We start from the raw sequence: 72,089 nt of genomic DNA, 5'->3' as shown, positions 1-72,089 counted from the left end.
TGCACCCGCGTGGGAGACCCGGAAGAGGTTCCAGGTTCCTGGCATCAGATCGGCACAGCACCGGCCCGTTGCGGCTCACTTGGGGAGTGAATCATCGGACGAAAGATCTTCCTCTCTGTCTCTCCTCCTCTGTGTATATCTGGCTGTAATAAAATGAATAAATCTTTAAAAAAAAAATTGAAAGTAGAGGGGTACGGCGGGGCCCGGGTCACATGTCCTGGGTCCTTGGGCCCACCTGCACAGCAGGTGCCGGGTCCATAAGCCCCAGGGGTCTGTGGTACAGTGGAACTCTTGTCGCATGGCCCAGGTGTCTGTGCTTCTCTATGAGCCCTGGGGCCAGGGGGCGTCCCCTGGCCCTCCTGCACAGTGGGTGCTAGGTCCATGAACACCAAGCATGGGTGGGGGGGAGTCTGATGGGACTCTGGTCATCTGGACTGGGTGTTTGGACCCACCTATGCGGTGGGTGCTGGGTCAATGAGCCTCAGGGCAAGGGTCCTGTGGGGCCATGGTCAGGTGGCCCAGAGTGCCAGTGGTAATGGGGGAAGCTTACTGGCTGCCCAGGGACACATTTGTGGAGATTTGATGTGTGGGTTTGCAGGGATCTGGCAATGGCATAAGCGAGGCATGAGAGGGCCTAGGGTCTCACATCCAGGGTTGGTGGTCCAAATGTGAAGTTCATGTGTCAGAGTTGAGCCTCCTCAGTGGAAAAACCAGAGCAGTAGATGACTGGCCCAGAATATATGGCAGCCCACTGGGATTTGCAGAGGACATCTGGTAGCATAGCAGAGGAAGAACAACAGCACAAATTGGACAACTACCCCAGACGAATGATGACGGCAAATATCTGAGCAAATGGAGACTAAGTTTGACTACATAAATCAACGGACACTGGAAGGGGTTCTTCACTGTTGGATCAGTAAGATCAACAGTGTTTCAAAACCAGCAAAAACACTTGGGCAGAACACTCAGAGCATGTGCAATATCAAGGATCCTGGATTGATACTGGGTGGCAGTTCCCTACCACTGGGTACTGAGATGATTGGGAGGCTGGGTTCTCCTCTTACAGTCTTCCTTCCCCCAGATATAGAAAAAAGAATTAGAAAATTTGGAAACAGTGATTATACCCCTTTTCCCTAACCCTCAATTCTTCCCACCCTAATCAACCATGTAAACATCATCAAAAATAAAAACAAAAACATTTAAAAAATAAAATTAGAGGAGAAGCAAGATGGTGGAATATGGTAAGGACACGTTTAAACAGATGGAGAAACATTAGCTAGGGTGAAGTAAAGAGGGCACATTCCAGGCAATAGGAGAGGACAGATGGCAGAAGGGCACCTGGAGACTGACAGACACAGGGAAGCAGTGGAAACAACAATGTGGTGTTGCAACGACCAGATACCCCAGTAGCAGTCAGTGAGCAATAATCTGAACTCCACCAGTGGCCAGAACATCACCAGCCTACAGCTCCACAAGCAACCAGGTGGGAAAGGGAGTTCACCAGGAATTCCAGAGGCGAACCCAATGAACTGCCAGTCCTGCTGGTTTGTTTGCTTTAACCAGGAGCAGCGAGAGAGAGAGCGAGAGAGAGAGCGAGAGAGCAGCAGACCTCAAACAGGTGGTGCAGGAACAGGGTAAATTTCACAACTCAGACCCCCACTAGAGCTGAATCAGCACCATTTTATGTAGGAAGGCAAATACCATGGGACAGGATTGTGCATGCACTAAGTTGGGAGCTAACAAATTTCTGGCTCAGTGCATTGCACTGATTTAGCAAACTACAGGTTCCACCCAAAAGAGGTCCGGGTAGCCTCCAGACCTACAACCAGCAGATCCAAACCTCCACAAGTGGCACATCAGGTGCCACTTTGCACAGAGTGGCAAAGAGGATAACTGCAGGGACAAGAGTGAGTTGTGCATGTGCTGAGCTGGGAGCAAACTCACTCAGCTCAGGGCACTGCACTGATCCTACATCAAAAATAATACTGATTTTAGCATCTTATGACTCAAAATAGGTCCATGTGTCCCTCAGACCTAATGGCCAACAGGCTCTGGTAAGATCAGCACCACCAACAACCTAGCTATATAGGAGATCTGGTATTTACCTAGTCCTGGGAACTGCTCAATCTGGAGGTGGGAGAAAGTTTATGGACAATAGTGCAGCCTCAGCATAGGATCACAAGAGGTAGAGTGGTGAGCCAGGAGCTGGGGGCACAGCTAGTGACAGGAGGGGCACAGAACTTCTACCATGGTTGACCAAAAGCGATCTTCATCATGACACATTATCATCAAGCTCTCTTCAACTGAACATAAGGAAAAAAATCCTTAAATGTGCGTATGAAAAAAATCGATTGACATATAAAGGAATGCCAATGAAATGCACAGGAGACTCTCCCAGGAAATTCTACAGGCAAGAAGAGAATGGAGCAACATATTCCAGATTCTAAAAGCAAAAAATTGTTGGTCCAAGATAAGGTACCCAGAAAAGCTTTTCTTTGTCTTTGAAAATGAGGTAAGAATCTTTCACAATGAAGAAAATTTAGAAAAATATGCCTCTTCCAAACCTGCCCTACAAATGATACTTACAGATGTTCTCTTGACAGAGAAAAAGAATAGCATCCATCAAAACAAAAGGCCAATGTGAAGAACATCCCAGTAAAATAACAACAAAAGACTAAATCAATGAACAACCCATTGCTAAAATGACAAGACTAAATTGCCACTCATTCATATTAACCCTGAATGTAAATGGCTTAAACTCATCAATCAAATGTGATAGATAAGTAGACTGGATTAAAAAAGCAAAGCCCATTGGTTTGTTGCCTATAGGATACATATCTTACCAACAAAGATCAGTAGAAACTGTATCTAATGGATTTTGATGGGTTTTTAAAGTTTCTTTTCTTCAAAACAGTTTTTCTAAATCTCATTAAATTCTTCTCTGACTCATAGGTCACACAGTAGCATCATTTTCTTCAAGAAGTTTGTTGATTTTCTTTTTCATTTCTTCAGCAACACATTAGTCATTCATTAGCATGTTATTTAACTTCATGGCATTTTTAATCTCTTTTAACTATGTAATGGACACTATCATATCCAGATGTCAGGTTATAATGCAGTATGCATCTCTACTTTCAGATCAAAGATGGACTCCCAATGAAACTATTAACTATATCTTGATAATATGTTACTGGACTCTATGCCATTGTCCTTGCCCACAATGATGGACATATGACAGTTTATGAAGAACTGTACTATAGTAATAACACAGGGGATTTAGAGGGTCTGGGAGGGGATGTTGGGAGTGAGTAAGGGAAATCCCAGGGACTACATTACTGTATCTTAAAATAATAAAAGTAATTTTTAAAAATGAAAAAACGTTTTAAAAAATTGTTAAAAAAGAAAAAAAAATGAAACTAGTTTCTTACCAGGAAGAAAAAACAGAGACATTATCAAAATAATATTCAGAGGACTACAAAAGAACTATTAAGGACAAGTACTGTGATAAGATAGATTATGTCATTGCTTGTTACTCCAGACATTCAATATCAGAGTGCCTGTCTGAATCCGGTTACTCCGATTCTGATTCATCTTCCTTCTAAAGCACCTGGGAAGGAAACACAAGATCGACCGGGAACTTGGAGCCCTGCAACTCTTGGGGGACACCTGGATGGAATTTCTTGGCTCTTGGCTTCAGCAGGGTTCAGACCTGGGTAAGCCAGTCATTTCGCAGAGTGGAGGGAAATGAACCAACAGATCTCTCTCTGAGACTGTGTGCGTCGCTCTCTCTGTGTTCCTCAGCCTTTCAAATAAGAAAATAAATCTTTAATAAAAGAGCTCTTGGGATTCAACAATATTATATCTAGCCAAAATTTTATCAAAGACTTAAGGAATAAAAATAAGTAAATTTGCTAAAGCAGATAGTCATCTACAATGCGGAACGAGGGTTGTTACAGAAAATTGGAAAGGAAAATAGAGGGGAGGCATTTGAAAGAAATAATAACTTAAAAGTTCTCATCATTAAAAGACATTATTCTCCAGATCCAGAAGGCGAACAAATGCCAACCTTCATGACTTACAAGATTCCAAGAAAATTGGTACAGTATCATGTAATATGAAAACATCAAACATTGAGAAAAGATATTTAAAAGATTCCAGAGAGAAAACTAAGCCAAAACAAGTTGCAGTGAAAGAATTTGGAATTAGAATGGTGTTGGTCTTGCAAACAACAGAATTAGAAAAATAAAGTAAGAATGCTTTCAAGAATAGTACAGGGGAAATATTTTCCATCTAGTATCTTATTACTTGCTAATCTCAAATGTAAGGGTGTAATAAGGATTTTCCAGACATAGATGGGATTCAAACTCTATTTTCCTTATCTTCAATCTGGGGAAGTTTTGAAAAGGAAATCTGTAGCCAGAGAAGAGACTTAATCAGGAAACATAAAGGGATACAATCCAGAAATCAGGAAGTCCACATCAGGAATGAAAATTCCAGAAAGATCACTGCAGGGCTGACTGCAAAGCAGCTGTTTCAGTTGTTTATTACTGCATACCAAGCCACACCAAAACTTAGTTCCTGAAAACTGTACTTTTCATAATTTCCTGTGTTTACTGTGCTTATCTGGGCAGTTCTCATTCAGTTGCTATGGTTAGAACTACAGCAATCTCAAGAGTATACTGGACTTTATATAGTCTGTGTATGTTTTTATACGTACATAGACTGTATATGATTCCATTCTCATGACTTACGAACTTTTATTCATGTATCTAGCAAATTGAGACAACTACTCGAAGAGCTAGGCCTACACTGCATTCTCTCCCTCACTCCCTCTCTCGCTTTCTCTCTTTCCACATGCCACTCCACCATGGCACCTTGGGGTTCCCTACAGCATGATGGTCTTAGAGTACACAAATTTGTTTGTACATTATTTCTGACTTAATAAAAAAAATTACCACTCTGACAGGCTCCAGACTGATTTGCAAATATTCCTTTTGATTTAATTTTGGACATCATTTGATATATCCCCACAATATTCTTTTGGTTAAAAAGCAAGTTATAAGACCTTTCCAGAGACAGATAGAGGGGAAAATATAAGGTTATAGAAATCAGGATATCATACTTGGTATGATTGGAGGAACATCTTCCCAAACTCAATACTATAACAACAAAATTAGGCTAGAACAGAAGGCAAAGAAATAAGGTTTGAGGTAGAAATGGGGTTTGGAGGAGGTGCATCATTTAACTCATTATCTCATTCATTCAGTTATTTTTAAGATGAATTCAGTAAGTCTTTATAGATAAGTTAGACAGAAAATAAGGATTTCTTAATGGATACTTGGGGGAGATTCAGGAAAGGGAAAATGAGGTAAGTATTATAACCAGGAAAGATGAAAATCCATAACAGAAAGGAGATGTAATTATAGTACATTTGTTAAATGTGAAAGTTACATGATCACAATCAGGTCAAATCAGGCTACTGGCTTAACCTAGACTTGTGAAATGACTGACTGCATTGGGAAGATGGGTAGAGAATGGGGTGGGAGTACAGGAAAGCCAAACTCCAATCGCTCTTAAAGAGCGGTATAGGTAATATCTCCAACCATCAGTTTAATGAGATCTGTATAGGCATACCACTAGTTTAATACAGTGGTTAAAAAAAAATAGAGGTTAAAAAAAATAGAAGAAAAGTTCAGAATAAAAAAAAAAGCTAAAAAAAATTAATAGAAAAGAAATGCACTTTTTCTTAGTTATATGTTTTACTTCTAAAAATACAGATATCTGAGCCCCAAGATCTTAGTTCCTAGTATTACACTCAATGATAAGAAACTAGGGAAATGAAGAATTCTAGAACCTGAGAGGATGCATATAAGATGAGCCTGGTTTTTTTGTCAACCAGAAAGTAAAAGCAAGGAACTGAGAACCAAAAGAAAATCTCTACAACGACAATATTACCTTAAAGGGTCCATGAAAGCTCTCGAAGGAGTTTCAAATAACCAACACTGGAACAACCTGAGCCAGAAAATTAGGGCTGGAGTCTAACTTCGAGTATGAAGTCCCTAAGAGTCCCTAAGAGTCCATGATGGAGTTTACACATAAGTGGGAGGAGAAGGATTAGTCTTCTGTCCAGAATTATAAACAATTTATGCAGATACTCCCCGCTTAGGGAAATTATCCCAGAAGGTTCTAAGCCTGAAGCTCATGTTAGCTGTCATTTCCTCACAAGGCAACACACAAAGCAAAGGACAACTGAAGGAAAAGAGAATGTCTAGGGCCCAGCACCATGGCCTAGTGGCTAAAATCCTCTCCTTGAGCACACCAGGATCCCATATGGGTGCCGGTTCTAATCCTAGCAGCTCCACTTCCCATCCAGCTCCCTGCTTGTGGCCTGAGAGAGCAATCGAGGATGGCCCAAAGCCCTGGGACCCTGTACCATGTGGGAGACCCGGAGGAGCTCCTGGCTCCTGGCTTCGGATTGGTGCAGCACCGGCCATTGCAGTCTCTTGGGGAGTGAATCATCGGACAGAAGATGTTTCTCTCTGTCTCTCTTCCTCTCTGTATATATCTGACTTTGTAATAAAAACAAATAAATCTTTAAGAAGAGAGAGAATGTCTAGCCCTGTGACATGTTTTGAGTTCCTAAAACAAGGCTAAATTAACTCATAAATCCCTCTGTGGATTAAGCCAGTGAGGGTTGGATTTTTAATTATCAGGAATCTTTGCAACTAGAAAGACCAGCCCATGATGGTAATTTAATTGGATGAGCTTCATGTTCCTCTAACCTTGAAAGTTTATCCTATTCTCTGCTCCAAATACCCCTCAATTTCTAGCCAATAGAAGTCCTATTTTATAAAATTAAGTCACCAGAGTCAGAGAGAATCAAAACTGTTATATAGTAGCAGAAAAATTAATGAAAGCTTTGTGATAAACAGCTTTTTATAGTAACCAGTATATTTTTTCTGATAAATCAGCTATAATAGTGTCAACAGACTACAACCCATGAATCAAATTCAATCCAATATTCATTTTTTATAAATAAGTTGTATTGCAACATAACTGTGCATTTTAAACATGTTGTCTACACCTCCTTTCCCACTATAATAATAGAGTTGGGAAACTGGGACAAATACCAGATGGTCTGCAAAGCCAAAAATATTTGCTATCTGATTTTAACAGAAAAAAAAAATCATGCCAACCCTACTGAGTTCATGTCAGTCACTACACTAAGCCTTTAGATTTCCTATTATAGCAGCTACTCTTAACCCTAAACAACTCACAGACTAGTGCCTCCTAGTGGGAAATAAGCTACCAGGCAATATAGTATGTTATAGTAAGATATTGCAGGAAGAAGACAAAATACTATAGGAGCATTAGAAGATAATTCCTAGATCAGTCTTGAAAATGAAAGAAGAGTCCAAAAAGCTGTTAAGACCAGACCTCAAAGACTATATATAAATGGTTTGGAGAGAATTTCATGCATAATGAAAAACATGTAAAAGTTAAGTATATCATCCTCCCAGTATGGTACTTCAGGCACACTAAAGATTTTCAACTTATAGACATTTATTATAGCATTTAAAAGCAGGGGCAGTGCTTAACCTAGCAATTAAGACACAGGTCGGGATACTCCCAGCCCTTACCAAAGTATCTGGGTTTCATATCTGCCTGTAGCTCCTGATTCTAATTCATGCCAATGCAAATCATGGAAGGTAATAGAGATGACTCAAATAATTGGGTCCCTGTTACTCATGTAGGAGTCTCGGATTGAGTTTCTGGCTCATTCAGCTGTCACAGGCCTATGAGGGAAGAACAGAAAATCGTTAACACTCTCCTACTCTCACTCACTCATAAATAGGTAAGTAATTTTTAAAATAAATAAAAGTAAATGAAGAACCCAACAGAATAAAACAAAACAGGACAGCATGAACACTAATGAGAAATGAGACTTGCAGTAACCCAAGCAATGAGAATGATGTGTGTGTGTGTGTGTGTGTGTGTGTGAATTTCACCACAGCTGGACAGACGTCACATCAGAAAGGAGCCAAAGTGTCAGGTATTGGAGCTGGAACAGTAAAGCAGTAGGGTGGTCAACTAAGGAAAAATCTGGTAAGATACATGTGAAAGTATGGACACTGTGCTGAAGGTAAAGAGGAAATGACCTTTGTGGGTGATTATTGAGCCTGAGAGCCTAAAATTTATAAAAGAAAGGACCCAACAGCTTGGTAAGCTTTAATTAAATGTTGCACAGCAGAAAGAGGAAAACAGTGGATATCAAATCCAACTGTTTCAGAATTCTCTGTAAAATCTTGCCTCGCCTCAGAACCTTAATTTCTTCAAAAGAAATAGGACTGGATTATAATCTTTTTATCATAAAGATGATCTGTGAATTAACTAAAGCTATGTATGAGTCCGTTTTTTTAAAATCAGAAATGTCAGGAGAAGTGTTTTGATTCATAGACAAAGATGAGAGGAAGTTAGCCTCAAGTATAGTCATAAAGGGAGGCTCCCTCAAGAAAAGGAGAAATGGACCCTGGGTGGACATGTATTTTAGCGGTTGAAAGTCACTGTTAACATTTGTTTTACTCTCTGAGGACAAAAGAAAGAATGCAAAAAGTGATGAAATCTTGGAAATTCTGCAAGGTCAGACCTGGGTAAGGAAATTGAAAGTGGAAGAATTAGACATAAGAATAGAAAAAGGGACTGGCATCGTGGCCCAGTGGGTTAAGCTGTCACTGCCAACACCTAACTCCCATGCGGGCACTGGTTCCAGCTGCATCTGCTCCACTTCCGATCCATCTCCCAGCTAACACACTCGGGAAAGCCAATGAAGATGGTCCAAACTGCTTGGGCCTCTACCAGCTATGTGTGGGATCTGGATGGAATTCCCAACTTATAGCTTTGGCCTGGCCCACCTCTGGGCAGACTGGGCATTTGGGGAGTAAACCAGCAGATGAAAGGGTTCTCTCTCTCCTTGTGTCTCCTTCTCTCGATCTGTAACTCTGCCTTTCATGTAAATAAACAAATTTTTAAAAGAACAATTAAAAATACGGCACTCACTTCCTTTTATAAAACATCCCAAATGTTACACATATAGTGACGTTACTACTTGTAGATCTCATGATAATGTGGAACCTTGAATGAATATAACTTGCATGAACACAACTTTGACAAGTTTTCTCAATGTGATTTTGTATAAATCAGTGACAGTGACTTTTCTAGCCATTTCAGTTATCTTCCAGCCACATGATAGTATACTATGCGGCATTCTATTCTGTCTGATATGGCCAGAAGAACTCATTTGGCTCACCTACATAGGTTGAGGTGTCGTGGCCCTCTTCCACGTAAAAGTTCACTGTGTTTTCCTTCCTGGCTCCAACAGAGGGAAAGCGCCATCTATGATCCTGAAAGGGGATGACATCAGAAACGATCCCATCCCCCACCTCTGTTACCCTCAACGACATCAAGCAAAAACAAGACTAAAACTGCTTTTTGGAACCATTATGGCACAAACTTCAAAGAACATCTTCATAAAACTTCAGCATAATCTGACATAGCCAAACTAATTCTTTTTCAGGCAAAGCAAAGACTAATAAGGAAGTGGTTAGAACATTCTGGGGCCTGACAGTCTGGCATTGGAGCCTGTGACATTTGCATATCTCACAGTCTGCCATCCCACACCCCTCCCTGCATATTGGCTCTTTTTTTTTTTTTTTAAGATTTATTTTTTTATTACAAAGTCAGATATACAGAGAGGAGGAGAGACAGAGAGGAAGATCTTCCATCCGATGATTCACTCCCCAAGTGAGCCGCAACGGCCGGTGCTGTGCCGATCCGAAGCCGGGAACCTGGAACCTCTTCCGGGTCTCCCACGCGGGTGCAGTGTCCCAAAGCATTGGGCCGTCCTCGACTGCTTTCCCAGGCCACAAGCAGGGAGGTGGATGGGAAGTGGAGCTGCTGGGATTAGAACCAGCGCCCATATGGGATCCTGGGGCGTTCAAGGTGAGGACTTTAGCCCCTAGGCCATGGCGCCGGGCCCTGTTTCCTATGTTCTTAAGAATATGTTAATATATATATACTTAGCTTATGTCATCTAATTGTACCATTATATGCTATTATAGGCTTGTCCCCCTTTCCACCCATCCATTTGCGTAGGTGGCCTACAATGCCACACTAACGCAAAAGATGTTTCAAATAACAACCTCAAGTACAGACTTGGAAAAATTTACTAGAGATAAGTATCCAGAAAGGAAATCAACTAATCTTAGAATAATCACATACTTCATTTCAATAAGTACCACCAAATATCTCAAGAACAAACTGACTTGCTTTTCTCTTATTGTCTATGAATAGGAGTTCTGATTACTCACATGATTGCTAGAAATATTATCCTGCCCTCTAATTTTTGTCATGCTGATGGACACAATGTGCTAATCTATTGTTGTTTTGTTTTCTTCTGATTGCTCTAGAGTCAGTTAATGAATACTTCAAAAGATTTTGTTCCATTTTTTTAGATTATATTTGCCTTGAATGATTTAACTCCATAAGAAATAAGATTATACATTTCAAGTCATTCTACCCATGCACTTGATACATTAGATTTTCAGATAATATTTAGCCGAGTTTCACATTTTTTTAAAAGATTTTATGCAGTCGTGATTATGTTAACTACCTCATCCTTTAATTTTTTTGTTTACATTGTGATTCATTTTTTATTTTGGTATTTTTAAAATAATTGCCGCTGACACAGACAAATGCTATTGCCTTATTAACTATCTTCTACTTTGTGTTTAATTGACATAAACTACTTTTCAAAACAAGTTATTACACTAAAGGACATAAGAGCAGAGATGAAAATTTGCTTTTGCAAAAGAATAGATTCTTCCTTCCTCAATCACAGGAAGAATTGAACTAAGAAAAGTTAGATACAGAAATAAGTAGTGAATTAAGTGAGAAAAGTTGCACAGTTCATTCCATGTTCTTTCTGATATAAGACAGCTAATATACAAAGAACAATATATATGTATATAGATACATAAACAAATACATGTGTATACACATACAAATATACACACACACGTATGAATCATATAGGGGAGACCAGCACACTGGGAAGCAAAGATACTATACAATAAGTTCCTCTGCTCCCAAATAAAAGTAAGACTCCCAATAAAACTTAAAAATACAGCTTTATCATGCTAGGCTTTCTATCTTTGCCTTTACTTACCACGTCAGGGTACATTTAGATATCAGAAAGTTAAACTTATAACATGTACCAGGGGACTATACTACCGTGATAACATGGAGACAAGTTAGGGAGAGGAGAAAATGGGGAGGGAAGAAGGGGCAAGAAGGGGAGACACCCCTATATCTATAAAACTGCATCATGGAAAACAATGAAGAAAAATTTTAATTATACTTTTTATTATCATTATTATTATCATGTTATGATACAGTTCCAAAAGCCCTGGAATTTCCCCTACTCACTCCCAACATCACCGCCCAGCCTCCTGAGTTTCCTTATATTATTACTATAGCTCTGCATAAACAGTCATATGTTCATCATTGCACACATAAACAAAGGCAGCATCGTATTATCAAGATATAGTTAACAGTTTCCCTGGGAGTCCATCTTTGATTTGGAAGTAGAGATGAAAGCTGCATTGTATCGTCACATCTGGATATGACAGTCTCCATTACACGGTTATCATACATTCCCTTAAATGAAAAGCCACAAAAAAAAAAACCCCAAAAACAGGAAGGAAAAAAGAAATAAAAAATGTCATGAGGTTAAATAAAGTGCTACTGAATGACTAATGTGTCCCTGAAGAAACGAAAAAGAAAATCAAGAGAACCTTCTTGAAGAAAATGATGCAACTGGGGCCCGGTTGCCATGGCCTAGTGGCTAAAGTCCTCACCTTGAACGCCCCAGGATCCCATATGGGCGCCGGTTCTAATCCCGGCAGCTCCACTTCCCATCCACCTCCCTGCTTGTGGCCTGGGAAAGCAGGAGAGGACGGCCCAATGCTTTGGGACCCTGCACCCGCGTGGGAGACCTGGAAGAGATTCCTGGTTCCCGGCTTCGGATCGGCACAGCACCGCCCGTTGCGGCTCACGTGGGGAGTGAATCATCGGATGGAAGATCTTCCTCTCTGTCTCTCCTCCTCTCTGTATGTCTGACTTTGTAATAAAAAAGTAAATGTATCTTTTTTTAAAAAAAGAAAAAAAATGATGCTACTACATGATCTATGAGTCAGAGAAGAATTTAATGAGAAAGTGTTTTGAATTAATGAAACTAAAAAAAAGTCAAAATCCATAAGATACAGTTTCTACTGATCTTTGTTGGTAAGATATGTATCCTATAGGCAACAAACCAATGGACTTTGCTTTTTTAATCCAGTCTACTAATGTATGACATTTTATTAATGAGTTTAAGCCATTTACATTCAGGGTTAATATGTCATTTTAGCAATGAGTTGTTCATTGATTTAGTCTTTTGTTGTTATTTTACTGGGATGTTCTTCACATTGGCCTTTCATTTTGATGGATGCTATTCCTTTTCTCTGTCAAGAGAACATCTTAAATATCATTTGTAGGGCAGGTTTGGAAGAGGCATATTTTTCTAAATTTTCTTCATTGTGAAAGAATTTTACCTCATTTTCAAGAAAAAGAAAAGCTTTTCTGGGTACCTTATCTTGGACCAACAATTTTTTGCTTTTAGAATCTGGAATATGTTGCTCCATTCTCTTCTTGCCTGTAGAATTTCCTGGGAGAGTCTCCTGTGCATTTCATTGGCATTCCTTTATATGTCAATCAGTTTTTTTCATGTGCACATTTAAGGATCTTTTCTTTCTTTCTTTTTTTTTTTTTTTAAGATTTTATTATTATTGGAAAGCCAGATATACAGAGAGGAGGAGAGACAGAGAGGAAGATCTTCCATCCGATGATTCACTCCCCAAGTGAGCCGCAACGGCCGGTGCTGTGCCGATCCGATGCCGGGAACCTGGAACCTCTTCCAGGTCTCCCACACGGGTGCAGGGTCCCAAAGCTTTGGGCTGTCCTCAACTGCTTTCCCAGGCCACAAGCAGGGAGCTGGATGGGAAGTGGAGCTGCCGGGATTAGAACCAGCGCCCATATGGGATCCCGGGGCTTTCAAGGCGAGGATTTTAGCCGCTAGGCCATGCCGCCGGGACCCAAAAATGTTTTCTTTAAAGTAAATAATGTTAGGATTGTTTTTTGCATTTTCTTAACCATGATGTAAAAATGAAACAATTGGATATTGTGCAAAAGCTTGTGATGATTTGTGTATAAATAAAGAAGGCAGCTTTTCTGAGTTGTTCATTATGAGCATCAAGCCATAGTGATCCATGTCTTATCTTTTCGTCTTACAGTCTCGCCGATCCACACATCCTTTGCAAGCTCTCAGTCAGCCGGAGCAGGTCTCCGGCATATATTCAATGAAATAATAAGGAAAATTTCCCCTAATGTGGAGAAAGGATTGGGAAACAACATCCAGGAAGGATCACAGAACTTCCACCATGGTTGACCAAAAGCAATCTTCATCATGACACATGATCATCAAGCTCTGTTCAACTGAACTTAAAGAAAAGATCCTTAGGGCCTGGTGGCGTGGCCTAGCCCTAGCGGCCTGGGAAAGCAGTTGAGAACAGCCCAAAGCTTTGGGACCCTGCACCCGTGTGGGAGACCTGGAAGAGGTTCCAGGTTCCCGGCATCGGATCGGCACAGCACCGGCCGTTGCGGCTCACTTGGGGAGTGAATCATCGGATGGAAGATCTTCCTCTCTGTCTCTCCTCCTCTCTGTATATCCAGCTTTCCAATAACAATAAATCTTTAAAAAAAAAAAAAAAGAAAAGAAAACATTTTTGGCAAGCCATTACTCATTGAAATCTGCAGTGACCTGGCTGAAGCCAGGAATTCCACGGTTGGCAGCACATGCAGTTACATAGTGAGAAGTAGTTTACTTATACTCAAAATTAATTTTATACTCAAAATCAATTTTTACTAAACGCAAACTAATATTGATTAAAATATTAAGAATACAGAATTAAAAGATTATAAATGAAAGGATCTTATGCAAGCATATAACACAGGTTCTTTGATAAATCTTATAATCAAGTCATGCATTAATTACCGTCACCTTCACCTAGTGCTGATTCAATTGTTAAAGGGCAGTGAAAGGGATCAAGGCAGCTCAGCCAATCTACAGAGGGCCTTTACAAAAAACTTCCTTTTATCTATATAAACTGTTTTCTTTCCCTAAATATAAGTGCCAATATAAGACAAAAGTTTTTATAAACTGTTTTCTTTCCCTAAACATAAGTGCCAATATAAGATAGAGATTTTAAGCCATTTAGAGGGGGTTCACATTTGTTTCCCTTTAGAAGATGCCACATATACTTTTGCTTTCTGTGGTGAGAAACTAGAATGCGTCATATCATGTGTTGTAACAGTTCAAGGCGCATGGTAAACAAACTCTTTGTACCTCCATTATTGCCATCAGTTGCAAGATATTATCAAGCCATTTCTTAAGGAAAACATTACTTATACTAGGGCAAATTCCAGGACAAAAGTGGGCACATAACAGGATGTTTGGAGACATTGTGGGCTCAATTGTACTATTGTATACTTTTAGCTGTGTGTCATAGCCTTACGTCGCTAAAGATGTTTTTATCATAACATGATTGATCAATTTGAGGTGTCATACCAGTTACAGGAATCACTTCACATTAGCAGAAAAACAACAACAACACCCTCAGGAGAATTCTATAAAACATCAGAGAGGTGATTGAGTGTCCATACAATGGGCTGAGGCAGCAATGAGGTGACCAGAGACGTTCCGCTGGGCCTTGTCTCGCTGCTAGAAACTCCTTGTAGCCTTGCTAACCAAGGAGCAGTGCTCATCACACACCCATGTCATCCTACCCAACTGCATGGCTCCCCACAAATATACCCTTAATCCCAGCTTTTTTTTCTGCACCTTCTGCGACTCCCATTACTCTTATATTTGGCCTTTTAATAGTGTCTTGCAATTCTTGAGTACTGTTTTAGCTTGAGCCAGCTCTACTTCCAGATTTTTTATTGTTTCCCCCTGGTGACAGCAAATATCTTCCAATTTTGAGATTCTTTCTTCTGCCTCATTCATTCTATTTTGGAGACTCTCCACTGTACTTTTAATTTGCTCCACTGTATTCTTAATTTCTGATATATCAGCTTTCATTTGATTCATTTCCTGAGTGACATATTCTTTATATTCCTTGAACTCCTGTGTTACGTGCCTCTCGTTGTTAAGAAGCTTTATAACAAGCATTTTGAATTCTGTATCCCCATTTTCTTTATGTATTCCTCAGTTAACTCTGAGGTTAGCAAACCTCAAAGGCCTTTGCTCCTTTGCAGGGGAGTCTTCAGTAATATTCATTGCATCTTTGTCTCTTCTTTTGCTCTTTGTTATTGTACTTCTGGTTAAGATTCTTCTCCTTGGGGCAACTTTTTTTTTTTTTTTCCTCATTGGGGCAACTTTCTAAGCTGTGTCACCCACAGATCTACAATTCAATTTTACATTTTGTGGTTGGTACATGATTCTTTGCTTACGTTCATTTGTGCCACTCCCTCCAGAGAGTTTCAGATTTGGGTTCTTATGTTAGACTTCCATCATGATCTCTGTAGCTCCAGCTCCAACTCCTGGCTCACCATTCTTCATCTCCTGTCATACCATTTTGAGGTTGCACCATTGTCTGTGCAAACTTTCTCCCACCTTTGAATTCAGCAGTTTCCAAGATTAAGGAGACACCAGGTATCCTATATACTTAGATTGTTGTTGCGGCTGATCTTGCCAGAACCTGTTGGCTGTTAGGTCTGAGGGCTACATGGACCTATTTTGAAACACAAGATGCCAAGTTCGCTATTATCTTCCCTGTGAGACCAGTACAATGCACTGAAGAAATGAAACTTAAAAAAAAAAGTTTATGGAAGGGGTCTGATATAATTCACACAAATTTTAAAAGTTGTTGCACCAAAATAAATTTATCCTTTAATTCCATTTCCCTGTGAGCTTTTTTGAAATATCTTGTTTTTCTTCAGGATTTTAACTTCACCCTTGATGAAGGAAAATAATTTCCTTTTAGAAAACCCATACCAATCATCAGAAACCAAGGAGTTAATAGGAAAACAACAACTAGCATTTGAAAAATTAAATCTTAGCAGAAAAAAAAATAAAAAGGAAAGAATGATTAGACTGAAATCTAAACAGCCTAATTTTTACCCACTTCCCTCTCTATACAGTGATGGTGCTCTGCTGGATGATGTTGGACCTTCTTGCTGCCTGAAAACTCTGAAAATGTTCTTATTAAAAAAATGAAGACAAGAGGGTGAAAAACTAGGTTTAAGTGTGAATTAGGCTCTGTGTTGACTTTCCTGCTCTACCATTTCCTCTGACAAAGAGACTCTGAAAGCAGTCATTCTCTAAGAAAACTCAGAAGTGATCATTTAACCTATAACAATATGCAGACAGAATTTGGGAAGAGAATTTCAGTGAAGTATATTTTTGCCACTAACATTTTGTCTGAAGAATGAACTAACCTCTGTCACGGTCATCAATCTTAACTGCCATTCTACCACTGACGTTTTTCAAGTGGGTCCATGTATTTCTGGTTTGAGAAGAGAAGAGAGAAGTGAAATTTCCAGAGTTGCATTACTAAAAAAAGCTTATCTTTTTAGAAACTTCACTGCCAAATTTTCAGAGTTCCCCTTCGGCAGGATAGGAATGTGTTTCCTTTCCATTTTCAAATCAAAATGTGTTTGAGTCCAAGTACAAACAGTTTCACATGAGTTTCTGGCAGAACAGGCACGTATCATCACTGTGGTAAGTCCCCGTTCTCCAACTGCAGAGCATACACATCCAAGTCCCTCCCCAGCATTTTCAGGTTACCTGGATAACAAACTAAGACTACATATTTACGGCCTGGCAGATCCTCAAATCAAGTGGGCATCGCAAAATACAGAAATAAGGTGTGCAAATATGTGGAAATACAAATACATTCATAAAAGTAGATGTGAGTCTAGTGTTAATATTGCAATTTAAAAAACAAGCTTTATGTCTCTAAAACATGAAGATGTACACTGATTCATCCAAGAAACATTCACAATCATTTAAAAGGATGAATATTAAGTAATATAAGCAGATATTTATTGATGAGTAAGAATCTTTAGGAGAGAAGTGAGGAAAACAGTCTCTAAAACTTAAGTGTGACAGTAAAGATAGAAAAGGTTGTACATAATCTTAATCCATGTTTCCAGCAGGAAATACATACAAAGACAAAAGCCTGATGTGACATTCACAAATGTTAACAATTATCTCTTCCAGTTAAGGAAGCAGGCAATCTGGGAAACCCTATTCTTCTATTTACATACACTGTCAAGTTTGCAAGATAATGATGTTCCTGCTTAAAGCTGAAAATTTACAGGAAATAAAATAGGAAAATAAGTGGTAGGTGAGTACTGGAGAGATTGTCCTGGCCTTTGCATGTCCGAAGTGTAATAAGTAGAGAAGTCTGAGCAAATCAGCAAACTGCCCTTGTGCCTTGGTTTGCTGATCTATACACAGGAATGGTTGCCCTCCTCTGCACAAAGCCTTCATGACACCCTCCCACAAATGGCTTACCAATAAGTATAAACTTTCCACAAGAACTAGCAAATCCTTCATTCCATATTTACCCAACAGAAAAGACCACATGCCCAAACAAAGACTTGTACATGAATGTTTACAGAAGCTGCATCCTAACTAGCCAAATGCTGGTGATAGCTTCAAGTATCCATACAACATACCACTTAGCCATAAAAAGGAGCCACCTCCCTATACTTGCAACAAATGAGGATAGACCTTGAAAACACTGCCTCCTTCAGCATTCCATTTATATGAAATTCAAGCAGAACATTGGCTGCCTGAGATGGAAGAGGGATGGAAATGCCAGCAATGAAGACACAGGAGCTTACTGGGGTTTAGAAACATTTTGTGTTGAGTGCAGTGGTCACACAAATGTAAGCATTGTCAATTCTGGTATGTGGTTAAAGTGGGTGAATTTTATAATATATATGTATTATAGCTATTGTTTGAAGTATGCAGCAGAACTTTAAAACATATCGCAACATATAAGTAACTGTTCTTGAACGTATTTCTTTTAAAACACTGAAGAAACAACCTTAGAACATATTCAGCCAATGAAGATTTCCTTTGATGAAAGAGATGTAGGTTTCAGCAAAGAGAAAAAAAAGAGAGTATCATCTGTTTCTCTGATTTCTTTCACCTGAGTTGAATTCTATACAAAACTTCAGAAGAAACAGAAATCCTCCAAATTATTAATACTGTTCTTTATTGAATATTCAGTTGGAAATTAGAGAACATTTCCTCAGCTTCAGCCCAGCCATTGGAAACCTTTCAAATCATCCCTCAGATGTTAAGTATCTGGAAACCCCAGCAGCACTTGGAGGAACTGAGTCTGAGAGCTGTTCGTTAGTAGCCCAAGGATGTAAGCTAAGTAAGTGGGAGAGCCAAGCCCCACGGTCTGCTGAAGCTGGGATGCCTGGCTCACCACCAGCCCTGTCACAAGGAGAAAAGAGTCTTTAGAACAAAGGCACACTAAGACTCAGGAGAGGATAGTGAAGGACCCAGCAGGAGGAAGTCACTTGGAAATAAGAAGTGGAAAATGCAGGGAGACCACTGAAGAAGGAACCCCAAGGAAGCGCAGCAAGAGGCCAAAAATCAGGTCCTCCTTTCACAGCTGTGGTCTGGTTGACCTCTGGTGCCCCTTATGGACACGAGGGCTGGGTGACCACATGATATTACTGGACTGTGTCTAGGGTGACTGTGCAGCATGCCTCAGTCATGGGGTAGGGAATTCTCCCTGAATCTCCAGGTTGAAAAAGAATTGCTAGTAACCCTAATTCTTTTATTTATTTATTTGAAAGGCAGAGAAACAGAAAAAAGAAAGAGATATCTTCAATCTACTGGTTTGGTGCCTAAATGGCCCTAAGACTGGGCACGGTTAAAGCCAGCAGTCACGAAGTCCATGCAGGCTTCCCACATGGGAGGTAGGGGACCAAGTGTTTGGCTGTCTTCTGAGATTTTCCTACATATATTTACAGGAAGCTGGGTTGAAAGCAGAGCAGTCAGGACTGTGTCATGCCAGTTCAACTCCCTCTGCCACAATGCCAATCCCAACCCTTCCTCTTAACTCCATCCTATTTACATTATGACTCTAATGTATTTTGTCCTCTTTTCACAATTTTTAGCCTCCTAATGTATGAGAGGCTTGAAGCAAATCATTTGGGGCTTACTGCATTATGAATTCTCTCTTCCAAGCTAGTGGGTGGGCTGGAGGAGCTGAGGAACATGAAGGCCACAGGATTTTGTCCCAACTTTGTACTCTTGTATTTCTGCAGAATGGTTGTTAAAGATAATTTCCAGTGGCTTCATATTAGTACTATCACAGTGATAGTGATAGCTCTTCTTTTTTTCTTTTTCCTTCAAAGAGAAAAGGGATAATAGCTTTTGATCCCATGAGTAGGTTGTGATACTGAGTCTGTCATTTTTTTTAAAGATTTATTTATTTTAACACTTGATCTTAGCCAAAAGGCCAAGAAGCGATGATTTATTTATTTTTATTGCTAAGTCAGATATACAGGGAGGAGGAGAGACACAGAAAAAGATCTTTCGTCCAATGATTCACTCCATAAGTGACCGCAACAGATTGGAGCTGAGCCAAACCGAAGCCAAGAGCCAGGAGCTTCTTCTAGGTCTCACACATGAATGCAGGGTTCCAAGGCTTTGGGCCAGCCTTGACTGCTTCCCCAGGCCACAAGCAGGGAACTGGATGGGAAGTGGAGCTGCCGGGATTAGAATCGGCACCCATATGAGATCCCAGTGCACGCAAGGCGAGGACTTTAGCTGCTAGGCTACCATGCCAGGCCCTGAGTCTGTCCTTTGTAATCATGCATACACATATTTATGCTTTCTAACTAGTTTTTCTCATTTACTGTACCATGAACATGTATCATATTCTAACTTTTCTAAATTAAACCTTCCTCTACTGAGTATTTTTAACATCTTCATGATTGGTGGCATGTTCTATGAATATATGATAATTTATTTAAACAAGCCCCTTCACCAGATAGATTTCCCAGTCACAGAATCTTTGGCTACTAGAAACAGCATGTTAATAACGGCACTCACAAAGTATGTTTCCCAAAAACACTAAAATGGAATCTAACCACACATTTAGCTCTAACGTTCAGAAAACAGGAAATGAAACCTTCTGAAGAGTTCAAACTGCAGGACATTTTATAGAACTACGCATCCAGTGTTTTTAGTAGGTTGGCAAGTACAAAAGGGGAGTTAGTGGATGCCACTGTCAAGGGTGAAAAAGAAACATTAAAAACATCGTAAGAATACGCAGTCTATTATAGGTCTTGTTTGGTTGTTGATTTGGATTAGTCCATTGTAAAAGGGTTTTCGGGTGGGAGGGAAGAAACACTGGCATCCAAACGTGGATCAGTACCAAAGAGCCTCCATCGATTTTTTAGGTGCAATGATAGTGATTATGTTGAAACACATCCTTACATTTTATGAATACATACATAAATACTTAAATAGCAAATGGCCAGCATTTTAAGAAATTTCCTGGTCCCTAAATGCATCAAGAATTTGCTTTAAAACACTGCACTGAAAAAGAATAAATCAAAACATTACCCAGCTTAAGTTTGAGTAACTAGATAATGGACAAATGTCAGCTCCCTTCAAGGCCTTCTATTTTATGCTTTAAAAAGATATTTTAGCCTTTTTTTAACAGAAAATTTCAAACACAAACAAAAGTCAAAGCAATATTAACTGAATTCTCCCTTGGGGGTAGGCATTGTGGCACAACAGGTTAAGTTGTGGCTTGACATTAGACAATAGTAAAACTACGAAGATATACAGGGAGAATCAAGAGCGATCCTAACAACTTCTTTTTTTTTTTTAAAGATTTATTTATTTATTGGAAAGCCAGATATACAGAGAGGAGGAGAGACAGAGAGGAAGATCTTCCATCCAATGATTCACTCCCCAAGTGAGCCGCAACGGCCGGTGCTGCGCCGATCCGAAGCCGGGAACCAGGAACCTCTTCCGGGTCTCCCACACGGGTGCAGGGTCCCAAAGCTTTAGGCTGTCCTCTCCTGCTTTCCCAGGCAACAAGCAGGGAGCTGGATGGGAAGTGGAGCTGCCGGGATTAGAACTGGCACCCATATGGGATCCTGGGGCATTCAAGGCGAGGACTTTAGCCGCTAGGCCATGCCGCCGGGCCCCCTATCCTAACAACTTCTTAACAGGAGGTCATATGCACAGAGCAGAGGGAGACCCCAGAGTGGAGCAGGTGGACAGGAGGAGGCTTGTATACCAACCCTGGAGACTCCTGGATCCTCACCAAGGACTATCAGCACAGGCACCAAGGACTACATCCCAACTGCCAAGGAGACCACGGGGAATTAGTGCCTTCAGAGGCCGAGACCTCTGAGGTCATCCACCCCCTTTTGGATCTCCCACATGGGATGGAGGAAGTCCAAATCCTTCCTCGCAGGATCCAAGGTCATCAGAACAATAGCCAGGAACCCTGAGCTGAGCGGTCCGCAGAAACAGAACAGTAAACTTCCTTTGGGACTAGGGAAAAGAGCTTTCTCTGGTCCTTACTTAGTTCCAACTTTGGATCCCCACCCTCTGTTGCAATGACCATTAGGGTTGCTCCAGAGCCCCGCACCCCAACACACACACACACACACACACACATTAGAATAGATAGAGAACAACAAGGAAAGCTTAAAACCAGACAGGAAATGGTCAGCATGGACTCACACACACCTTACTAGGTAGGACACAAAGATTAATTACTCCTCATTAAAGTATTGAAGATTTCTCTGCACACCCCTCCTAAAACTGTTCTGCACCTCAACTGTTGACATATGCCTTGTTAGAGTTATAACCCAGTTTAGACTATCCTAAAATCTGCCAAGTTCAGCAAAATTATGCTTCAACACTATAAACTGCTAAATACTAAAATGAAAATAGACATGAGACAGCTGAATAGTACCCCATAGCCATTTTCAGGTGTACAGCAGCCGGTTCTGTGTATAAACTAAAATTGACATGTCAATGAAGTAGTCACAGGATGTGGTTAATAACTTGCATTTTTTTAACATATTGGTTACTCAATACCATGTAAATTAATTTCATAATGTTGTAAATTGTCATTGATGTTATGTTGTGGCTTTAAATTGATTGGGATGATAGTCTGCCAGCTCTGCCTTCAGACCAGAGATGGTCTCCCCAAGAAACTGTTGAATTTACCTGGACAGTAAGATGCTGGACTCTATGCTTGGTATACTCTTGCAATGAAAGAATCTTGACTGAATTTGAACTGTAATACAGCAACAAGGTGGAGGAATCCACCATGGGGGAGGGTACGGGGAGGGGTTGGGGGAATCCCAGAGACTATGAAACTGTGTCACATAATGCGATGTAATTAATAACATATATATATATATATATTATAAAGAATGCCTGCATTCCATTTTGGAGTATCCGAAGTCCCACTAACTCTGCAGTCCATGATAGTCCAATTACTTGGGTTTCTACAACCAACAAGGAATTAATTCTGATGGAATTCCTGGCTCATGACTTCAGTGTCACCTTGCATGACCTTTGTGTACATTTAGGGAGAGAAAAGTACATTCCAGACATCTCTGTCTATGCCTCTTGAATAAGTAGATAAAAAATTGCTTTTAAAATAAGCACTCCCCTTTACCCATTACCCAGGCTCAGCTTTCATTAATACATGCTGAATGTTACTTTCTCTGTATCACCTCCCACACACATAGTATGTAAAACAAATTCTGCACTTCCTATCCTTAAAGTATGTATCTCTAAAGGATGAGGGATCTTTTTGTAACATAGCCACAATATAATTACCATACCTACAATCAGTGGTAGGCATGTGGCTTAGAAGTTCAAACATTTGCAATCCTTATTAGAGTGCCTGTGTTCAATTCCTGTCTTTGGTCCCAATTCAAGTTTCCTACTGGTATACAACCTGGGAAAGAGGAGGTGATAATCCCAGTAACTGGGTCCCTGCCACCAGTGCAGAGGACTTGGACTGAATTCTCAGCTCCAAGCCCTGGATGTTGCAGACATTTGCAATAGGACACTTTCTTTCCAATTTCTCTCTCTCTCTCTCATGCCACTCTAATAAAAATAAGCTTTTTAGAGGTTATTCAAAAATAGATCCTTACTATCATCAAATGAGTAGTTAAGTACTTAAATTTCTATTTATGCCTTATAAACATTTTGGCATGAGTTTTGATTTTTCTAAATAAAGAAAAAGTAAATTGTACATACTGTAATGTGAGTTTTAAGGCTCTTCTCATCTATGGATTTATTACCATCTCATTTTTACTTTTCCTTACAATTGTTGAAAAACCATGTTGGTTGTCTCATAATGCTTCCTCCCAAGCCTGGATTTTGCTTATTATGTTTCAAAAATGTTATTTAACATACTCCTCTTCCTCATACCTTTTCTACAAATTAATCATAATCTAAAGCTTTTTTGTTTGTTTAGGGGGCAGAGTTCGGTCCTTGACTTCCATCAGGAGACAAATATTGTTGATGTGTCTCTATTTTGTGATACTAAGAATCATTGCTAATCATTGACTCAAATTATTAAAATTCCTGGAATATTTCACTACATAAAATATAAAAATAGAGGCTGGTGTGGTGACTTAGCATGCTAATCTTCTGTCTGCAACACCAAGTTCCAGCTGCTCCACTTCTAATCCAGCTCCCTGTCTATGGCCTAAGAAAGCAGTGAAAATAGCACAAGTCTTTGGGTCCCTGCACCCACATGGGAGACTCAGAAGAAGCTCCCAGCTTTGGACTGGCCCATCTCTGGCTATTATGAACATATGGGAAGTATATATCAAATAAATCCATGGATAATTATAATTATGTATATGTGAGCATGCACAAGCTAATATGAATACATACAACAAACTCTTCAGACAGTGGGTTAAGGTATAGATAGATAAAATTTGTGCACTGGAACAAAGATACAGATTTTATTTATGCATCAGTGCATTGCCCAGAAAGGACAAAAGCAGCTTCAAATCACAGCTTTCTGGGCCATGTGGCTGCCATGTCCTTCTGACAGAAAGGTGGAAAGCGGAGAGGGAGACTGGGTCACAGCATTAACAAATAAGACTCTCACCAACCAGGAGGAGCTAGGTAAGAAGAGAGAGGGAGGGGAAGCACTAGCAGAAGTAGAGGAAGAGGGGACAGAGGAGTAGAGAGGTGGAGGAAGATAAGGAAGTAGAGGAGGAAGGGAAGAAAAGGAGCCTTTAGCAGCTCAGGAGAGCATCTGGCTTTAGACCCTATGATGGCTGACCCTGCCAGGCTAAACACAATATGAATTAGGAAAGATAATGAACATCCACAAACATTAAGAAAACTCACATGTTAAAGTTTTCTGACGTGGATTTTAAAAATGCTTCAACAAATATTCTTGAAGCAAAAACAGAAACCACAAGAAAAGAAGTAACAGCTATAAGAACAAACCAAATGGAGGTTCCATAATTCTGATTGCTGAAACACATGCTTGGTGAATAGAATCAATACTAGAGTGAAGATAATAAAGAATAGAAAAGGTAATTTGAGGTCACATTAATAGAACCGGCCCAATCAGAAAATGAAGTTAAATATAACACAGGGGGGAAACAAGAGAACCTCATCATCTGAGGTAATGTTCATATTACTGGAGTTTCCGAAGACAGCAATAGTATGGCTGGAATAAAGATGAAAAAAAAATTCTTCAAAGCAGCAAGAAACAAATCAAGCATCGTTGATAAGAGCAGATCAGTGTGAATGCCAGAGTAAGTGCAGTGAAGTCCAACAAACCTGCACTTACTCTGGCTCACCCATGGACCAGTGGATATAATCAGTCACAAAAGCAAAAAAAAAAAGTAAGCCACATTAAAATTTAAAATGTTTTCCTATGAAAGACTCTATTAAAAGTGAAAGATAAGCTACAGACTACAAGAAAATTATTACATCCCATATACTCAGAAACTAATATCTAGTATTTATAAAGAATTCTCAAAACTCAACAATGAAACAAAAAAGGCAGAAATTGAAAGAGACAGTTCACAAAACTGTAATAAAGTAATACTACACACCAATCAGGTTGGATAAAATTAAAATTAGTGACAACAAATGCTGACAAGGATCCAGAAACACAGAGTGTCTCTTGGTGTGATTATAAATGGTCAACCCTTCTGGAAACGATTTCAGTGAATTCCCAAACTCTGGCTCAAAAGTAGATTCAAAATTGTTAGGGAACAAAGCAAGTCACAGAGGAATACGCACAACTCGATCCCATTGAAAAAGAAACATAAGTTTGTATTTGCTTAGAAAAAGCTGTGGAAGAAACCATGGGTACCTGTGACAGTGTTACCATCATAGACTCTAAAGAGACACTGAGGAAAGTTCTTTTTGCAGTTGTGTTTAAGGGCAGTTTCTACAGCAGCACCACCCAATAGAACATTGTGCAATGACGGAAATGCTCTCAACTGTGCTGTTCACAACGGTAGCCACTAGCCATCTGTGGCTATTGAGGACTTCAGATGTGACTTAACGCAACTGAACACCAAACTTTTACTTTTATACTTAATTTAAATTTAAAAATAGCCATATGTGGCTAGTGGTTAACACAGTAGGACAGCATAGCTCTACAATCAAAACACGTGGATCTACTTCCTATTTCTACCTCTTCTAACTTAACTGTGAGTGCCTCTCTGATCTTCTCAATTATTCTCATCAATAGGGGTAACAGGAAGCTTCTACTGGTAAGATCATTTGTAATCTGTTCAGAACTACATGTCAATATTGACAACATAATGGTAGCCTTTTTATTTACCCCTATGAATGCTGTTTGAATTTTCACAATAAATATGCATTTGTTTTGTGATTTCTCTAAAATGATTGTTTTGAAAACTAAACCTTCACTTGCTTTGTAGTGTCTTTCTTCCATCCATAGAAAAAGACTCCAGAATGAACCCCCAGACCCTCAAGTGAAGGGTGACATTCACTAGTGAAGGGTGACATTGTTAAATTGCCATAGCGGAACCCCCAAAATGCCAACTGGCAGGCTCCTGGGAAGTGAGACTGCTCTGCTTCTGTGTGTAGTTTTGAGGTCTACTTTACAGTCTCCTGCAGTGAGTCCTGAGAGGTCAATGAACTCTTATCCTCCCAAAAGCCCTTTGCATTTCCTGGCGATATTTCCCTGTCCCTCTCTCCACCCCTGACATGTGGAGCCTTTTGGAACAACTCCACTTGCTTTCTTCATAGACTTCAGACTGTAGTGAGGCACAGAGTGAAAACACATACCCAAAGTGCATTTTGTGATAAAGGCTATGCATAAAAGAAAGGAACACAGTTAAAAAAAAAAAAAAAAACTTAAAGGTTGACCAGAGAAAGTATTTTTGAGAAATTGACTGTGATGGTAAATTTTATATTCACCTTGACTGGATCACAGGATGCTCAGATGTTTGATCAAACATCATTTAAGAGTATCTGTAGGGCCCGGCGGCATGGCCTAGCGGCTAAAGTCCTCGCCTTGAACGCCCCGGGATCCCATATGGGCGCCGGTTCTAATCCCGGCAGCTCCACTTCCCATCCAGCTCCCTGCTTGTGGCCTGGGAAAGCAGTTGAGGACGGCCCAATGCATTGGGACCCTGCACCCGCGTGGGAGACCCGGAAGAGATTCCTGGTTCCCGGCTTCGCATCGGCGCACACCGGCCCGTTGCGGCTCACTTGGGGAGTGAAACATAGGACGGAAGATCTTCCTCTCTGACTCTCCTCCTCTCTGTGTATATCTGGCTGTAATAAAATGAATAAATCTTTAAAAAAAAAAGAGTATCTGTAGTTTTTACAATGTGTTTAACATTTTTAGCTGGTGGACTGAATAACGTAGAAGGCACTTCCCAGTGTAGGTGAGTAGTATCCAATCTGTTAGGGCCTGAACAGAACAAAAAAACCATAGGGAGACTAAACTAATTCTGCCTGATGACTCGAGCTGCCACATGAATCTTCTGCCCTTGGTTCTCAGGACCTCAGGCTCCACATCGCCAGTCATCTCTAGTTCTCAGATGTTCAAACCACATCCTCAGCTCGCCCAAGTCATCAACTGGTAGACCACACATCAAGGGCTTTTCAGTTTTTATAACTGTGCAAGCCAATACCATATAATAAGTGTCCTCCTAAATAAACAGATGGATGAATGCATGGGTGATAGAAAGATAGATAGCCAGTTCCCTATTGGTTCTATTCTTCCAGAGAATATTAATATAGTAACATTAAAGCTGAGCTAAAAGAAACTAAGTCAGCCATGAAATGAGCTGAAAGCATGGCTGTTCCATATGCAAGAAACAGCCTGAGCAAATGCACTCATGGGGAAAACAACTGGGAAATTCTTAAAAGTTTAAAGAAGGCCAGAGTAACCATAGAGCAACAAGTGAAGGAAAGCCGTCAGAAGAGAAGAACAACAGACAAGAGCCAGATGACACTGCAAGTCAGGAGGCTTTTTTCCTAAGGCCTGTGTCTGGATGGGTTCTGTGACAGGACCTGCATTCTCAAAGGGTCACTTTGTTCTGTCACTAGTGGAAGAATAATGGTTCCATAGTCCATGAGACCCTTCTCTTGACAATTATTAAAATTGACTTAAGAGATTTGTTTCACTGTGCTCGGTGGCTTAAGACCACAGTATTTTACCATTGCATACATATCCTTGTGGACTGACTTGGTGCTTGTTCAGGGTCACTTATGTGGTTTCTGTGGGTCTTTTAAGTCTTTGCTGGGCTAAGCCTCAACCTATCTTACCCCATGACTGTCAGTAGCTGCTGGCTGACAGCTTGAGAATTCAGCTGACCTGTCAACCAAAATATCTATTCAGCCTCCTCAATCAGTTTGGACTGCTCTCATTATAACTGGGTTCTGAATAGGAATTACAAAAAGGGAGCTTCTTGAGAACAAGTCTTCCAAAAGGTCTTAGTGGAACCTGCCAGGCTTTTCACAACCTGTCTGCAGAAAATTCAGGTCACCTATGTCATACTCTACTGGTCAAGCACCACTAAGACAAACACATCCTCACAGACTCAAGGTGAGAGAAAATGGACTTCCTCTGTCAGCAAGGGGATACTACATGTCTTATGTAACACTTGTAGAAAATGGCTACAACCATACAACCACGGGTACTTTACATTACATAAAGTCAGCTATGGGAAAGGGAGAGAGTCAGCCATATAGTGAAGACAGTCGGGGATATAATCAGCAACTGGTTTTTAGACTACTAGCCATTTGGGAGGAGTGACACTTTAAAAAATGCTGAGTTCATATCCAGGCACAAGGCTCTAGCTGCCTGTGAGAGACTCGGATGGAAATGTCCAGCTGGTAGTCTGCAGCTAAATATGAAACCTTTGGGTACAAATATATTAGAACATGTTTAGAAACTAAAATAGGAAATCACAGATCAATGGAAAAACAGCTCACGTTTATAAGTGGAAGACTCAACAAAGTTAAGATTTCATCTGTTCCCAACTTGTTCTATAGTCCCAGTACAACAAATCTATTCAAAATCTCATCTAGCTTTTGCAAATCAAAACCTTGAGCTGGCATTGTGACACAGCTATTAAAGCCATTGCCTACAACATCAGCATCAAATATGGGTGCCAATTCGTGTTCTGGCTGTTTCACTCCCAGTTTTGCCCCCTGCTACCAGACTGGAAAATCAAAGTGTTGGATCCCTGCCACCCACCTGGCAAACCTGAATGAAGCTCCTGGCTCCTTGCTTTGGCCTGGAACGGCTAACTCTTTCAAATTAACACATAAATCTTTTCAAAAAGAAAAAAAGAAAGCTGGAACTGGTGTTATGGTGTAGCCAGTTAAGCCACCATCTGCAATGTTGGCATCCCCTTTGGGTACCAGTTGGAGCCCTTGCTGTTCTGCTTCCCACCCAGCTCCCTGCTAATGCACCTGGGAAAGCAGCAAAGGATGAACCAAGTGCGTGGGCCTCTGTATCCATGTGAGAGACTTGGAAGAAGCTCCTGGCTCCTGGTTTTAGTCTGGCTCAGTCCTGTTTGTTTTAGCCCTTTGAGAAGTGAACCAGCAGAAAGATCATTCTTTCTCCATCTCTCCCTCTATTTAATTCTGCCTTTAAAATAAATAAATAAATAAATAAATAGATAAAATTTTTTCTTAAAGAAAGTTGGAAAACTGATTCTAGTGTATATGGAGAAGCAAACTGTTGGGAGTAGTCAACACAAAACTAAAAGCAGAACACAAAATTAGAAGACAGAGTATTTAATGTACTAGAAGTTTATAGTCAACAAGACAGTGTGTTACAGGTGAAATAACAAAGAAATTAGGAGAACCCAGAAGTAGATCCACATAAATATTATCAACTCTTCCATGACAATGGAACAGAAACAATAACATGGAGCAATAAAAGTCTTAACAAATGGTGCTGAAATCATTGGATATCCACAGGTGCAAAAGTGAGTTTAGACACAGACCATAGCCTCTGCACAAAAATTAACTCCAAGTGACCATAGCCTTAAATGTAAAATGCAAAACCATAAAATTCTTAGCCAGCTACAGAAGAACATCTAGACACTTTGGGTTTGATTATGACTTTTTAGATACAACACCAAAGAAATGATTGGCAAAAAAATTTAAAAATAAATTTTAAAAAAATGACAGGTTGGAAATTTGAAACTTTTGCTCTCAAGCAACATTTCAGGAGTATGAGAAGTCACAACTGGGAAAATACTTTCAAAAAAAATTGTCAAATATACAATAATAGATATAGAAAGAAACATAAAATTTAACAATAAGTGTTGATTTAAACATGATGAAAAAGTTAGAACAGATAGCGCTCCAAGGACTATAAATAAATCACAAATAAGCATATGATAATATGTCCAGTATCACATATTTTAGGGACTACAAACTGAAACAGCAACAAGATACTAACACACACTTGATATAATGACTTAAACACCAAATTCTGCTGAGAATGCAGACCAGCAAAAACTGTTCCCATTTATCACTCCTAGAAACACAAAATGGTTCAGGCATTTTGGTATCTTACAGGACTACACAGCCATCAGGCTCCTTGAAAGTTACCTAAATCAACCAAGAATTCACATCTGTATCTAAGGGCCAAGCACTATAGCGTAGTGGTTAAAGTCCTTATCTTGCACGTGCCCGGGATCCCATATGGGCGTTGGCTCTAATCCCGGGGCCCCCACTTCCCATCCACCTCCCTGCTTGTGGCCTGGGAAAGCAGTCGAGGATGGCCCAAAGCCTTGGGACCCTGCACCCGCGTGGGAGACCCAGAAGAGGTTCCTGGCTTTGGATTGGTGCAGTTTCTGGCCGTTGCGGTCACTTGGGGAGTGAATCATCAAATGGAAGATCTTTCTCTCTGTCTTTCCTCCTCCCTGTATATCTGACTTTCTGATAAAAATAAATAAATCTTAAAAAAAAACCCACAATTAATTCCATAATGATGTAAATTTTTGCTGATGGTATGTTGGAGCTTTCAATTGACTGGGATGATACTCTGCTGGCTCTGTCTTCAGACCAGAAAGGGTATACCTAAGAAGCCGTTGAACTTGACTGGACAATAAGATGCTGGACTCTATGTCTGGTATACGCTTGCAATGGGGGAATCTCAACTGAACTTGAGCTGTGGTTATGCAACAAGGTGGAGGAATCCACCATGGTGGGAGGGTTTGGGGAGGGGTGGGGAGAACCCAAGTACCTATGTAACTGTGTCACATAATACAATGTAATTAATGAAGTAAAAATAATAAATAATAAAAAAACCCACATCTGTAGGTAAACATGTGCGGTAATGTTTTAATACCTTAATTAATAGTTACCAAATTTGGAAACTACAGATATTCCTAAGTAGACAAAGAAATGTACAAACTATAACAGAGTCAAGCAATAGAATATTGTTCAGCAATAGCAAATGAGCTATGACATTGCCTACAGAAATGAAGGATACAAATACATACGTATTCTTAAGTCAAAAAGGCCAATCTGAAAAGGCTAAGACTATATGACTTCGCATGACATGACAGAAGTGAAACTGTTAACACAGTTTAAAGCTCAGTGTTGCTGGTGATCTAAAGACAGAAGGGAGGTTAGGGCAGTAAGGAGAGTTTTAGAGCAATGAACCTACCCTAACACTGTAATGGTGGATACATGTCATTATACGTTTGTCAAAACCCATAAAATATCCACCAAGAACTGGCCCTAATTATATATCATGAGCTTCTGCTGACAGTGGTGTGTCATTATTGATTAATGAGTTGTAGCAAATACACTACACCGGTGGAAGATGTTGATGGTGAGCAGGAAACCTTGTTTGCGAGTGTGTCTGGTGGGAAAGGTAGCCACATGGAAACTCTATTTTCCATTCAGTTTTGCTGAGAATCCAAAGGATTTTTCCAAAATGTAACTTCCATTTTAAAAATGTGTGAGCCAGCCATGATATTAATTTTTATACACTAGCAAGTGCAGGGACAGCCAGACAGAAGAAACCCTATCTCAGCAATCCACACTACAAAACAGAGGTTACCTTCGAGCATTTCCTCGCGGGCCAAGGGAGATTTTCTTCGTTGTTTATTTCTACAATTTTTAAGTCCTTAGGAGGCCCAGGGAAAAAGTCAGCTAACAGCTATGAGCCAACTCTGGGAAGGCTTTCAAAAGCATGGTAGCATTCAAACTTCTTTTCCCAAAACAGCCACCAATGTAATAATGTTGCCACGGAAGCAAGACATAGGTCAGATCTGCTGTCGCTAACGCCCTGCCCTTTTCCACACTTCGTTGTCCACCTGGCCTAGCCCATGGTTGATATTTTCCTATTTTATTTTGTATCTTATGTTCTTCCACAGCATTTGACATAATGAACACGAAACCATGCTGTCATCTCCCGCACCAACTCTCTCTAGACCAGTGGTTAAGTTCTACTACACACTGAACTCACCTGGGGAGATTGGAAAACAACCCTCCACCTCTTGAGATTCCAATTCAAATGGTCTGGACATGGATGGTTTTACTTCCTCTCCAGGTGATTCTAATAAGCAAGCAAGCTTGCCAATTTCTGGTCTTGGAAAGTCCTTCGGACTCACAGGCACCACACTCTAGCCAGTCGCATACACTTCTAAAAACAAGAAAAAGAGAAGTGTCTAAAGGTACTTTTTCCTACTGTCCTCATACCCAGTGCAACTGGGAGGGTTTTTGGAAATGTTTTCATCAATTTATTGAAGGATTTTAGCAGATATATATGGAACACCACTAAGTTTTATGCTGGAAAAAGGTGGGGGGAAGGATTGCATATGAAAAGTACAATCAACCTAAGCCTGCCTGATTCAAGAGACTACATTATAGAGTCACATGTTACGATCTTAATTTGTACCATTTAAGATCTCAGGTAAGATTCCATTTGATAAGATTCTGTCCTGGCTCAGGGCTGTATCAGCCAGAAGTAGGGGTCGGGGTTAGGGGGAGTACTCCTTGTAATTCAAAAGTGCCACACAGGCAAGGTGGGGCCCCAGCCTCATGTACAGTGACCTGAGTTGGGCACCATACCTGACACATAGGGGGCACACCATTACCCCAAATTAATTAAAAGATTCTGCACATGAATGTTCACCATTGTGGTTTAATTCTATCCAGGGGAATGGCATCTAGAAGGGCTCATGTGGTCATATCGGAGGTCAGCCTGAAGAATAGCATCACTCAGGCATTAACAGGAGACAAGCAGACAAGCAATCCTCTCTGCAGTGGACAATAGGTGTCTGATACCTGAGTCATTCAGATACACGGAAGCATTGCACAGAGGGACTCCAGCAAGCAGGCAAGGTGAATAGGGGGCAAACAGTAAAGAGTTCAGTACTAGACAGGTCTCCCACACGATATAGGGTCCCAAGACTTTGGGCCATCCTCAACTGCTTTCCCAAGCCGCAAGCAGGGAGGTGGATGGAAAGTGGAGCAGCCAAGACATGAACTGTCACCCACATGGGATGCCAGCTCTTGGTAGTGGAGGATTAGCCAGTTGAGCCATCGCACCAGTCCCATTGTGCTTTGTTTTCTAAGCAGACTCCTCTCTCCAACAGATGCATGCATAGAGACACACTGCCCACCTTGTTGCCTTCCTCCCACACACTTCGCTGCCATCCCAGTAGCATTTTTATATCCATAGAACACAACTTTCTATCTCTCAATACACATACTTCTTCCTGCCCCAGGGCCTTTGCATTTGGTGGCTTCCTTTCACCAAATGTTCATGTGGCTGCCGCCCACACATCCTTTTGGTTTCAGTTCAAATGTCACCTTTTTCCCAAAGGCAGCCGCCCTGCCCTTCCTCCCCACAACCAGCCAACTGAAATTGCAACACTCCCCTCCCCTCAACCGCCATGTACTCTACAGTGTTTCTCACCGAGGGTTGTTAGCACCCTCAGAAGACTTTCTCGGAAGTCACAGTTGGATAGTATGACTGGCATCTCAAATGGAAGAGATGCAGAATGATGATGACATTCCATGATGCACAGGGCAGCCCCACCACAGTCTCTTGGCCCAAAAAGCACTGATTGAGAATCCAGCCTGTCAGAATATTCCTTTTCATGAACATTGAGCGTAGCAGCAAGGGTGTGTGTCTTTCCATTGAAATGGGAGCTAAGTTCAGGACTGCTCTATGCTACCTCCATAACATCTAGAATAATATCTGAAACCCCCATGACCTGGAAGTTCACAGCAAGTGAGTTCTCAGCCTGAGCCAAACTGAGGAGCCCAAGAAGATGGCAAGTTGAGTTTCAAATAAAAAGACACATAAACAAACAAAGCAAAACTCCTTTATTGATAAGCATACGTTTAAATGAAGGTACACAACCACTGAGAACCCTCTATACTTTCATGCACTCATAATTAATCCATTTTTACAACCATCAGTACACATTAATGACAGGGCAACTTCTTAAAGATACACAAAATTTCTTGAGTTTAAATAGGGAGTCTTAATTACACCAGTGTCCTCATGACCCAAAATTATAGGTAACAGGATCTCAACTGTGTTTCAAATGATCAAAAACAAAAACAAAGTTCAATATGATTTATAAAACCGTTCCTTAAAAAAAATTTTTTTTTAAAGATTTTATTATTATTGGAAAGCCGGATATACAGAGAGGAGGAGAGACAGAGAGGAAGATCTTCTGTCCGATGATTCACCCCCAAGTGAGCCGCAACGGCTGGTGCGGCGCCGATCCGAAGCCGGGAACCAGGAACCTCTTCCAGGTCTCCCACGCGGGTGCAGGGTCCCAAAGCTTTGGGTCGTCCTCGACTGCCTTCCCAGGCCACAAGCAGGGAGCTGGATGGGAAGTGGAGCTGCCGGGATTAGAACCGGCGCCCATATGGGATCCCGGGGCGTTCAAGGTGAGGACTTTTAGCCGCTAGGCCACGCCGCCGGGCCCATACTTAAAAATTTTAAGATTAATGTTTTCAAAAATACATATGCAAACTAAGTTTCTCCTCTTCCCTCCTTCTTTGTTCCAGTCAGATATTGACTATTTGTTTCTACGCTAAAACCTGAGAGCCAAATTATCCAACATCAGATTTTTTGAAGAAGTTTAAAAAAAAAAAAACACATTGATCAGTGTAAGATCACAGAAATCATTTACCAAGACTCATGCTACATTTATTATCAGTAACCTATTGGGGAATTTCTTTTCACTTCTGTAGTGTTTTCCACTCTTCAAAGACTTCTCAAAAATAACATTTCACTTGGAATGACTACTATATACCATTGTAGATATGAAATAATTATAAAGGGAAAAATTTAGGCATAAAGGACAACATTTCCTGATACCATTTAGTGTTACTGTTAAGGTTAGGATTAGAACTGAGGTCCTATTTTTAACCTTATATAGCACTTGTCTTCTCCAAAGCCACAAAGCCCACACTACTGTTTCACAGGATGCTACCAGTCACGGTACTCCTGTGTTCCAACACCTTTGAGAAATACTGAACTAAACAAAGTTATTCAGATTCCCAGAGCCTCCGGTGTGCATCATGAACCTCCAAGAAGGGCACTAGAAACAGAGTAGACACCACAAGCTCAAAGCCCTACCGCTGTTAGGTTAAAAAAAAAAAAAAAGAAAAAAATAGTGTCCAAATGCAATTCAATCTCATCGTGTCTTTCCAGAGAAGCTGCAAATATGGGCTTTAATTTCAAACCTCCAAGTTTGGGCACCTTCCCTAAAAATTAGGAATGGAAAATAAAAGAAACTTGTAGTTTGAACAAAATAAAAGTTTAGGTCAAATTAGATTGACCTAAACCCCTTAATTCATACAACCTATTAATTTCCACGAACTTGACAGAACAGTGTTGAAATTGTGACCTTTGAAAGCAAGTATCCTGCTCTCCTAAACCACGATGGTGTGAGGTGCTCTGAACCCCAAGTGTAAATAACTTCAAACGGAAATAGAAATTAATAACCACTGTGGTTAACTGTATAGAAATATTTTTCTTCTGACTTTACTGGCCCTTGCTGATCTATGCTTGTGTGCCATTAAAAAGTGACTGAAAATATCCTTACAATAATGCTTTAACTCTCTTGAGGAAACCACAAATTTAATTAAACTGTAAAAAATAGCATTAGACAGATGGATTATATTTCAAAAACAGTCTTTAACCTTTTGAAACAAAGTGAAATATACAAGTAGTTTGGAGACAGTTGTGAAATTTAGAATATTGACTCAAAAACTATTATAATCACAATGTAACTTTCTTTAGGCAAAATCCTTTCTCGATTTCCTCCTTTTCCACCCTCTCATTTCTGCTCTGCCTCATCCTAAAAATCATTTGAGATTCTGATGATTATCTATACAAGTTTCTTGTACAATTGTACAGATATGCTAGATGATACAAGTATAATAGAAATACCATAATGTGTAAACTCTGGGCCAATTATTTCCTTTCCTTGACATTGACTTCATCTGTACGCACTATTATAATGTCATCTGAAGAGCTAAAATAACTTCCCCGATCCAGAGATCAAGCACTCACTGTACCCAAAGCTGTAAGAAAATTGACAAAACAGTAACGGTGAAACTAAATTATGACCCTACAGGAAAATAAAGGCGTGTGCACTTTTGTGATCTGGAGTCTTTGAAAAACTTAAGAAATGTAACATTTAACATTACAACAAGAAAACAAGAAGTATTCAGTACTTTCTTAAAAAAGAAGTCTCAAACTGGATTGTCTGATTTTTAACTTCCACCTCAGGGAACAAGATAATCATTTCCCATGTTTCCAGTTCCTGATTTCTTTGATGAATATGTAATTTATGGAGTCTAGAGAGAACAAGTAACTCTGGGGTGTTCAAGAGAGAACTCTGTACTTTTTTACAAAGATTGAGTTAGTTTTAGTAAAAGAATAAAAAAACAGAACTAAGTTAGTAATGACACTGATCATTTATAGTTTTTAGCTGGAGTCCCCCAGTCTACCATCACTGACATGTTGGAATGCTGAATGAGACTGACACAGACACACGATCCTAGAAGGTCATTCGACAGGGAGCCAGATATCTGGTCACTGTCTTCTGCAGCCTTGCATGCAACCTTTAAGAGCCTCACCAGGTTTTATTCCATGACATAAAGATCATCTTCGATAATGTAGATATTGTCTTCTGCTCGGACTTGCGTTTCAAGCACAGTTTGCAAAGTTCCAGTCTGAGAACCGTTCAGTGAAACCATACTGCAGAGAGTTGTGGAAAAGCATTGTGAGCAAGGAAAAGGCAGACCAATTTCAACAAATGAACAATGCTTACATTTCCGGTCAAGCAAAAGTGGGTATCTGAGATGCTAGAAGTTCCATGCATATACACTATGAAATGAGCAGCACTTCCTAGAGTTGTGAAAACAGAAGCCCTGAGTATTAAGTTGATGGAAAATCTGTTTCATGATACATAAACAATCCAAGAAGTATTTTTTTAAAAAACTCAGATTGGCTTCCTATTTAGGAGACTCATATAAGAGAATATAAAAATGGAAACTCCAAAAGATATCCAACACCAAACTGAGTTACTAAATCAATATGCATATTTTCAAACATGGCTAAGAATTTATCTACTGGAGCTCTTCAGCTGTAGACCGTGACTCTTTAGAGAGTTATTGAATCCACTCAGCACTATACATCATGTGTTTAATATAGACTGGAAAATAAGAATGTAGTTAAATAGTGTTGTTTCAAAAGTATGAGGTAGGCACTGATGTCAAAAATCTTCGGGTCTCTTGTGGTTAAATTTCAAAAACTAGGATGAGGTTACCTTTTGAAATATTTTCTGTATTTACTTTTGCTTTATCTGAATGACAAGAAGCTGGGGGAGGGGACTTCCATTGACTGGTTCACTGCCCACATATTGTAAACAGCCAGAGTCAAGCCAAAGCCAGGAACCAGAAACTCAATCTAATTCCCCCAGGAGAATGGAAAGAACCCAGTATTGGGGCCATCACTGCTGCTTGAAGTATACAGTGGCATCAGAAAAGTCAGGACTCAAACAGGCACTCTAATACCAGATGCAGACACCTTAAGTAGCATCTTAACACTGTACCAAATACCCATGCCTGATTACCTTTAGAACTCATGAACCTATATCTGCCACATGGAGAACTAGGGATTAGCTTTTGGAATGAGTCTTTGGTGTTCTGTGTGAATGCCTTTCACATCAGCTTATGGGATGTTTACTGTGTGGCTTCGAGAGCTTGCTGTATTATCTCCTGCTCCTTCAGGAGGTCACAGGAACTGACCTTTGGATTTCAGAGAAACCAAGAGGTGTCAGGGCAGAAAACAGATTTCGCATTCACTTGTGTTGGACGCTGTGTAGCAACGGATGCTTTGTCATTTATCTATAGTGATGCATTTTGTAACTCAAGCCTGCTTGGAAAATGTGAAACCCGAGGCCCAAAGGGAAGAACACTGAACATATCTAAAGGGACGTAAGTCATGACTCTACTCTGTAATTCTTCAGCAAACCCATCACACATGTGTGAAAACACTCAGTTTAGGTGTCAGTAAATTCAAATGACTCAATGTGACAGAACGGATATGTCATGAGAAAATGAAATGAGAGAATGCCTATATGTCAAGCAGCATAGGTTTTTTTGTCTAGGTTTTATATTTTCCACAACATTTTACTTTGTAATTGGGTCATAAAAATCAAATCTTTAAAATAAAAGATATCAAGTTACCATAAGGACAGGAATTAAATAACAAAGAAGACACTGTTTCATTCCTCTCTCCCTATAAGGAACATTTCCTTTCCTTTCTTGGAAGCTGTTAGTCTCAACTGTTTATAAGCTTGGATTCCTAAGACTGAGTCCTTTATGAGACATGTTTTATGACCTCAAATGTCACTTCGCATTTCTGAATGTTTTCTAGTCTATAAAATGAAAATAGTAGTACCTACCTCAAACTTTCTTTTACTGCTGTGAAGGCTATGGTTACAATACAAACAGCCAATTCACAGTCAGAGCTTATCATCTACTGGACACAACTGGAGGCTCAAATACAACTTAGCTCAAATACAATGGGATCTGTGTATAAATATCCAATCCCAAGAACCAGCAAAAATGAATGGGGACCTAAAAATGGGTGAATCTTGATTCAAAAACTTTTGCCTTCATGCTCAACTGAACCACAAGCAACAGGTTGGCTGGCTTTGAAAATAAGTAGGCATCCCCTACCATTGCAAGATAACAACATAGCATAGAATAGAATGGCTTTAAGTTTTAATTGGGCATCAGGGTACACTGAAATGTCTTCACAAATAAAGTACGTCCAAGTGCCTACAAAGCCAGACAACTATTGCAAATAAGTGGAACAAGCTGGGAATGGAGCAGTAGGGAATGGTGGAAGCCGTGGATAGTTAGAAGCACTTGCCCTATCTCAATGCCTTTGTATTTACTGCCCTTTTAGTCAGACATTATCTTCTTCCAAACCGTGTGCTTGCTTGGAACTCAAACCACCCATTATCCTGCATGATGATCTGGTGTTTATCTGGAAGAACCTAAAAGGAACTTGTCTATTTGCTTAGGTGTTTTCTGTCAGTTTCATTCTTCATTTTGGAATATAACAAGTTCTCAATAAGTGATCAGTAAAAAGGAACACAGAAGTGAAAGAACAAGCCAAAGCAACTCCCTGAACATTTTGTTCCATCAAGCAAAATTTGTAATTTAGTTCTCTTGCGCTAGTGAGTTAGGATTAGGTGCTCTTTCTATATCAGTTTTATCACAAATCTAAAAAAAAATACAGAAAGCTAAAAATGTCAATGGGTAATAATAAAAGTGCTTATTATGCTAGATTTTTCAGGATCCAGGGCATAAAAACTTCATCTTTTTTAATTCAGTGGAGCAGGAATGTAAAAAACCATCGGCACATTGCTTACAAACTTACCTCACGGTCTGCATCTTTTCCTTAATGTAGAAATACTCTGTATGAGAGAGGAGCAGAGTTAAGGAGAATGTTACATACATCAGCAAGAGTTCGTGTCATATTCTTCCATCCAAGCGTGTCATTCCTCTGATCACCTGGCCCCTTCCCAGTGACTTCAGCTAACTCCCTCCTGGCTGCCCCTGTGAGAGTGGACCCCAGAATAAGCCCTTGCTCTCCACCTTCTCATTTTCATTAATGCTTTGGTGCAGTTACCCATACAACATGACTTCCTTTAATATTAAAGCTAAGCTAATTTTCATTAAAAAAAAAAAAAGTGAAAACATCCAGGATTTTTCTGATGGGTTGCCAGAGAGCAGGCATTCACCAGGGCTGTCCTAGGATAACTAGGATGTTAACTCATTCTAAGGATTGCTTCTATTCCCAGTCATCCTTCTCCATAAGAGGGAATTAAAGAGTTATTTTAGTTAAGGGTGAGAATGTGTTTAAGGTTTTCATACAAGTCTTTTTCTTTTTTTACTTTTATTTGAGAGGCAGAGAGAGAACTCTCTCTTTACTCATTCACTCACCAGTATCCGTAATGGGAGCTGGGTAAACAGTCCTGGTCCCCCAAGTGGGTGGCAGGCACTCAGCTAAAGACTCATCACCTATTGCTCCTGGGAGTCACATTAGTAGGAATCTGCATTCACGAGCCAGAGCCAGCAAACAATAGGTTCTCTGTTGTGGGATGCAGGTGTCTTAAATAGCTATCTTAAATGCTAAACCAAGGGTCCCCCACGTTAGCCTGGCAGCTAAAGTCCTCCACTCGCAGGCACCAGGATCCCATATGGGTGCTGGTTCTAATCCTGGTGGCCCAGCTTTCCATCCAGCTCCCAGCTTGTGGCCTGGGAAAGCAGTCTAGGATGGCCCAAAGCACTCATGTGGGAGACCCAGAAGAAATTCTGGACTCCTGGCTTTGGATCGGCTCAGTTAAGGCCGCTGCAGCCGCTTAGGGAGTAAGTCAACAAACGTAAAATCTTCTTCTCTGAATCTCCTCCACTCTGTATATCTGTCTAATAAAACTTCAAATATTAAAAAAAAACGCTAAGCCAAATGCCCACCCATCTACCTTCTAATTTTTTTCTGATTTTTAATAATTATTCTAATACTGTATAATTCTTAGTTTCTTAACTCTCCTCTACCTAGACACATGCAATAAATCAGTAGTGATCTCGAATCCAAAGTACAACAGAGGACTGTGCCTCTTTCCCAGACAGGTTACACCAAGAGAAACACATGTGCACAGCTGGCAGAAGAGGGGCATGCAGCCTTACATGTCTGCCGTTGAGCCTTTTCTTCCACACCCAGTCCTGCAATGTTTCCCCTCCCACCGTTTGCCTCTTCTGCTAAACGGGTGTTCTAGAATTTCCTAAGAGTCAAATGTTGGATCCTGAGAATCAGAGAACAAACCCTACATGTTACAATGGTGTGTTGCCATTTAACCCCTCCTGCTTGTTGCTTAGTATAGTTGTGCCTCAGTATCCATGGGTTCAACATCCCAAGGACTCAACCAATCTTAAATGGAAAAAAAATTAAGAAACAAAAAAGTGTGTGTGCTCTACATATACTGATTTTTTCTTGCTATTATACAGTATAAACAGCTACTTGTACAGATTTTACATTGTACTTTATATCATAAATCATCTGTAGATGATTTAAAATACATGGAAGAATGTGCACAGGTTGCTTACAAATACAATTCCATATTATATAAGGGATTTTGGCATCCTTGGATTTTGGTATCTGTGGGAGAAAGGGCCAGGAGTATCCTAGGATACCAAGCCCCACCAATATGGGGAGATAACTTCATTATGGAGAATTTAAATTTAGTTTTTAACCTTCGGAATCCTATAATTGAAAAAACAAAGAATAAGATTAAGCAAAAACTCTTCTGTATTGCAAGTTTCATGAGATTTAGAGAGATTATTACAGAAAGGTCTTTTCTGATTACAACAGAGTTTCAGATTGCTATGCAGCCACTGGGTGCCAGATCCCATCCTCATTGCTGTGAAGCTCTAAAGCATTTAATCCTCACATTCCCCTTGTGGGAGCTGGTGCTACAGTGCCATGTGCGTCTTATGGAGGAGGTCTGTGGGTTACGGGGAAGCCATGGAAACATGCACTCAGGAGGCCTGTGGAGCTCCTTGAATCCAGGTACTCTGGCTGTGGAGTCCTCGCTCCAGACTCTCAGAAATAATCGGGAAGTGACTTACTTTTGATGATGACGATAACAAAAACAATGACCAACACCAAGACAGAAACGCAGATTCCGATGGAGAGCTCCCTTGCAGTGCTCCATGGCCTCTGTGCTGGAAACACTTGCTGAAGAAGCATCAGCAGAATGAAAAAGCACTTGGTTAGAAATGTGAGCAGAAAACACTTCCTAGATTCACCTAGCCACATTTACCTTCCTTGGTTCTTGGTTATTTCAGAGACACAAGCATAAAATCTAAAGATATGAGGCTATAAGCTATGGTGAAATTCTTAGACAATTTTAAATTCAAAACATGTTTTAAGATGATGAAAATGTTTTGTATCTCCTTGTGATGGTATTTACATAGGTGGATATATTTGTCAAAAACTAAAAACTGAATGCTGAAAATGGATCTATATGTAACGTGTATAAACTTAAAACCAACCAGCTATTTCAATAAATTTGTCTTCTCATAATAAAAAAGAAAACAATTTTTGATCATATATGTTGACTTGATCTAAAGTTACCAAATGTGTTCAACCCTTGAAATCGATTATAGCCCTTACTTATTTTTTAAACTGTAATGCAAGATGCGCTGTATGTCTACATAAGTAAACTGAAAGCAGCTGCTCCCATACATGGCCCCGATTAACAATTTAAGGCCATGGAAGTAGATAAAACCACAGAATTGTGTTTAAATCTCCTGCTGCAAATCATAGGGAATGGCCATCTCCTGGAACAAGCCCAAAACATGCCAGAATTCCCATTACAACCTTTCCAGAGCTCGACTCTGATCCCCAAAACATCCCCCGGAGCAGCTGTTTTAACAGGAAGGAAATGGAGAGCCGAGGATCAAGGGTCTTCTAGCTAAGAACTGAACCATACAGTATGAATCCAGTTCCTCTACTTAGTCACGTGGTGAATGGTGGCAAGTTACTAAGCCTTTCTGATTCTCTACGTGTCTATGAACAACAGAATCAGGAAAGTTCTTACATAAGGTATTCTCAGGCACTTCCTGATACATGCTATTAGGAATACAGAGGAAGGTAACAATATTTGAGCCATTCATTACTTGGAGGGGGCATAGCCTGTGTCTAGGAGGGAAAGCTGTGTTATTACCTTAGCATTGTGGAGAGGGGGTGAGGAATGAGTAGAAGAATAGAGAATGCATTTTTGATGAGAAGGTTTGCTTTTATTTTTTAAAACTATAATACATTAATACTGTATATTCATTTAGAACATGCAGTTGAACATACAAAAGCAAAACTAAAATTAACCACAATCTTAATATCCAGATACAAGTTCTACGATAATCTTGCTTTATACAGTCTTCTAGAATTTTATTCTTTGTGATTTTTCTGATGGACACAGTTCCTAAATTCTCTGTATAATATAGTATACACACTATTACAGAAGTTGCTATTCTCACCTAACAATACATGATAAACCAGTCCTCCCTATCACAGCAGGTTTCCTGCCGTGACACTTTTTTTAAGGGCCAGGATTGGGGCCTGCATTGTGGCGCAGTGCGTTAAGCCACTTCCTGCAATGTCTATCCAATATGAGTGCTGGTTCAAGTCCTGGGTTCACTTCTGATTCAGTTTCTGGCTAATCAGAAAGAAAATAAAATAGAGAGAGAGGAGAGGAGAGAAAGAAAAGAAGAAATAAAGAGAGGAGAAATTTTTTTTTTTTTTCAAAAAACTCTATGAAGTTGAAACAATATATTATAGGATATCAAAGATAATATATATATATACATATATATATATACCAAGGATATAGTGGTTAGCCTGACTCGGACATAGCCATTATGACCATCTGAGGAGAGCAACAGTGGCGAAATTCTTTCTCTTTCCTTCTTGGTTACTTTCCCTCTCAAATGTTATTTTTTAAAAAAAGATTGATGAATTATTCATTTTAACTGTGACATAAACATTATATATACTTATGGGTGCTGTGTAATGTTTCTATACATGAATGCATTGTGTAATTTTAAATAAACATATCTATCCCCTCAAGCATTTGTAATGTGCAAAATTTAAAAAAAAATTCCAAATCTTTCACTTTCTTTTTTTAAATCTTTTTAACAAAAATATTCACAAGGCCTGTGTTGTGGTACAGTGGTTTAAGCTACCACCTGCAATGCCAACATTCTTCATAGGTAGAGGTTTGAGTACCAGTTGCTCCATCTCCAATCCAGGCCTCTGCTAATGTGCCTGGGAAAGAAGCAGAAGATGGCCAATTGTTTGGGACACTGTATTCTGGTAGGAGACAAAGATGGCATTCTGGGCTCCTGGCTTCAACTTGGCCCAGCCCTTGCTATTGCATCAATTTGGGAAATAAACTAGTCAAAAGAGACTCTCCACTCTCTGTCCCACATGACTGCATCATGAATCAAATAAATCTTTTAAAAAAATTCAGCTCACCGTTGTCTATAATCACCCTGCAATGAAATAAAACACCAGAACTCTTCTCCTAACAAATCAGAGTTTGGTAATTCTTAATCACCCTCCTCCCCCTTCATGACCCTTATTTCCCCCCCGCCTCTTATGATAAATCCCTATCTGCTTACCCTCAACGAGATCAACCAAAAGATTTTACATAAGAATAAGATTCTAATGGCAATAAGTGGGCATGCTTCGTTAACTAAATTATTAATCTCTCACTATTAAATGTGAAGTCTGTTGTAACATTTACATGATTGTAACTAGCAGCAATGAACAGCCTTTCTCATAAAGCTTTATGTATTTATTTCAGTCCCTTCCAAACATAGAATCCAGGAAGTTAATACTGGATGAAAATACGCACTGTTTATTTTTAAAACATCTGGGAGACATCCTGACATCTTCAGAGACAAGGCACAAAAAAGTCTACATTTTCACCACCACCTACTCTGAACTTGCTTCTAAAACTGCTTCTATTTAGTTTTTAACTTTCCTGTTCTACAGGTTATTGAGGCCAAGGAAAACTTTACCATTTGGAGTGTTTTTTAAAAGCCAGCAAAAATCTAGTCATATAGCAATACAAAGGCATTTACATAGTGGTGCTTGTAATATTTAGTCAGTATGGACAAAGTCAGTTCATATGCAACAGTACAATCAGTGCCCATGCCATATAAATTGTTAAATTTATTGTTATCACGCCTATATGGTGGTGTTCTTGTTATCATTAAGGTCCAGCAAAAGACCTTTTAGCCCTTCCTAAACAGTCCCATCATGCCCAAGCCTTTTAAATATCTCTTACAATGGCCATGTTGTCATTACTCACAACTGGCATCAAAAGGATTATCCTAATAACTCCTTTTGACATTGTGTGTAACAGCTATTTGCCCATATTACAAAGAAAAGTATTTCCCCTCAGGAACCAAAAGAAAGGGTCCCTTTGATAAATTTCTCTAAATTACTTGCAAAAATGAGAATTTGATAAACATTATAAGATCACAGCCACTCTGATTTTTCTCAAGAATACTGTTATATTATGACTTTTCATTTAAGGGGATGTACAGTAGCTTGAAATGGAGACTAACATCCAGATGTGAGGATACAATGTAGTATGAATTTTGCTTCCAGGCAAAGATGGACTTGCAATGAAACTGTTCACTATATCTTGACAATAGGATGCTGGACTCTCTGCCATTGTCCATGTCCGCAATGATGGACATATGACTGTGTATGAAGAACTTTATTTTAATAATGATATAGAGGAACTAGGTGGGGTGAAGGGAATTGGAGAGGGGATAAGGGAAATGCCAGGAGCCTATGGAACTATATCATAAAATGATAATAATAATAATAATAAAATGTTAAAAAAAAGAATACTGTGAGAAAAATCTATGCACAGCTCAGAGAACCAAAGTTAAGAATTTAATACATGAATAACTCATCCTATGGGAAGGTTTACATATGGGAAAAAAAAATCAACCGTGGCCTCAAAGTTTCTAAAATGATGAGCTAGTGTTGTAGCAAAGCAAGTGAAGCTGCTACTTGTACACCTAGTATCCCATATGAGTACCAGTGTGGGTCCCAATTGTTCAACTTGTAAAGCAGCTTCCCCACTTACGTGCCTGGTAAAGTAACAGAAGGTGAGGGGAGACCCAGGTGGAGCTCCAGCTGTGGTGTCAGCCTGACCCAGCCTTGGCCACGGCAGCCATTTGATGAGTGAAGCCACGATGGGAAATGCTTCTTTCTCCCTTCTGTCTTGAACTCAGTCTTTCAAATAATTATTTTTTAAAACAATGTTTCTGTGTAGACTGGCTATTGTCTGGGAAAAGGATCTAGAGAATGTATTTTGAGGCAAGCATACTTTCACCTCTATCCATTTTTGTTTGAGATGACCTATATTCTACCCCACACTGATTCAGATCAATTTTATTTTTTCCCCTAATTTTAAATTTTTTTGTAATACTGTTTACATAATTGAGAGGGATGCATGTTTCTGTGAGTCTCATGTGGGAGAGTCAGGTATGGAGGAAGGTGGGTGGGACAAATGTTCCTTTTTTTTTTTTTCAAATCATGTTGTTTCTCTAATGATAATTGAAACCCTTTTTGAAATATCATGTTAACTTTTACTCTTTACTATCTCATTCTGTTTTTGTAAGTTTTCACCAGGGGATGGTCTATGTAGTGTGTATGCGTGTGTTTGTGACAGAGAGACAGAGGGGGAGAAAGAAAGGGAGAGAGAAGACAGGAGAGGAGAGGAGAGGAGAGAGATTCAGTAAAATAGCACAAAGGAGCAAATTTTAAAAGAAGAAAAAAATTTTAAATCGCATTTGTTGGGCATTAGTAATAAACAGATTCACCTACATGAACTTGTAAAATTATTCTTTGTAAGAAGCAGATTCATTTCCTTTTTTAAAAGTAGAAAAGACATCAATCTGTGGAATAGTCTTAGAGAAATAGTTTTAAAATGAAACTTGCTTCCAGGAAGACATACAAATGAATCTGGCTAACAAAATGGGCAGGAATATGCTTACAGTCTCATTGTTATGCCAAAGGCCATCTGAAGTCTGTGTCATGGTGCCATTCCCATCTGCTCAACAAGAAGGAAAATTAATTAGAATTTAAAAATATTGAATTTTCACTCCAGACACTAAATATATTCACATTGCCTTCTGGTGATGAATGAAAAGTTGAATTATAATATGATCAATTGCTACAGGCATTTCAAAAGTCATACCAATGTGCTAACATTTCATTAATTCACATTGTAAAGCTGTATTTCTTAACCTTTTTGTCATGGGCTCTTTGAAAATAAACTCCTTTTTCTCTTTATGGGGAAAAAAAACCAAAAGCACACAAAAGGTTTTACCTACATTTCTGGAGGAATCATAGAGGTCCACTCACAGAACCAGGTCAAAAGGGCCACTTAATGGCAATCAATGTCTTCATGCCAATTAAAAAGTCACAGAAGAGACCCCAGAGACCACATGCACATCCAAAGAACAAAATCACCCAATTTCGAATGGACATTACATTGGCTTTTTTTTTTTCTAAATGTAAGCAAAATGCACCATGATATCCAAATTAAGTGATGCATAAGTTGGCATGATATACCAATATGCCTAGCCTAGTCTAAAAATGCTTCAGAAAAGATATCATCCATAAGACCAATAAATCTCATACCATTTTTAGAAAAAAATTTTTTTTTGATGGAGATTTTTTAAAACACCTATTTTGAAATACAGAATGTAGCTCTAGCATTGTGGGGCAGGTTATACCACCACCTGCAATGCCAGCATCCAATAAGGGTGCCAGCTCGATTCCTGGTTGTTCCAATTCCAATTAAGCTCCCTGTTAGTGTGCATGGGAAAGCAGGGAAAGGAGGCCTAGGGACTTGGGCCCCTGCATCCACACAAGAGACCTGGCTGAGTACCCCAGCGCCTGAATTTGGCCTGGTGTAGCACTAGCCATTGTGGCCATTTGAGGAATAAACTAGTGGTTGGAAGATTTCTCTCTCTTTTCTTTCTTTCTCCTTCTCTCTCTCTCTCTCGCTTTCTCTTTGACTCTGTCTCTCTCGTCCCCTTTCTTCACTCCCTTCTCTCTTGCACAAGTTATATATAAAACTGTAATTAAATAAGACAAAATCCTTAATGCCATATAAGGAATTATTATTATCTTTGCATGAGGAAAGGAGCAATGAGGAGGTGAAAGAGATCCTGTACAACTGCACTTTTCAAGTACCGTTTATTTTAATCATCCTGCCAGGGATGTTCAACATGTCCATGGCACGTAGCTAGTAACTTGTGGCTGAATTGGGAGCTACATGCTTCTAGTCTGACAATGAAAAATCAGTATGAACTGCTTTGAAAGAACTAAGGGATGACGGGTAAGTGCTATGGCCCATACATAGATCAGAGATTGGTGGTAGGTCACATGACAGCCAGAATGCCTTCCAGACTTCACATGTTTTGCCTCCATGAAGCTCTAGCCAACAGAGGGGTGACACGGACACAGTGAACACTTGGCCCAAGAGACTCCGTTTGCCAAAATGGCAGAATTTACATGAGTCCTGGGGACGCAGCTGCTCCAGTGTCTGCTCTACTCTGGAAAGCTCTACCTTGACCAGGTTTTAATGACATGATATTTTAGGAAGGATTTCTTCCTCCTACTGTCTTCCTCCTCATAGTCAGAAAGACATGGTTGCAGCTGCTCCTACTGCTGTTACCTTGTGTTTTTATCTATTTTCCATTTTGTTTTTGTGCCCAGAAACAGCTCACATTAAGGATTTCATTTTCAAAACCAAATGTCAACCATTATCTAATCCCAACTGAATGGATCTCTGTGTGGCTCTCACTGTAGGTTCATTTTAAATTAACCAGTTTCCAGGAATGATTAGCAAAAGGTAGGCCAAGGATTGTAGAAACAGCTGCAAACTGACATGGTCTGAGCAGAATGAGTCATACACAGGAGGAGTCCTGCAAGACTTGACCTTGCCTGGATGAACACAGACACAAGAATACATAAGCCAACTCTGCCTCACAAAAAGATTTAGCATGTGACGCTCACAAAACTTAGCACTATGGGTAACAGAGTTAATCCGGGAAAGTTGACAAGGTTCTCCTTTCTACAACTTAAGGAAAGAAGGATCAATTGCACATTTCCAAAGAGTGTAAATTGTAAAGAACCCGCCTTGCCAGATTCTGGAGATGGTTTGGGGGTCACTGCAGGATCTTTGTGGGGTATGCCTCTTTATGCTTTTGCTACCCTTAACCCACCAGCCACAGTTAATCTGAATTGCCATAACAAAATATCTAAAACTGAGTCAGTTCTAAAGAACAGAAAGTTTGTTCTGAAGGCTAGAAATTCAAGGTCAAGACATAGGCAGATCAAGTGTCCAGTGAGGACCCACCTTCTAAGTGATGTCAGGAGTTGGGGGAGGGAAAAACAAGCCCCTGGGAAGGCACTAATCCTGTTTGTGAGAGATGTGCCCTCACAAACTTCAGAAGCCCAAAATGCTAATATGATTGCACTGGGACTAGATTTCACCATATGCTATTGCAGGGAGGGTAGAAACAAACAGGCAGGATGTAGACAATTTGAACGCTCAAGTGGATGCAAGTTTGACAAAGCAGACTGGCAAACACCTGACTTCATTTAGGATCTAGAGCTTGAAGGAAGCATGGGATCAGTTTGATCTATACCAGAGTGCTGGTTTTAATTATTTGAAGGCTTTGGACCAAAAGATTAAGTCCAATGATAAGTCTGAAGTCAAGGCAGGATAATTTGATTTACAAAGAAACGGTAATATACATGTAGACATTAAGTCATGCACACAACCTGTGCCACACAGGTATTTAATTCTATATATCTTGAGTAATATTAATCATTATTAATGTATCTGTCGTCCCTCAGTTTAAACTCCTCCGCCTCATTTTTTTCCCTATAAACACTCTATAACATCACTGGTATGATATTCAGTTAAAAAGTAGCAAAGCAGACTCAGAAAGGCTAGATGTTTGTATAAATCATACAGCTGACAACAACTACACTCAGGTCAGATCTATTTGTTTCAAAATGTATGTTCTCAACAGTGTCAATGTTTATCAAGAGTTGAATGCTCTCAAGTATTTAGGAAAGCAAATGCAGTTACCTGTTGGGCAAGAATACAAGGAAGGTGAGCTGGTGGGTTGGGTTCTTGTTTTCTGTAGTGTTGTGTGCTGGGTTTCTGTTGGTTGAGTTGGAGAAGATGAAGTAGCTACTAGAATAGAAAGAACGGAAGAACTGTGTCCCATTTACAGAGTAAATGCATACCCAAAACAAAAATCAAAATTAGATAAGGAATTACCATTAACTTCTCACAGTGAACTCACTCAGCCACCTTCTAGAGGTAAGGCTCCGACCTATTCACTTCTAACCCGTTAGAAGTTAATTTAAAGATGAACATTAGACATTACATTGTGATCAAATGAATTCATTATCACGAGTAAGTGTGATCTATATATTATTCTAAAAAGCTGACTCTAACTATATGGAACTATTTCACATTTCCCAAGCTTCTTGGCTACCTCCAAATACATAAGGCCTGTAACAGTATCTCATGTGGGACAGACACGCAGTCATTTAGTATATTTAAACAAATGACATTTCACTTTAAAGCAACAGGGCCTGAGACCTTATACTAACCTTCCTTCTCCCTTTCCCCAGAGCCCCATCTGGATTTCTTGCCATTAGTCAAGTCCAGATCACATACACAATTTTCTTCAGTAAGGCACAGATTATTGATCAACATTAGAATAGATACAATATCGACTTCCTTAAGGTCTCTTCAAGATGACAACAGAGTCTAATGTCTTGGGCTGGTAATGATTTGTAAGCCTCAAAGCAAAATTCTTTGTGGAAGCTGAGTTCCTTTTTGTACTTGCATTCTAATCCTTCATTTTTTAAAAGAAGGATTTTCCATATTGTCTGACTCATTTATTTCTTACCAAAATTTTCCATTAGGAACTGTTCACTATAGAAGAACTTCTATAGTCCTTCCCAGAAACTCCAACGAACTCCTAAATTCAATCCCTGCAATCTCTCTTCTATGTTTATTAAAAATTTTTTAAATTTTTATTTTAAATGGCTATATAGAGAAAAAGAGTCACAGAAAGAGATCTTCCATCTGCTGGTTCATTCCCCAGTGGCATCAATGGTCAGAGCTGGGTCAGTCCAGTGCTAGGAGCTTCTCTCAGCTCTCTCACGTGGGTGCAGGGGCCTACGGGCTTGAGTCATCCTCTACTCATTTCACACCCATTAGCAAAAAGCTGGATCAAAAGTGGGACAGCTGAGTCTCAAATGGGCACCCATTTAGGATGCTGGGACTGCAGGTGGAGGCTTAATTTTCTATGCCATAGCACTAGCCCATTTCCTTTGTCTTTGGTCAGATAGTTCACCTTACCATCAGAGTTGATCATTAACCTCTTTATAAGGTCTTTACGCTGTTGCCTTCTTTGAAAGCACCGCAGAATGTTGGAGCAAATTATCGTGTCTGCACAAGAATCCCCAGTCTTTCCTAACTGCATCTCATAGGCCTTGCTTTTTCCCCTTCCTCACTAGTGTCAATACTGTCACATTCTGAACTGGTTACATCTAATGCTCAGATCTGTAAGAGGAAGTAGCTTTCTTTCAGACCTAAATCCCAGACTGCCATGACAGAGTCAGATGGTCTGAGTCTTCATTCAGTTTAGTCGTGTGCAAAATAACCTTTCAAGTTTGGACTCTGACACCTTTCTTCCCTCTCTTTCTCTAACAATCTGACATCCAATTATCCCATGAACATTTCAGGCAGCCAGAAGGAACACAGAGAAGTTTGTTTGTAACAATAAATGTCCCTGTGTTAGATAAGCTAGACTGCTCATCACCCCCTGTACTGCAAGTTCAACTCAAACTCAACTCTCTTTAGCAAACTATCAGGTTAAGAATAAGGCTTGAGGGCCTGGCACAATAGCATAATGGTTAAGGCCCTTGCCTTGAACACGCTGGGATCCCATACGGGCGCCGGTTCTAATCCTGGCAGCTCCACTTCCCATCCAGTTCCCTGCTTGTGGCCTGGGAAAGCAGTCGAGGACAGCCCAAAGCCTTGGGACCCTGCACTCATGTGGCAGACCTGGAAAGAAGTTCCTGGCTCCTGGCTCTGGATCGGCGCAGCAGTGGCCGTTGCAGCCACTTGGGGAGTGAATCATCAGACAGAAGATCTTTCTCTCTGTCTCTCCTCCTCTCTGTACATCTGCCTTTCCAATAAAAATTAATAAATCTTTTAAAAAAAATAAAGAATAAGGCTTGATTAACATCCCTCCTAGGAGGTCACATAGACACGTAAACCAACACTTTCCTTCAAAATTTCAACAGTAAATGAAATCAGTCACAGGTAGTTTCTCCAAATCAGGTCCATTAATCCATCCACCTTAGCAGGGACAAAGTAAATACAAAAAGTTACATTAGCTCAGGCACTGCAGCATAGCAGTTGGTCTCAGGGTGAGCCATCAGCATCTCATATGGACATGCTGGTTCAATCTCGCACTACTCCACTTGTCATCCAGCTCCCAGCTGATGTGCTTGTTGAAACATCAGAAAATGGCCAGGGGCTTGGATCCCTGCACCCACACAGGAAACCTGGAATAAACTACTGGTTCCTGGTTTGAGACTAGCCAAACTCCAGGGAATCAGCCAGCAAATGGAAGATCTCTTTCTCTCCCTCTTTCTCTCCATTTCTCTCCATTTCTGAACTTTGCCTTTCAAGCAAATAAATAGATGTTCTTTTAAAAAAAGTTACATCAATATTAAATAAATTTAACAAATTGTCCAGTGTGTTCAACTGTGTGAAACAAAGCTATTTTTTTTTTAAACTTACAGGATGCCAAAACTTCAGCCATGGTGCCAGCATTCTGGTATAGCACATAGAGCCACTGCCTGCCACACAGGCATCCCATAGGGACACGAGTTCAAATCCTGGCTACTTCATTCCTATCGAAACCCCTGCTAATGTGCAGTAGTGGATGGCCCAAGTGCTTGGGCCTCTGTTCCCACAGGAATGACTGGGAAAGAAGCTCCTGGTTCCTGGCTTTAGCCAGGCCTCACTCTGGCTATTGCTGTCATTTTGGGAGAAAACTAGCAGATAGATCTCCCTGTGTCTCCTCCTCTCTGAGTAATTCTGCCTTTCAAGTAAATCTTTTAAAATAAAAAGTTCCAGTTACATCCTAAAACTCTCTCTTCCAAACAGAGCTCATACCCAATCCCTCAGATCCCTCCTGGTTAGATACACACATGGTTCAATTGGAGTCAAAGGAAATCAATATGTTCCATCAGCTTTTTCTGTCAAAAAGGAGATGACATTTCTGTTACTCCTGTAAATCCAGAGCCATCTCAAAGGTCAAATGGTTTTTGGGGAGTGCACTTTAAGAAGACTCACTAGAAGTCATATTTTTAACCCTGAAAATAGAATACTTGAATCTAAACTCGTCCTCATAGTGATAAACTATTTTCTACCTGTAAGTCAAGTTACTTTTCATTTGTATTAAATCTAAATTCTCATCTTTGGGGAATTTGAGGTATGAATCTTTTATCCTGAACTGAAAAAAAAATAAAACATGTGCACTCACAAGCCGAACAGTTCTTCAAATTCTGATGTTTACTTTTCCATTAGTATAAAGAGCATCTTTCTCAGTTTCCTCACTACATAAATACATTAAAGAACCCTTGAAGCAAGACTGCATAAGTCACTGACTTCCTTGAAGAGACAGGGTCATTGAATAAGGTCTTTCTCAGTGAGGATGTCAAATCAGGGCAAATTTAGCCAGGCATAAAGCCCAGTGTTCATGATAGGAGGCATGAGCCAATATTTAAAGCCACCAGCCTCAAATTCAAATCAACAGAGACTTGACTCAATTGCTTTTCATCATATGACTTTCAACAATGAATACAAGATTCTGTATTTCCACATCTATTCAATAAGATTGAATTCAATTGATATTGTCATTCTAAAAATTAAATGATATGTTTTAAAGCATCACAGCATGCTTCCTGCTACATAGGAGATAGTAAAAGTTATCACTGAAATCTTATCCTTAAGCGCTTGGCCCAGCTTTAGAACGGACTAAATGAATTCTCTTTGGAGCGCCTGGTGAGGACAGAATAGTACTGATTGGAGCCTTACTCTCTGATAGTTCCTATTCTTTCATTATAAAGTTGTGTCCAGCTGGACCAGAACCAGCACTCTGGTGGATGTTCTACCTCAGTAGCCCAGCTATTTTAGCTAATAATAAATCTCTTTAAGGCTCTGATAAAAACATGGTGTGCCCCCTCATTCAGAGAATACTAATGCACATATAAGGCATATTCGATTTGGGAAGTGGGGAGGACCACAATCCCTGTGCAGGCCATATTTGGAACCCAGATAAGAATCCTTATCAGAGAAAGTACTAATGGCCTTGACACAATTCCCTGAATAGCCTATGACTCTCAGCTCAGAAACACACCGGCTTTACCTGGTTTGTGATTCTGCGTGGGTGTCGGTGTCGGAGGAGCAGAGGTAGAGAAACTAGGTGATGTTGGAATGCTTGCATTCCTGGCTGGAGTTAGAAATCAACATGAAAGTGAGGATTAATGAAGTCGCAAACAAAGCTGTGCTCCAACATACTATGAGTCTCCCTAGGCAGAATTAACTCCCCTTAATACTCTTGTTCTTTGTCATTGGACAGCTCAACAAGGGAGGGCTTTGGACACCTGTTCACAAAAAGGGAAGCAGATGCACTGACAGTTCCACATTCAGGAGGTGAGAACACAAACCTTCTGTTTGTATTGAAGTACTTTTTAAAAGCCCAATCATACATATATTTGTGCATCTTCACAAACATCTGTGAAATAAGCAAAGGGTTAGCTGTTCTTTATATTCTCCATGGTAAATGACTAAGATTTAACTAGTAACTTTCAGTTACTAGTTGACCAAATAAAGAATAAAATTCAGTCAATCCTGATGGTACATACCCGAAGAATCAGCATCTTAGTAGAGGGTTAGCTCCCACACACTAACCCACACTAGATCCCAAGGAGGGCTATCACAACAGATTTATAGGAGCGGTGGAAGGTGGACAAGATCTCCTGGAGTTTGTCCCCACTAAGAGACACTTTACAAATTTTTAAGAAGTAATACTCTCTTCTAGACTCAGAAGTGCTACAGGAATCCAAGAAACTTATTGAAGATCTGAGAGCTAGTGAGAATGAGACCACTGAGACTAAAATTAAACCCAGAGTACCAGGCACAAAAGCAGAGTCAATGAAGGAATGAATTAAGAGTAAACATGTATTTTTCTCTCAGCAGGCAAGTTTCCTTCTTACAAGAAGTTTCCTAAAATCTCAACTCCACTAATGACAAAGCGAAACCTCAAATTCCCTGAAATTGAGGGGGCCGGGCCTTGGGTTGGGGGTGGCTTGCAACTCCCTACAGTGTGGCGGCTGTGGGGGGTGCCCCTGCCGGGTCAGATCCAGGGCTGGTGACTCGGGCCAAAGCCACTGCCAAAAGACAGTGAACGAGTCCTTGGCTTTGGGTGGAGAGTACACCAAATGGTGCCAGGCTCTGCCTGCTGGCCACCCAGCGGCTAGCTCTGGGGTTTTTAGGATATGAAATTGCTGCTTAGGGACACCCATGAATAAGGCCAGTTTTAGTGTAGGTGAGAGATGAATTCTGGGAGATTCACAGTAACAGAGTCATGAGACTTTTGGGCAAGCGTGGGGACTGAGACCTGATGGTTTGGAGGGGAGTGTCCATAGATCTATTTGGGCCAGACTGATTCACTAGCTAAATTAGGAATCCAAAGATGGGCTGTTAGCATCAAGCATCACTGACTGCCACACACCAGTCCACACCAAAGCTATGGATGGGAGCCTGTCTGGCAGGACTAGGTACCATTACTTGACTGGGTGGTGGAATAGTGGACTCTTCTCATTTGACAGGGTCAAGACACTAACCAGCACACGAGAGAACTTGGTCTGGGGATAAAGTCTGTGGGGGAAGTATGGGCCCAACCCTGTGGAAAAACAAGTCTTGCAGTTTAGCTCGCGAGCTGGGGTGGTGAAGGACTAAGCTAGGAGTGACCATGGCACCTGCCATCACTTACAGGTAAAGAAATCGATGGCAATCTGGGCAGGTCAAGGCAGCACCACCCAAAGCTGCATCCTAAAGTAGAATATTGGGTGGGCCGAGCTGCAACTGGAAGGGGGCAGACTGTACAGGGCCAAGCAAACTTCAACTCACAAAAAAAGAAAAAAATCAGGATGGAGCACATGTCATTCCGACCTAGGCTCTTTCCCCAACTAATCTTAATGAGGCAGGAATACTATGGCACAGTATCGAAGGGAAAGGCTGAGACAGGTGAGGGGCTAAGCGAACTGGGTCACAGCACCCACTGACATGCGCGCAATCTAGGGTTGGGAATAGACTGTGGGAGAGCTGTGAGAGTATACCCTTGCTGGGTTGGGATTCCCACAGTAGGGTGCAGAGGCTGGAGTGGGGGCTGCATTCCGGTATGGATATAGCTGCAATCTCCCTAGGCACAAATGTGGACTGGGGCTGGGCGCACCAACCAGGGCTAGACACTAGCACCATCTGGCGCTCTGGAGAACCTGGGTCGATGTAGAATGCACTAGGCTGGGTCTCTGCCCTTACTGAGCCATGTGTGAGCAGTGTCTGGGTATGGACAAGCCTTGGCTGGGGTGAAACAGCTAACACCAAGAACTGGAATGAATTGAAGGCCAGCAATAAAGGCTGGCCCATGGAACCACCAGTACGCGCAAGACCTGGCATAGGGAGAGGTTCTGAAGGAGGAGCTTGGGAAACTCCTCTGTTGGAACACAGCCCCTACAGGTGAGCACAAGAACCATGATATGGAGCAACCTAGACCAGGCCACAGGAAGATACCCACCATCATACATATGGCATAGGTGGGGGGCAGACCAGGTTGAACCCGTTCACATCAACCACAGGCGAATCCAAGCGCCAGCATAGAGTGTGGGTCAGGCCAGTTTCGGTCGCAACACATGCCAGTGCACATTAAGGAATGCCAAGGTGAGGTGAGCTGTACCAGATGTGGTTGCAGCACCCAAACAGCACACGTGAGAACCAGGGGGGAGGAGGCAAAGCCAGCAGGGGAATGTGGGCTCCCCTGCTGGACACCCCCTCCCATTGAAGAGCGTGAGTTGGGATGGGGGCAGACCAGACCAGGCAGGGCTACAACATCTGTGGGCCTCATGTGAGCTAGATTGGGGAAGGGCCAGATTGGGCTGACTGTTCCAACTGGTGCAAGCAAAAACTAGAGTGGGTGAGGGTTGGTTGGACTTTGCTGCAGATTCAGGCTGGCACTGGGGGCTAATTCTGTTAAGTTAAATCCCAGAACAACCTGGAGAGTGCATAATCTGGAAGTTGGAGAGGCCTAGTAGGGAGATAGTGGGCACCTCCCTCATGGGTAACCATTCCCACTGGAGAGCAGGACAGGGGCTGGGGTGGCTAGACAGAAAGGCACCTGCCAGTATGTGTGTGGGCTGGATAGTAAGGCAGGTTGGGTTGAACTAGGGTTCAATGCCCATTGACAAGTATGAGGGCTAAATGGGAAGTGGGACAGACTGAACAAGCCTGTGGTACATACTAGCAAGCATGGGAACCAGGGTAGGGAGCAGGCCTGGTGGGGGATATGGGGAGTTGCCCCAACTAAGCTGCAGCTCCCACTGGTCTGCGTGAGGACCGAGTATGAAGTGGGTAGCATTGAGCTGGACTACTACACCCATTGGTTCAAGTGGAAGACAGGGCTGGAAACAGAACTGACCCAGCAGTGGCAACAACCAGCATGTGTATAAGCTGATTGGGGCGACAGACTGTGCCAGACCCTGTACTGGCAAACTCACACAAGAATCAGGTTTGGGATAATTTCAGATGAAGTTTCTTTGGAGACCCCTCCAACTGAACTGCTGATCTCAGAACCCCAACCATGAAGAGACTATCTCAGCCAGTGGATTCTGAATAAGTTTCATCACAATTGGAATGACGAGACTGGCAGCAATTCAGACCTGTTGAACTATCAAAACTGCTTGAGCAGGACCCTCGGAGCTTGCCTCACATTGGGGACTGGCGATGGGTGGGAGGCTGGGTGGGGCTTTTCCCTTTGTTTCTCCCTTGATCCCAGATACAAGGAAAAAAATATTAGTGTGGAAACAATGGCAGAACCTATTTTCCTGTAGCCTTTGACCCTTTGTACCCTAATCAACTAAGATTATTTAAATAAATAAATAAATAAAAATTTTTTAAAATTCCCGGAAATTGGTTTGAAAACTTCTTTCTAAGAGATAAAAAATTTAATTTGGGATATAACTAGTGTTTGCCTTAAAGAGAAAAAAATAATTCTTGTGATCATCTATGAGTTACAAGGCATTAGTTAAAGTACAGGTGAGTAAATTTTAAAGACCCAAGCAGCAAATGCCTGAGGCTTGACTTCAGAGGCAACCACTCAGTTCTGTCTGAAAGTAGCCAAGGACCACATATAAATGAACGAGAATAGCTGTGTTTCAATAAAATGTTATTTACAGAAACTTCTGGTGGGCTTGTTAGATAAGCTTATCTGGTCTTAGGGCTATAGTTTATTCATTAAATTTCTTATGTGTAGCCAGAGGTTTGGGCACAATCCAATCCAATCCTTCAACAGTTTTAAATCTAATCAGTAGGAAAAAGTTGGCATGCAAAAATTCTGGCCAAAGGATCATAATGTGAACAATAAAGAAAAAGAAATTTAATCAGCACATGAACCTTTCTACCAAAAGAGCACTTCCCCTTGAAAGCTGTAAAACTATAAGAGTAGCAGGAGTTCAGGGGAACCCTTAAGAGAGTTTAAGAGTAGGCTCAAATGAAAAGCATAAGAAAACTTAAGCAGAATTGGTGGTGATCATGGAACAAGGCAGAGAGACAGCTGGGCTCAGTAATGGACTCAGAGTTTAACTAGACTTATTGCCCAAATAAGTCAAACAGTGGGCTTTGGAAATATTCATCTACTCAAGAATTTCTAAGCACTATGGGAGTCTCCTATTAGTTTCTTTCTATGCTATTTTTTTTTTTTAAATCAACTGAATTGTCCCTGGCACGATAGCATAGTGGCTAAATCCAACTGCTGGGATCCCATACAGGTACCGGTTTGTATCCCAGCTGCTCCACTTCCCATCCAGCTCCCTGCTTGTGGCCTGAGAAAGCAATGGAGAACGGCCGAAAGCTTTGGGGCTCTGCACCCACGTGGGAGCCCCAGAAGAGGCTCCTGGCTCCTGGCTTTGGATCGGCTCAACTCCAGTCATTGTGGTTATTTGGAGAGTGAACCAGTGGACAGAAGATCTTTCTATCTCTCCTTCTCTCTGTAAATCTGACTTTCCAATAAAAATAAATATTTTTCTAAAAAATCAGCAGGATTGCAATATCACTTCATAACTGTAAGAAACATTTGTGTATAAGCCTCCACAAGCCACTACCCCTGTCTGTCCACAGCACATGACACCACCAGTCTCTGGGTTTCCCTAAACTCCCTCCCAGACACAGTTTCCCTGTTGTCAGCTATTCTCTCTATCAGAAGTGACCTTATCTTTAAAAGGAAATACACCAAGTACAAAAGCTGATAGATTGCAAAACAGTGTTCTTCATAATTAAGAGAGAGAGAAGGAAAAATGAGACACAGGTTGTTAAGGTCAAAGGTTTGGGGTTTTATCATCCAGGGAAGATCTTATTGGAAAGAGACTCAGTAGGAAAAAGTACCAGAGACCAGGAAATCCTCAAGAACCTACTCCTGTCATAAAGTAGTGAGGAAAATTAGGATGTCCACATCCAAATGGGAAACATCATATCCTGAGATTTTTTTTTAATCTCTTAAACTTTTTAAAAGCCACTGGTGAACAGTTCTTAGAATGCAAACCTTTTCATGAGAAGTCTTTTGCATTTTTAAAGGAGCAATTTTTGTGATACAATATGAGATACGCTTTAAAATTTTCTGCATAGGACAGGGAGAGGTAGTCAAATCATTCAAATACACAAAACACATGCTCAACAAGGTTGACCCAACAACTATTAATGATTTATTTAACAGCAATAATTTCTACTGCCTGTTTTTCATATTTGAACTCAATTATGGCCCTAAAATGTTTTTTAAAACGCACATTTTCACATTCTCATAAGATACAATTTCAAGAAAATAGTAGGGGACATTATTTAAGTTGAATAAATGTAGCTTAATAAAATACTCCCTCTGGAACAGTGCATCTTATTTCATGGAAAATAGCTGGTGCTGAAGTCCTGCTTCAGGAGGTTATTTGCTCATCTTAGGCCTTGGCCTTGGATCAAGGTTGGTTTTACAACTGCATCCACACAAATAAAAGTTACTCTATTTCCCAAGATCAAGAGTTTACTGAAAAAAATGAGATTATAGGAACTTCCTTTTACCTTATTAGAGGCAAAGAGAAAATTACTACCTAACAGAAAATTCAGTTAGCCCACATGAAATATCCAAAGAATGAAGATAAGCTTACCTGGTTTAATCTCCAGTGACAGGGTGATCTTCTGATCATTGAACCATCCCCTGTGCTCAACACGGCAACAATACAAGCCACTGTCAGTCTCAACAGCATCCTCTATGGTCAATGACACATCTCCTTGTAAAATATTCCCCTTCAGATCATAACGTGTGTGTTTCTGAAAAGTGATGCGATTACCATCTGTCCAGATGATCTGCTCTGAGCACTGAGACGCAGGACACACCCCTTTGCCCCAGCACATGGAGGTGACTCCATTTGCCACTGAATAGGAGCAGGGTAGTGTGACTGGCCAACCTACAACTCCACTCACTTTCTTATAAGAAACAACAGCACCTGCAATAAAGACAAGTGGAACAGAGAATAAAGTCCCACAATTTTTCTAAAGTTTGGATACACTTGTGCAGAAAACAATTTATTATACTATAGGATACTCAGGTTGCTTCTTATTTTTACCATTAGAAATAACATCACAAAATTTTTCTACATAAGATTTGTCTGTTTTTAAGATATCTACAGCATAGGTACCTAAAAAGATAATTACAAGAATCAAGGGCAGGACTTTTTTTCAGTCTTAATGAATATAGCCAAATTGCTTTCCAAAGCATTTCAAGCAAATTTCACTCAAATAATAACATGAATTTGTTTTTTGCCCTGGGCTTGCCAGGTATCTACTATTATTGATTCTAAAGGAGAAAATAGATGCATGTGGCTTTTCAAATCAAGACAACACAAAAGGTGATGCAGTGAGAAGTCTGCCTTCTTCTCCAGTAACCCAGGCTTCTACACTGGATTCAATCACTGTATCCATTTAAACAATAATCTAATTTTTAAAATTCCTATTGCAAATGGAATCACCTAAAAAACTCTGATTTAGCATCTTGAAACCAGAATTCTGGTAAATTAGTAAGAAATCAATTTTCAAAGAAAAAAAAAGAAAGAAATTTTCAAAAAATGGGGGAAACTAAAGCTAGTATAGACTTTATATCAGTCCCTCACCCCCAAAGAAAAATTCCAAAGATTCTCTGTAAAAATCATTGACTTTAAGAATACCTAAGCAAGGACTAAATGATGTCACTTGAAAACAGAACAAAACTATCTCTGGGGTTATGAAATGCATTCAAAATGACCCTTAAAGGAAAGGTAAGACTCATGAGCCACTATGAACTACTGGGCTGTAAACTTAGAAGCTGTCACGGTGCTAAGGGGGTTGGGCAGAGGAGGTGGAGAGGATGTCCATTGTTGCATAAAATAACAGTATATTTCTCATTGCAATTCTTATAATTCAATTCTTTCCAATATTTTTTAGATTACACACATACTTAAATTATAGTTATGTCATAGAAGTATGCAACAAAAATATTCTTCCCATAGTCCTATCCTCCAGAAATCAGTTTTAGGATATGTCTATTGCAACATTTCCCCCTATTTAATAGAATATTTTAATTGGCCTAGGAAGGTAACAGATGATAGCCCAAGCATCTGGGTCCCTGACCCCAGTATAAGAGACCCAGATGGAGTTCCTGGCTTCTGGCTTCAGTTATACCCAGGTCTGACTGCCAGAGATATTAAGGGAGTGAAACAGCAAATGGAGAATCTCTGTCTCCTCCATTCTCTTTTCTCACTGGTTTGCTTTTCAAATAAATGAATCTTTAAAAACAAAATTTTAAAATATTAATTTTTCATAAAATGTCTAACCTTTTTTTGTAGAATGCACAGAAGAATCTAAGGAAAGGCTAACTCCCCTTTCACCCCTTTTTCCACCTATTCTCCCCATCTTCCACCCCCCCCATGGAAATCAGTTACCTACTTACATACATTTGCCTATGTGCACACATCCACCTACTGCTTTTTTTTTCTTGGTTCAAATGCAAGTAGCAGTAGTATGTGACACAGTGTTCTATATCTTATCTTGTTCAGTTGGTTTTAGATTTTGTAATTCATAGCAGCTTAGGAATTACTTAAATTAAGATTTCATCCTGATTTCCCACTAACTGACTAATGCATAGCCCATCCAAAGAGCCCCCAAATGGATATCCATCCATTTCCCTCCTCGCCCCCATTTCCACCCTTCTGCTGTCCCATCCTCTGGGCTTCCAAACTCCCAGCCCACTGACTTACCTGCGAAAAGTAGTATGAGGCTTAAAGAGATTACTCGGGGGCACATGATGGTGTCAGCCTGAAAGGAGAAGGAGCAGGCAGACTGGCTGAGTGGTATCTAAACACATTCAATTCTTAGACGGCAACTTCTCCTTTCACCCTGCCTGGGTGAACCACGTGAGCCTGCTGTGCTGCAGAGGAGAGAGGACTACTCACACTGGCTTCAGGGCTCCATTAGCTCCTGGTAGTTGAGAGTTTTGCACCTTGCAAAACACAGAGAAAACTGCCTTGGGAAATGGGAGCTGTTTAGCTCCCCTACACCTAGCCTCCAAGACGACTCCTCTTCCTGAGACAGGAGATAAATAAGGGAGTTGATAGAAAGGAAACTAAAGACAGAAGTAGAGTATAGCTCACCAGCAGAACACAGAGCAAAGATCAGCCCTCCCAAAATGTGTCTGCTCTTGTCCTCTGGGGTGAGAGTAGACTGGCCCTCTGGTGGTGGGTTTTTTCTGCTCAGGGACTAAGGCGTGTATTAGTACCCAACCTCAACCAATCAGTCATGTGGCCAAGTTTGCCATTAGCCAGCTGAACTGGGCAAGAGCATGAGTCAAGCACTGTGCCTACCCATTCTTATTACGGGATTCTATGATTTCATCCTGCTGAATAATGCCAAGAGAAGTCTTCCAGAAGCTCAAGTGTAGACTTGGGTTCAAAAGGGAGCTCTGCCATTCATAAAGCTAAGTAACCCTGAGAGTCATTGAGCCTGTCCAAATTCTGATTTCATTTGTAAAAGGGCAAAAACACACAAAACAGTTACTCTGTCTCTCTCAAAGAATTACTGTAATGAGCCAAGGGGCTAGGGGAGAACTTTGGAAGCTGAATATACATATGCATTAATAATACTGGCTAAAAGGTTCGAAAAAGTTACTGTGGTGCAAGCTCTATGCAAGCACTGCATGCATTTGCCCCTTACAGGACCTCTGAAGACTGTTACTAACACTGTGAAGGTTGTTACTAACCCTGCTCATGGAGGGGTGTGGACATAGCAACGCAACAGTGGCTGCAGAGGCCTAAGTCAGCCAGGGTACTACACCTGTGTTGTGAAGCCATCCCGCAGCTGGTTCAAAGAAAGCAGTACCTTTCAGCTAACTCCAGCCATGACCTACTGGGGCTAATGTAGTGACACATCAGGCTCAGCATCCCATATGGTCACCAGTTCAAGTCTGGACTGCTCCACTTCCCATCTAGCTCAATGGGAGCTGCTTATGACCTGGGAAAGCAGGGGAGGCTGGCTCAAGTTCTTACGTTCCTGACCCCAATATGGGAGACCCAGAAGCTCCTGACTCTGATTCAGGCCAGTTCTGCCTGTTTGGGCCACTTGGGGGAGTGAGCCAGCAGATGAAAGATCTCTCCCTGTCTCACTTTCTCTGGCTGTAATTCTGCCTTTCAAATAAAAATAAATAAATACTAAAAAAGAAAAAGAAAGGGAGGGAGGGAGAGAGGGAGGGAGGGAGGGAGGGAGGGAGGAAGGAAGGAAAATCTGCACCTTAAGAATTGCTAATTTAAAATGAACTTTTGGCACAACGGCTCATTTGGCTAATCCTCCCCCTTTAACCACCAGGATTCCATATGGAATGCTGCTGTGTGTCTCAGCTGCTCCACTTCCCATCTGGCTTCCTGCTTGTGGAAGCATTGGGACCCTGCACCAACATGGGAGACCTGGAAGAAGCTCCTGGTTCCTGGCTTTGGATCGGCTCAACTCTAGTTGTTGCAAACACTTGTGGAGCGAACCAATGGATGGAAGATCTTTCTCTTTAAAAAAGAAATGAGTAAGGGAACATAATGCACCTCCCTATTCAATGCAAGTTGTTCTTTGATTTCCAGTGATATACCCTTTGATTTTCTTTCTTTCTTCATTTTTATTGGAAAGGCGGATATACAGAGAGGAGAGACAGAGAGGAAGATCCTCTGTCCGATGGTTCACTCCCCAAGTGGCCAGAACAGCTGGAGCTGAGCCAATCCGAAGCCAGGAACCAGGAGCTCTTCCAGGTCTCCCGTGCAGGTGCAGGGTCCCAAGGCATTGGGCTGTCCTTGACTGCTTTCCCAGGCCACAAGCAGGGAGCTGGATGGGAAGTGAGGCAGGGTCGTCAGGATTAGAACCGGCGCTCATATGAGATCCCGGCACGTGCAAAGTGAGGACCTTAACCACTACGCTATCGTGCCGGGCCCAATACCCTTTGATTTTTCAATGTGACTAATAATCACACATGAATTTATATTGTTTAAACCTTAGTCAATACCTATACCCTTCCTATTAAGTTAAAAGTTGTAATCAAATTCAAGCTTGTGGAACAGCCAAGTTAGGCAACTCATAGGTCTGTTTCCAAGTTCAGATTCTCTTTTGTAATTGCTAAATAAACTTCAGATTTGATTTATCTAGCCAGACCATTATAATTTCAGGTGAGAGGGTGAAGCTGTGGCTTCGGGAGGTTAACTGAACTTGGTTTCCAGGCTTCCAGCTTTGAATATTGGCTTTTAATCATTAATCAATGCAAGCATGAGTAAGGCTGCCTAGTACTTTATTAACTCCTTTCCTAATCTGGAGATTCAGCAGCTTCAAACAAGGCAATGGTGTTCCAGTTCTTGTCTCTTGGTCAGATTTAATGAACAAGAGGATGGCCTCGGCATCCTGTGGCCATGAGTCACTCTCGACTTCAGAAGGCAACTCCCGACTCCACGAAACTTCACACATGTTATGAAGTCTGAGATGTTATAAACTGGTGGCTCAAAGACCATATGTGACTTACAGAAGTATTTTGAGCAGTAGAATCTAGAAATTTATCCCTGATTTAATGGTCAAAAATTAAAACTTTAAGGAGTTCACAGGAAACCCAGATGTTTAGCCTTTACAACATAAAATCAGGTGGCAAGACATAGTCCTCATCACTCTATCCCCTTAGAATTTTGCAGTCTTCTCAGCCCCATGTAGGGACTTAACAGTCCTACCCAGGCCTTAGTTGGAAGGAGAACCTTGTCTTAGACCTTACTCCACTTTCCTGGACACAAGGTGCCCTCCTGTCACTAACCTTCCCATAGGCTATTCTATGTCCTATTTGCTGAAATTTTCCTAAATAATATGAAGGGAAGGGGCCATGACATTAAAAAAAACCCTTTCTCCTTTAAAATAACAAATTTTGGCCTGGCACTATGGCTCGCTCAGTGGTTAAATCCTCAACTTGCACATGCTGGGATCAGATATGGGTACAAGCTCATGCACTTGCCTTGGGAGCTACATGGGAGAACCAGGAGAAGCAGCTCCTGGTTTCTGGCTTCAGCTCAGCTCAGCTCAGCTCTGACTATTGTAGCCCCTTGGGGAATAAACCAGCAGATGGAAGATATTTCTCTCTGTATCTCATTCTCTCTGTAAATCTACCTGCCCAATATAAATCCTTTTTAAAAAAAATGCAAATCTTTCTGCCTTTTGAATTCAACTAAATTGCAAAATTAGTTGCACCAAGGAATAAACATGCATCTGGATATTTGCCATCCTCTTATTTCCTGAATGATATGAGTACATTCCAAAATATTCACGGAAAGTGGAATTAAATGAAAAGGTTATTTTGGTGCAAATTTTTTTGATATCCATGAATATAAGAAATCTTTGATGAGTTTATGTACAATGCGTTTTATAAAACAACTATCTATGGATTTTACCAAAAAAATACCAAAACATAGTTTCTTTCAATTGTATGTCCTATAAGCTTTTTAAAGTAGTTTCACATGCCTGGAGAGGACACTAACAATCCCATTATCTATCAAAGGTCAGATGGGATATGCTGAAATGGCTCACAGAATTAAACTATGCCTAATTACTCAGACACTGGGCCAAATCCAAGTAGGCCAATGTTACAAATTTTTAAATTTAACTTAATTCTATAAATTATTATAATATTCAGAGGCAAACAGGACATGATTCAATATACTAAGGATGTGAAAAATCTAGGATTGTGCAATCCAGCAGAGACACAGATAGGTAAGCCACTAATCTGAAGCAGGATGAGCTAATGTGTAATATGTAATCAGACCACATCATCATCTCAGCATGGACAATTCTCCCATTGCTCTCAGGAAAAGCAAACATGAAGCAAGAATAACAAAATCTTAACTCCTATTGAGATTTTAGAAACTCCAATGATGTGGTCCCAATCTACATCCGGAACCAGTCACTTAGGCTCTCTTTCAAGCTTATACATACTCTAGGGCCATTCTTCTAGTGAGTTTTGCAGCTCCACATTTCTCCACCTTACCATTGTTGCATTCTCACCTTTCCTTCTGAGGTAAATCTCACCTCTTGAATATTCCCTCTGGTCCTTAAATTTGAAATATCAACCGATTCCTTCTTCTGTTACCTCACCATTTGAATTCTCTATGCAACACTATGTGTCTATTTGTGCATATGCGATGGTGTATTCTCCTTCTTTCCTCTTGAAGATAATGCTGTTTGATGATGGAGTCATTCTGTATGAAGCTTTTCTGCGACGACATCATGCAATAGAGTAGCCACTAGCCACCTGTGATCACAGAGCACTTCATTTCTGTCTAATACATCCTAGAAACTTTTGGTTGCTTTCACTTACTTTTATTTTAATGATTACATTTCTAAACATACCACTGTGTTGAGCAATACCGAACTCTAAGCCACAAACTCCTGTAAGTCAGTTTAGGTATAGATTAAAAAGAGAAACAAGTGGAAGTACACAGACATGAGAGACCACTCATTTTGATGGGAGTTATACAGTCAAACGGGAAGGGGAAAAGTCCCTAAAATGTTGACATATGAGATCGATGGTTAGACAAGGACAGGGAAAGGCTGTTTAAGTGGAGGGAATGATGAACAAGAACCAAGAATGTGGCCAGTGTTGTGGAGTAACTGGTTAACCCACCACTTGTAGTGCTGGCTTAAATCTCAGCTACTTCACTTCAGATCCAGCTCCTTGCTAAAGTTCTTGGGAAAGCAACTGAAGATACTGTAAGTCCTTGGACCACTAACACCCATGTGGGAGAATTAGATAAAATTCCTGGCTTTTGGTTTTGGTTGTGGCCATTTGGGAAATAAACCAGCAGAGGGAAGACTATCTATTTATCTACCTGCCTACCTATCTGTCTCTATCCTTGTGTGGAGTATAACTCTGCCTTTCAAATAAATAAAATGCACGTACTGAGCCTATGATCACAAAGTACAGGCAAGCTTCTAAACATTGCTAAACCAAGAGATCACACTGTTTTTCAACCACACTGTTCGCTCCTTATTTCCTAAACTTGCCCCCCAAAAGCTGGAATAATTCAGTTCACTATTCTGGACCCAGCATGGAGGATGAACAGGTAAATCCTCACCTTAAAAGCCCTGAAATCCCATATGCGCACCGGCTCATGTCCTGGCTGCTCCACTTATCCAGCTCCCTGTTTGTGGCTGGGAAAGCAGTAGAGGTTACCCACATGGGAGATCCAGAAAAAGTTCCTGGCTTCTGGATTTGGATCGGCTCAGTTCTGTCTATTGTGGTCATTTGGGAAGTGAACGACCAGAGAGAAGATCTTTCTCTCTGTCTCTCCTTCTCTCTGCAAATCTGATCTGCCTTTGCAATAAAAACAAATAAATTTTTTTTTTCAAAAAAGTTCATTATTCTCTAGTTAAATGAATCTGTATCACTCAAGAAATCCAAAGAAATCTATTTGGTGTTAGCTTTCTGTTGTCTCAATAGACTTTGTCCTAATGTCCCATATAATTCCGAGGAATTCCAAGTAGCACCATTCTAGTTTTATCTTTGGCCTAAATTTCCAAAGGACTATAGTTACCAGTAGCCAAGAAGCAGTTAGTTCTTGCGCTTCGCCTTAAAGTCCTTCCTTCCTTCCTTGCTCTGTATATAATCACTAAGTCCCTAAAGGTCTTTCATGGATAAAGATAGTTCTCCCAGAAATCGATCTCTGTCTCTTTGCCACACCTTTGCAGAATTTGGAAAGCAACTTTGAGAGTCAAACTTTTCCAATCACACAATCTTCTTGATAGAGCTAACCCTTTTACTAATGTAAACCGGGCTGAAAAATTTACTGAGCTGATATTGCACTTGATCTCTGCTGAATTGCTTTTACATTTTTAGCTCCAGTCTTGATTTTAGACCTGACTCCAGGACACAAAGGGACCTTCAACCATCTGTGACCAACCCCCTCAATTTCTAAATGCATAAATATGTCCCAGAAAGAGGAATAAAGTATGGGACCCATTTAAGTTACTGGGGCAGAGGCAGAAGCGAAAGCCAGGTTTCATGACTCACAGTTTGCTGTTTGTGCCATTCAACAAGCATTTTCTTTCCTGTATTTATTGAGTGTCCCATACTAGGGATGGACCACGCTAACCAAATGAAATGAATCTATAGTTTCTCACCTCAGAAATTAGGAAAACATGCTAACAGCTTTTAAAATGGAAGCAGAGTAACACCACACCTTGTATTAAATTATGCACACTTTTCGGATGTTAGAAACATGCTCACTGAGAACTTGCTGGATTTTTTAAATTGTGCATGATATGGATGCTAGGAAACTGAGCACAGTCTAGTTCTGCTCGTGCTGGGAGAGAACAGTGTTGGTTCAAATTGTTGGCTCCCTGTTACTGCCACTGATTTCCTCGCTCCCACCTTCAGCCTGGCCCAAATTCCCTGTTGTGGGACCTTGGAAAGTTAACCAGTACATGGCAGCTCTCACTTCTTGCTCTGTCTCTCAAGTAAGTGATTTAAAAAAAAAAAAACCTCACTTTTAATCAGTGTTCCTTGCTGCATTATCATCACCCACTTGGAGAAACATAGACATATCAAAGATTAGGCTTTTGTCAGATGGAGTTAGGTCATTATTCATAGATGATTCTAACACTCAAGCCTAAATTCCTCACAGGATGTACCAGTCTGAACTGTCCATAGTAGCAGCAATCAGAATGCTGAATTCTGTGAAAAACCCTCATCGTGGCATTTTGCTGTTGACTGTTCTTATTCACAATACAGACTGATTAAAAATGTCAGTTTTTTTGGGGGGTGTTGGCATCGTGGCATAGCAAGTAAAGCTGTCACTTGTGATACTGGCATCCCACATGGGAACAGGTTCATGTTCCAGATGTTCCATGTCTGATCCAGCTCCCATTAATCACCAAAAAAGCAGAGGAAGATGGCCTAGATGCTTGGACTCCTGCCGCCCAAGTGAGAGATACAGATAGAGCTCCTGGCCTCAGCTTAGCCCGGCCTTGGTTGTTGAATAAATAGATGGAAGATTCTCTCTATAACTTTCAAATAAATAAACAAAACAAATATTTTTTAAACACTATTATTTTACTGAGACACTCACATGTAAACATTTCTGATATTCAACAACAGAAAAGTTCACATGGCAAGCTATTTCAAAGAAACTCATTTCTGTAAACACAGAGACGGGATAGCATATGTATTGGTACTTATAGGTAAATGTCATGGGAATGAACGCAACAAGCTAACAAAACAAGGACTTTTAATATTAGGTTGTGTGTTTATAAGTAATTTGAGTATTTCACAAGAATGTACTGTTTATAAGAAGGGTTTTCAAATACTTCATGGAAAACGCTTGCTATGAGAAATATGCATTTAAAATTCTCTGTAACAAAGTGAACTTATTTCAGTTCAACTTTTCCCATGAATTTTTCGTAGTACAGTAGTGTAATGTATGTAAGATGTTTTATGTATAAAATAAACAAGGGACAGCAGTTAAGTTGCTTACAGTAAAGTGCCTGGGATTGAGTCTGGCTTCCCCTTCTGATCGGCTTTCTCGTCATGCATCTGGGAGACAGTGGATGATGCCTCAAACACTAGGCTCCTGCCACCTTTATGGGAGACCTGGATGGAGTTCCTGATTTCTGCCTTCAGACTGGCCTAGCCCCAGCTGGTATAGGTATTTTGGGGATGAAACGTGGATGGGAGATTTCTCCTCTCTCTCTCTCTCTCTCTCTTACTCTCTCTCTCTCTCTCCCTTAAAATAAATTAATATTTAAAAATAAACTTGAAACAGAGCAAGTACTTAATTTGTGTGTTTGCATAAAAAGAATTTTTTATAGCAACATGATAAAGTTTTCATGGTCAAATTTCAATCATACTTTCTTTATCCCAGAACAACAAACGCAAAAGAAAGCAACATTAGGTTACTTTAAGTTACACTTGGACATCAGCAAATAGACAAAAGGGTTGAAGAATATAAAATAATGCTTTACTAAATATGCAGGTGCTATTCTGTGAAACCCATGGTCATCCACAAAGCATCAGGTTAGTACTGTCACATCTCATGTCACTGCCACCCATGTCACTTCATGAATTCCCCAGTTAATTATTACTAAATACTTGCTATGAGTTAGGCTATCCTTATTTATGAGTCTTGGAATTTCAGATATGTTTGGCCACTGGTAAAGCTTAGGACTTGGATTTCCAGAAAAAAAAAAAAAAGAAAGAAAGAAATACCATGCAAAGCTGCTTTCCCATACCATTCAGAATCAAATAATTTGTGGGTCTGATCTAGGCTTACTGTCTTTTATTAACATCATTTGCTCAGATATTGATTGGGTTTCCCTGACAAGCACTGTCTACCTTGGAAGAAATACTTTTGAATCTTTCCATCTGTGGTCCCAGCTCAAGTTTGTGAGGCAGTGGATCCATGTTCACCAATTCAGTAAATCTACAGATCCTTATTGAGCCCCCTCCTACTCTATTAGACCCTGGAAATACTGCATGAATGCTAACATTTACTTTCTATTTGAGGGTTAAGTTAGACAAGTCAGGAAAAAGAAAGGGGTGGGGGACTTAAAAAGCAGGGATTTTCAAATTAAAATTAACTATGTAGGAAATAAACTGATCCAGAGATAGGAAGAGTGTTACTTTAGATAGGGTGGTTGGGGAAATCTCTTGGAGGAAATTTGAACTGGAAGAAGAAAAACCAGAAGAAAACAGACGGCTCTGCAAGCAGTCTGGTGCAGTGTCCCAGGGAGGGGGAAGAGCCCTTGACAAGAGGGTGGAATCATAAGTCAGGGGGGTGTTCTAGAAGCAGAAACAGCACCAGTAAATCTGAAGCAGAGGGCAAGGAGAGAATGGGGAGGTAGGCAGAAAGTCAATTCCAGAGGCCACAGCAAGCAAGCATCAGAGTCACTGAGTATACAGCTGATGATATTTTTTTCAAAGGAAAAATCAAATATCTTGTAGGGGGAATGAACTATTAAGAGAGCAAAAGTGGATAGAAGGCTACCAACTAGGAAGCCACTTCTCAGGAGGAAGAAAGGGAGGAAGGGAGGAAAGGAAGAGAGCAATCCACGTAAAATAGCTGGTTACAAAGAACAAGTCCCAAGAGAGTCACTTTGCTTTGTTTTTGTTCTTGCTTTTACCCTAAATTTGTTCCTAACTCAAAGTTCAAAAAGCAAAAACAGAAGTAAAATTTTAGTGAAAACAACATGCTGAAAAAAAAGCTTAGTTCTCTAAAATGATTACCTTGAAAAAGGTAAATCTATTTAGCTACACATTCATTGGTTGATTGAAAAGTATTATTTTACAATCATAATACTTCTAATTAGGTCATACTTTG

General features: G+C 40.5%; 1 protein-coding gene across 1 annotated transcript; it reads right to left on the bottom strand.

The window, feature by feature from the left end:
* Positions 1-35,137: 35,137 nt before the first annotated feature.
* On the bottom strand, positions 35,138-62,905 carry HAVCR1 (hepatitis A virus cellular receptor 1). Its single transcript, XM_058677663.1, has 9 exons — positions 62,478-62,905; positions 60,354-60,692; positions 54,296-54,379; positions 49,921-50,028; positions 46,805-46,860; positions 41,852-41,960; positions 39,603-39,639; positions 36,785-36,905; positions 35,138-35,404 (listed from the first exon to the last, which is right to left on the bottom strand). Exons 1-8 carry the CDS (start codon positions 62,521-62,523, stop codon positions 36,791-36,793), a joined length of 894 nt encoding a protein of 297 aa, XP_058533646.1. The 5' UTR covers positions 62,524-62,905; the 3' UTR covers positions 35,138-35,404; positions 36,785-36,790.
* Between the last annotated feature and the right edge of the window lie 9,184 nt (positions 62,906-72,089).

This window comes from Ochotona princeps, chromosome 19 (genome assembly GCF_030435755.1).
Source record: "Ochotona princeps isolate mOchPri1 chromosome 19, mOchPri1.hap1, whole genome shotgun sequence".
NCBI lineage: Eukaryota > Metazoa > Chordata > Mammalia > Lagomorpha > Ochotonidae > Ochotona > Ochotona princeps.
Note: the sequence above shows the minus strand (reverse complement) of the source record. Positions and strands in the feature narration are given on the sequence as shown.

What these genes read in the sequence shown, in the direction of transcription:
- HAVCR1 (XM_058677663.1), bottom strand. Translation starts at nt 62,523, where the DNA reads ATGTGCCCCCGAGTAATCTCTTTAAGCCTCATACTACTTTTCGCAG. An exon ending in TTTGGCATAACAATGAGACT is followed by an intron (nt 41,961 to 46,804) that starts GTAAGCATATTC and finishes ATGCTTCTTCAG; the next exon opens with CAAGTGTTTCCAGCACAGAG. An exon ending in GAAAAGATGCAGACCGTGAG is followed by an intron (nt 36,906 to 39,602) that starts GTAAGTTTGTAA and finishes AACTCTCTGCAG; the next exon opens with TATGGTTTCACTGAACGGTT.